This window comes from Chenopodium album, chromosome 3, assembly GCF_948465745.1.
Source record: "Chenopodium album chromosome 3, dcCheAlbu1.1, whole genome shotgun sequence".
Classification (NCBI taxonomy): Eukaryota; Viridiplantae; Streptophyta; class Magnoliopsida; order Caryophyllales; family Amaranthaceae; genus Chenopodium; species Chenopodium album.
In genome coordinates this window covers 19,972,640-20,033,587 of record NC_137836.1, presented here as the reverse complement: position 1 = coordinate 20,033,587, position 60,948 = coordinate 19,972,640, and the positions used below count along the sequence as shown (strand labels likewise).

The 60,948-nt window shown below is 40.7% G+C and overlaps 1 non-coding gene across 1 annotated transcript; it reads right to left on the bottom strand.

Annotated features, from left to right (window-relative positions):
- Window positions 1-11,741: 11,741 nt before the first annotated feature.
- On the bottom strand, window positions 11,742-11,847 carry LOC145626044 (small nucleolar RNA R71). Its single transcript, XR_014110918.1, has one exon. It is a non-coding gene; the product is annotated as a small nucleolar RNA R71 (small nucleolar RNA).
- Window positions 11,848-60,948: the final 49,101 nt, after the last annotated feature.

The window sequence follows — 60,948 nt, the reverse complement described above, 5'->3', positions numbered from 1 at the left end:
CCGTTGTGGGTCTTATCTTTGTCAATTCTCACGTGATTTGCACGTGAATGGAGGTGCTCATTAATATCGAACGGTCAAATTTCAAGCTTAATGATTGATGATGATGATGAGCGGTGATGATTGAAGATGAAAATGGTTGGTGATAATTGATGAAGACGATCAAACGGTGGTGATGATGATTCAAGAGCAGCCAAATTTAAATAGAAGAAGATTAGGAGGCTGACGGTTTGGGGAAAAATGGGTTTTATTTTCTTTATTTATTTTATTTCTCTTTCTATTTTCCTTTTTCTTTTTATTTATTTCTCTTTTCTTTTTATTTTCTTTTATTTAACTTGTAACATAAATACCCATTTTGGGGTTTAATACTCTCTTGGCAATTAATTTCCCCTATTATTAGGATTAGTTTTCTCTCTCTTAATTTTCTCTCTCTTAGGGTTAGATTGTGATTTTCTTCATTGTTGCTCATGGATCTTCTTCAAGCTTTGTTAATTCAAGTCTTCATTTAGTAATCTTTTCTTCCCTATCTCTCTACTCTAGTTTATTGCTTTCATTTAGTTTGCCTTTTGTTTTGTTGATTTATTACTTGCTCATTTGTTCTTGTTAGTTTGATTTTCATGTTCTACCTTGTTTATTTTTCCTCCTTACTTTGTTTAGATTTTATGTTTAATCTTCCTTCTCTAGGCTTAATCTTTTATCTAGGGGAAGGGGGTGGAAGATATGATTTGATATTGGATGAATGATGATGGTTGGATTGAACTTATGCCATATATTGATGAAAGACATGATTTTTATTAGCTTGGGATTATTGTTGCACTCTATTTGATGTTTTCTAGTTTAAATGCATGAAAGTGATTTGAACTAGATTAGGATCATCTCTATTTTAATGATTGCATGAGAATGAGTTATTAAAGTGGAGTTTTTATGGATTGTGCTTCTTTATTCTCTTGATTTGATTGTAACTAATAGGATGCATGAGAATGATCCTTATTAGTGTAGACCTCTTTCATTGATTTGCCTAGACTATTGCATGAGAATGAATTGTTTAGGTAGAATCTTGTGTTCTTTGGCATATGTTTCATGATAATCACCATCATTCTCCTCTTTCTAATCATATTGGACACCCCCGTATCCCTAGCGTCATTTTCTATTGATTTTAAATCATCATTTTCTTGCTTATTTGTAGTTTTAGTGTTCTTACTCAACAAAACCAACAAAAACAATCCTCTTTTCACTCTTGCATTAGTGATATTTGATGTTGAATTAGCGTGCTTCCCTAGTGGTTCGACCCTTTACTTGCCACTAACTAGTTTAGTGTAGGTTTAGGTATTATAAATGATTAATTTGGTTAGGGTAGTAGCTTAATGACCTATCTAACCTGCGATCAATAAACGAGTTAGTAACTTCAAGGGAATAAGTAAAACAATTATTAAAATTAAATTAAATGGAGTTGATTTGAGTCTAAACCCTCAAACAGTTCTACCTTTCACGCCTTGGTTTAAGGACAGAACCTCGGGTAAAGTACGAACTCCTTAAAGTGCTTAAGGGAGGTATTTTGGAAGAATAAGGTAGGCTAGTGTTTAGGCTAGAGCATATAAGAGAGAAGAGAATGTTAATTGATGCCCCGATCAATAGAAATGAGGGGGTATTTGTAGTGAAAATGAGCAGAGGGAACACACATAACCCTAAAAAGATAAAAACCCTAAAAAATAATTCCGCGACACATCAGTAGTATACCGCGACACGGCACACCATAGTGTGACGCGGGAAAGAATTGACTTACACAGGATAAAGCGCGTAAAGGGTTTACGTGGAGAAAACACGGAATTTTTCCGTGTCACATCATGGGCATTGTAATGCGGGAAAATATGCCATGACGCAACAGTATTTCCCGTGGCGCTTCACCTGTGCCCGTGACACGGTGGAGTTTGTTTCCGTTTTTGCGTCCAGATTCACTTTTACCCTAATTACGCTTAGCATTTTTAAGTGTCGTTTCATAATTTCAGGCTATTTCAGTTTGTTATTTATTAATTGGGCTAAAATAATAAATAATATGGAATGGATAAAAAGGTTTGGGCAAAAGAAAAAATTGGACTATGCTTTGACTAAACATTAGGACTGATTTTATGAACTGAGTTTGATTGGATATGAATTTTCAGCACTCCCGGGATTAAATACTAAACCCGACCAATAATGGTGGTGAAAGGTTGTTCCTCATTGGGTTTGGTTTCGGGAAGACATTTTTAGGTGCTTACAAAAGCCCCCACTTTGACTGAGTTTGTAGAAACGCCAGTTTCGGAAAAGATAGTCAAAGTAGTAGATAGGGACGGAGAATGATTTAAGACGTTCTTCGATCCTAAATCACTCTGTATACACCGATACCTGCAGAAAAGATAGTCAAAGATGCGTATCTGACACTAGTGTTTTGGTGACAAATATGTTTGGTAGCTTCCTATGCTTGAAGGAGTCCACCGGATGAGGTTTCGTTGAGATACTTTCCATGCTTGAGGGAAGTCAACTGATGAATTTGGTAGCTTTCTATGCTTGAAGAAATCTACCGGATGATACTTTCCATGCTTAAGGAAAGTCGACATATGAATTTAGCAGCCTTTTATGATTAAAGAAATTCACCGGATAATACTTTCCATGCTTAAGGATAGTCGACAGATGAATTTGACGATTTTCTATACTTGAAGAAATCCACCTATTGAGATACTTTCCATGCTTGAGGAAAGTTGATAGATGATATAATTGCTGACTTCTTCGCTTTGAAAGGTGACAACGACCGCCAATTTTCCATGCTTGAGGAAAAACTTGTCTAATGAGATTGCAAGTCTTTGTGTATCGAGAACCTTGCGCTGTGAATCGTCTTCACTTGGGAGATGATCACTTAAAATTATGATGATTCGAGTATCCTCGAACATGGACTGTAGTTGGTTCGATTGTTTCCGAACGTGGGCTTTATATGGTTCACACCTTCAAGTCGACTATCCGACCATATTAGGCGCTTAAATTATCAAAAATGTGATTTTGATGCTTGCTAGGGGTAAAATGGTAATTTTGGTACCATTTAAACATTAGTTAGAATTTTCCATGTATTTTTGGTGAGAAAATAACTGTCCAAAAGCTGTTGAAAATCGTCCAAACCTGGTCAAAGATGCCAGGATTATTTGCTGGAGCTTCCAGGAGCGTGTAGGCCACGCGCCTGTGAACCATGCCATGTGTCTAAGCGTCATGACAAGACATTTCTTGCCATCACTGGGTAACATATTTCGTGTCACAGTGAGTCACACGTGACCGAATTCTTCGGTTTTCACGTCCTTTGGCCTGCGAGTTATGTCGTGCCACGTCAGAGCTACCGTTGCGCGGTAACAGATACCGTGACACGTGGCGTAACGCCGTGTCACGGGTCTTTCTTTTTGCCTTTAAATTAAAAAATTTCAGCCTCCTTCTTCATTTCATTTTCTCATTGAGTTTGAGTTCACTACTTTCACTGTTCTTAAAGCTTAGCTTGTCCCTTTTTTTTTCTCGGATTACCGCGGTTGCTGCGGCATACACCGTGACACGAGATCTGGTACTGTGTCTCGGCGTCAAGCACTGTGTCACGGTGTGTTTACGAAGGTTTTCTCGGCTCCGTCGCTGTTGTTGTTCGAGTTCACTGGAACTGCTGCCTCCATTTTCACCGCGTCACGTGGTTTGGTATCGTGACCCAACTCTAGTTACCGTGTCACGATGGCCGATCTGCGCTGTTGGACTTCATTGATGCGGTTTTTTGAGCTCCATTCACTCGTTTCTTCACCATTTTCACTCAAAACTTTTGCAAAAATTCCATCTTCGAATACCTATAAGGATCCAAGTAAGTTTTCTTGCCTTTTATCTTGAATTTTTCTTTGAATGAGTAATTTCATGTGAAAACCCTTTAAAAATCAAATTAGGGATTTTTTATTTTGAGCTTTTATGTCGAAATTCTTGCCATGAATTAGTTCATATATGAATGTATGTTAGTTTGTGAGCAATTTGAGACTAAGTTTGCATGATTTGGTGAAGAAATGAGCAAATCACCATTTTGGGTACTACTTTGCTCGTGAAATGGTGTTCTTGTTGTCCCTTTGCACTTGAAATGATGACATAATTGTTGTAGATCTTGTAAAACATGCTATGTTGTGCCGGTCTATTATGTCGAAACATGCAATGTTTTTGTGTATGTAATATATTGTCATGGAGAACATAGTATCATGCAATTAGGAGAACTGTAGTATTAGTTTGTCATGGAGAAACTAATTACTAGAAATAATTCTATTATTTTGCTAATTTCTAGCCTTGAGGTAAAAATTTAGCGCATAACTGAAAATGCAACTTGAGGTAGTCGTTAAGCTGTTTTTGAATAAATAACTAAATAACTTAGGAAATGATGCTAAGAATTTAGATTTTTATTTTTTTGTTTGAACATTATAGCATGCTTAAACAACGTGTAGACACCCATTTGTGTCTCCCCAAAACCAAACCCAGTGATGAGTACCTCTCGCGTCGAATCATAATCGAATGAAGCGAAAGTATGGAAAGTCTAGTGTTGCGGAAAGTTTTAATTTCTTTTCTCTTCTCCCTGTTTTTGAAAACTTATTTTAAGAAAACAGCCAATCCAGTTTGGTTGGTCCATGATATGGGTCCAATAGTAGTGTAGTTGGATGGGGCTTGACGAGAGCTTTCCAACGATATATTATAAGCCCAATTCCGATGAATATTGAGGAAGTTATGGCCAATTTACCAAACTGGGCCCGGTTTGAGCTTTATGTACGGCCTAATGATCTAGGGGAGGGCCTAATATGATTTATCATTCCTAATGCAATTAGGAATGGTTTTAGTATTCTAGATTCTTCTAGAAGGTTCTTTTCATTCCTAATCCAATTAGCATTGATAAATTGACTTTTGTTGACTTTTCAGAGTTTTAATCAAAATCAAATAGCATTTTCAAGGAAATTATATGATTTTATCCTCCAGTACGACAAACTTATCTGATTTACGAAAACGCGTTAAAATTAGGCTTTGGCGCCTGGAACCAGGCTTGGCGCCTGACGCTAGTGTAGTTGGATGGGGCTTGACGAGAGCTTTCCAACGATATATTATAAGCCCAATTCCGATTAATATTGAGGAAGTTATGGCTAATTTACCAAACTGGGCCCGGTTTGAGCTTTATGAACGGCCTAATGATCTAGGGGAGGGCCTAATATGATTTATCATTCCTAATGCAATTAGGAATGGTTTTAGTATTCTAGATTCTTCTAGAAGGTTCTTTTCATTCCTAATCCAATTAGCATTGATAAATTGACTTTTGTTGACTTTTCAGAGTTTTAATCAAAATCAAATAGCATTTTCAAGGAAATTATATGATTTTATCCTCCAGTACGACAAACTTATCTGATTTTCGAAAACGCGTTAAAATTAGGCTTGGCGCCTGACCCCAGGCTTTGGCGCCTGGAACCAGGCTTGGCGCCTGGCGCTAGTGTTGGTGCCTGGCGCCAGTTAGCCAGGGTTTGCGCCAGCTCTGTTTTTTGTGCGTCAGACTCTGTTTTGTTTATTTTATCTTTTTGGCTGATTTTCTCTATAAATAACGTATTAAAAACTCCGTTTTCAATCATCCACATTCATCTACATTCACCAATTCTCACGATCATTCACCGACAATCAATTTTCTAATTCTCTCATCTCTCTCTCTTTCTCTTAATTCTTACCTTGCTTTCACATACAAAATTCCGCATTCACAAGATTTAGAAACACCTAGCCATATTCGAAGTTGCCTTCGCCCTAGACGTGAAACGTTTTAATTTCTGAGGGTTTGGTCCCAAATCTCTCTTTCAATTATTTAATTTAATTGTTTGATTATTATTTTCCTTGAAGTTACTAACATGTGTATTTTGTTATTAGAAAGAGGTACGAGGCATCAAAGTAAGTACTTTAATGGTTTTTATTGATATTATGATGTAGACATCATGTTATATTGTTATTATGATATTCCTAGTATCATGTCTAGGGTATTTTTAATATTAAATATGATTCATGCGATGCTTCCTATGTTCTTCCTAATATTTATGATTGCTAGTATCATGTTAGGGTTAAAGATTTGATTTTTATTGCTTAGTGACATGCTAGGGTTTGTTATCAATCTTGTTAGTATCATGCCTAGGATCTTGCTATTATTATGCTTTAATATTAACATGAACATGATTATGATTATAATTGTTATAATTTATGATGATTATGAATATTATTATTATTATTATTATTTTGATGATGATTATTTTGTTTATGATGATAGTATCATTATTATAATTTATTATTATCGTTATTATTATTATTATGTTGCTTGATATTTATTGTTATTGCTTGATCACGCCTTTTATGCATGTTTAAAGGGAATTTTGGTACTTGTAATCACGCTTAATAAGATAATTAATAATCTTATTTAGGGTTAATGTGATTATAATTCAAGTGATCGCCAATAATAGATTTATTTGTGCATTAATATTCAACCAACATAGATTAAACAGGTTTAGGGTAATCCTATTGATTGCATGTTAATTAAAAAGCGCACATGAATACGATCAGAATAGAGTAGAGGCCTATTATTAGGGCAGGTTCAATCTCTTTTAGGTTGGATTTGTACCTTCATCCCCGAACCCTTATTTGGTTCTAGACCTTATGGAGTTGACGATCTCTTGGATCGTTAAGGGGTGTAACCTTCACCTCGTGAACGGTTTACAAGTTCCTAAAAAAACTTGTTGGCGACTCTTTTGCTCTATCTTCTTCCCTTTTGGACGCCATCGTACTTTAGTGTATGATCACAGTGGGGTTCAAGCTAGTGGGATTAAAGCTTGAAATTTATTCCCTACACAACGAAATCGAGATATTTTTACTAGTGGGTGGCGTCAGGATTTCCGAGAGGACACTCTCACGGGTATAGATAATGCCTTGGAGACCAAGCCTTGCCCCTCTACGAGTAGGGGTAGGTAGACTCTACCTTCGTGGACGCCCGACGAGTTGGTTTTCTATCGTGAGAACCATATTTCTCACCGTCCACTTACCGGCGTAGTCGATGGTGTGCTTCGCCATCATGGATCAGTAGCTGGAGATTTGATTCCCCAGCTACATAGCATCATCACAGGTGATCCTACTACCAACGCCTTGTGGGAGTCTGCTGGTTTGGGAGATTTCTATTCAGCGGTTGTGAGATTCTGCAGCCCTCGGGGCTGTGGTTCGACAGTTGTTCGAGCGCTGTTGGAGTAGTTTTTGGATACTACCAACACTTTTTAATTTGCTTGGGAGGAGATGACGATGACTCCTCTGGATTTCATCATGATTAGCGGCTTGCGCTTCCTGTACTGTAGATTCCTGACCTCACTTTGGGGGCGAGCGAGGTAGCAGAGTTGTTAGGTCCTGTCGTTCAGCTTATCATGACTCGGCCGGTGCCTCGTGGTGGTCCTAGGAATGGGCGATCAGAGTTGGCTTCTATTCTTGCCCATGGGTTTGACATAGCTGAGACAACACCTGAGCAGCGAGTATAGATCTTTATCTTGATCCTTATTTCTGGGACTCTTTCTCATGATAGGAGTTCTCGTGCGCTTGTTCTCAAAGAATTAGGCTTCACTTCCTTGTCTAGCCACTCTTGAGCTCTTCCAGTTAGAGAGAAAGGAAATAGTTTGAGCCTTATGAATTCTTTAGCAACCCCGTTCACCTTAATTGCGTTGCAATATTTCTCGAACTCCTTAAGATGATTTAGGGGACTTTCATTTACTCCTCAACTATATTGCCGCCTTTCAATCAATGTTATCATTGTTGTCTTGATTTCAACATCACTAACCGGGATCAATAATGGATCAATCCCGCTCTCATACTTGTATGCACCCGGAGTGCCCAACTCCTTCAATGTAACCCTCGGGACTTTTCTCATGTTGACTTGTACTCATAAACTCAAAGGAAAATATTAGTAACACGACTACAAATGTAGCCAAAAGAGAAAAATCTTTTTGTATTTTCAAAATTTAGTGAAATAGACTCAACAACAATAGCAAACAACTACGCCATTCCCCGGCAACGGCTCCATTTTTGAACAAGGGTTGAGACTAGGTCGTTGGACTAATCTTCCCTAGGCCAAATAAAATTTGTAATCACTAGGAAAGGGAGGGGAATGCTAATGCTAAAGCTAAGCTATTTCAAAGTAATGAAGTAAGGTGTGTATATTTTAAGACAATCAAACGATCAATATGAAATCAAATATATCAAACACTAGGGTTTAGGATCCACATATAATTGCAATGGATACAACTAATGGGAATGGAATTGACTAAGTCGAGTGTTGCGAGGGAAAATCAATAATGCAATAAAAAGAATTTGATAAGCTATTCTCCTAGAGGTCAAACTAGCACCAACTACAAGAGACTCTAGCTAGGAACTTCAGAAACCAACTCAATCGACAAATGCAAGCCACAAATCAATTGTCCATATCAATGTGAATTTACAATGCAATCTAGTGCGAGTAACTAGGTTGATCCCTCCTAAATTAAACACACACATGCACATAATCAATCAACCAATTTAATCACAACATCAACTCCATCAATTTCACCCAATTAGCATCAATCCATTACTAATATATGCTTCACCATCACCCTAGCAAGTAGACTACTCACAATCCATGGAAATCAAAATCAAAACTAAGCTAAACAACAAATTCATCATCATCATATTAATCAAGCTAAAATCAATCAAACTTGAACAATTAACACAGTAATTGAAATTAAAATCTAAAGATTGCATAAAAGTAAAATAAATCCTTACAAACTTGCTTCAAATCAACAGAGAAAATACTTAGAATCATTAATCAAGAACTTCTCTCTCTACAAACTAGAGTTTCTCTCTCTACAAAATCTAACCTGATTCAATTCTAATTCTAAAAGAACTCTTTAAAACTCACTCTCTCTATAAATAGAAAGAAAAGTCTATATATAGTAAATCTAACAAGGGGGAGCGCGGCCGCGCAAAACTGGGTATGGAACAGAGACCCAGATAGGCGCGCCTGTGCCACCAGGACACGCGGCCGCGCTATGGTCGCGCGCACCCGCTCTTGGGAGCAGGGCAGCTTCCTTCAACTTCAACTTGCTTTTCCTCGTGCGCTCCACTTGATGATGTTGATGAACACCGAAGGAGGAAGTCTCCAAATAGCCCCCACAGTGGGTTCAACACCAAGATTGGTGTACCCACCGCTTGCATGCACGAGCTAGAAGACATAGCCTATACAATCCTTCAAACTTGAACTTCAAGTGGTAGGAAAGAGGTATCTCAATCAATGTAAAAATTGGGAAAGAGACTCGGGAATCTTCGGATTACGATCATAACCTGAAAAATGAAAGAAAACAAGCAAATAAAACAGAAAATAACAAAATAAACCAAGAAATGCATGAAAATAGAAATTAAACTAAGAAAATGCAAACTTGGTGAGTGTCATTTATGGCACTCATAGGGTAGTGTTTAGGATGCTTTCTCCTTATTTTTCATGATTTTCTTTTATGATTTTGGTCTTTTATTCTTTAGTTTCTCTATTTCTTCTTTCTTCGTGTTTTACTTTCCTTTATGTGCTTTTCTTCGTGTTTCCCTTTTATATTGCTATTTTTCTCTTCTATTTTCTCTCTTTGGTTTCTTTTGTAGGTGTTTAAGGACTTAGCTTCGCAAAGGATTCAAGAGGAGAAAAAAGACCTAAGCAAAGGAGATTCAAGCCTCTTGGAGAGGGCGCTCTGCATCTTTTCTTTGCCGCGGGCGCGGGTTAAATGCATCAATTTGGTGATTTTAGGCAGGAACTCTCCGCGCCCTAGCCGCGGGCTCGGAGAATCTGGAGAGACCGCTCTAGATAGAGAGACCGCGGCCCCCCTGTTTTCACCTGGAATAGTTACTGCCGCGCCCTGAGCCGCGGCGCAGGTGGTTTTGCCGCGGGCGCTGGTCTTGCCCAGATTGCCCTGCAAAGTTAGTTATGGGTTTCGTACCCATTTCTGCGCGCCCGCGGGATCTTCTTGGAGAGGACACGACCGATCAATTTTTCTTCTTTTTTCTATAAATACTCTTATAAATCCTTTTGAAGGCTAACTTTTAGATAATATTTCATTTGCTTAGTTTTTAGAGAGAGAAAGTAGAGATTTTAATTCTTGGATTTGATTTGTATTTAACATTTCTTTTTCAATCAAGTTTGGATTTCTTCTTCATATCAGTGAAAGTTTGTGAGATTTCTTTCCTTTGAATTTACTTCTATTGCAATTTTCTTTAATGCTTGAATGTTTGGTTTGGATTTTGATTTAGTTTTGTGAATTTGTTGATTGATTGATTTTCCTTTTGATTTAGCTTGAATTGAATATGTTTGTGATTGAATTTTTTTTTGCTTTCAATTTCACCATGATTAGTGAGTAGATTAGTTGCTAGGGAGAATAGGAAGCATGCTTGATTGATGATTTTTGCTAGTTGATGATCATTGATTGATTGAATTGTTGCAATTAAATTGGTTGACATAGTTGTGCATGTGATTAATTAGACTAGGAGTGATCAACCTATAAGATTAATCTAGATTGCATTGCAATTTTCAATGACATGAACCCTTGATTTGAGAATTGCTTTAATTGATTGAATTTGATTGTGATTCTCCTTGTTAGCCATTCATAGTGAACCCTAGTTTGGTTTATAGGAGATAACCTTAGAATTCCCTTGATTGCAACTATTGTTTGTCCCTTGCAATGTTTGAATCAATTTAGTGATCTATCAATTAGCATGATTGTTGAGCTTACATGTGGAACCTATATCCCTAGTGTTTAGCTTATAGATTGAATTCTTTGATTTGTCTTGATTTTTGATATCCTAGTTACTCACCTTAACCATTGATAATTCTTCGATTTAGCTTAACATTAGACTATAGCATAGTTCCCATTCATTCCTTTGGGTTCGACCCATGACTTACCGCGTACTTGTATAAGGTTTGTTAAGTGTTTACAAATTTAGTTTAACCAAGGGAGAATTAGATGACGACCTAGTTTTACTCCTTGTCGACATGGCGCCATTACCAGGGAATGACATTGGTGCTTTGTTATAGTTGTTGAGTCTATTTCATTCTATAAAAAAAACAAAAATATTTTCCTCTTTAAGGCTACACTTGTATCCGTGCTACTAATCATTTCTTTTGAGTTGCATGCATAGATCACGTGGTCATTCACTAGTGCCATTTGATCCGGAGATTGAGAGGACTATTAAAAGGTTAAGGGTTGCTAGGAGATCTTTGACCTCTAGCATTTCAAGTGAGGAAGAACCACAAGTAGAGGAACAAGCAAGAATGGGAGAGAATCCGAGAGCGGCATTGAAAGAATTGGGGATTCCCGGAGCATATAGATTTGAGAATGGAATTGCTCCACCTACAACACGGGCAAATTATTGTGAAATTAGGTCGGCTATGATCACTTTGATAGAGAGGCGACAATTTAGTGGAGCCAAGCATGAGAGCTCGCTAAATCATCTCAAGTAACTTGAAAAATATTGCAATACTATCAAGGTGAACAGAGTTTCCCAAGAATTCATCTACGTCAAGCTCTTTCCCTTTTCTCTCATTGGGCGTGCTTTGGAATTCCTAGACAAGGAGGTTAAGCCGAATTCTCTAACGACATGGGACGAGGTTACAAAAGAATTTCTAACTCGTTTCTATCCTCAAAAGAAAACGGCGGAGGCAAGAGCTTTGATTCAAGGCTACAAACAAAAGCCAAGTGAAAGCCTCTATGAAGCGTGGGAGAGATATAAGGAGTCTCAAAGGGAGTGTCCTCACCACGGGATTCCAACCTATCAAATTATTCAGATTTTCTATGGAGGCCTAAGTCCCCAAGGCAAGTCATGCCTTGATGGAGGAGCCGGAGGTCCTATCATGAATAGGACGCAAGAAGAAGTGGTGGACATCATTGAGGATGTTGTGAGGTACTATAGAGATTGGAAAGATGGTGAGAAAGAATCAACTAGCAAGAGTAGCTCTTCGGTGTACTCGGTTGATCATTTGAATGCAATCAACAATCTCTCCTCACAAATGACAAACTTGGGGAAGGAAGTGAGTGCAATCAAGGAAAAATTGGAGAGTTCTTCTTCCCGAGCTCCTAGTCTTCCCTCCCTATTTAATGGGAGAGGTACTCCTTCTAACTCTCACCCCCCTCCTTCTTCTAGTAACATGCCTAGTGGTTGTTTGTTTTGTGATGTGTGTGGTTCATATGATCATGATTCTAGTAATTGCCCTCATGCTTTTCCGGATATTAATGATAATTTTGATAATAATGAGAGTGAACATGTGAACTATGTGTCAAACAATAATAATGTGCAAAGGTTTGATAACCAAAGGGGTCAATGGAATAGGAATTACCAAAACCATGGTAATTTTGACAACTACAACCAAGGTAGTGGTTATAGGAACCAAGGGAACCAAGGTTCTCGAGGTAACTATAACAATCAAGGTTATAGTGGCCAAAATTAAAACCAAAATTATGGTAATCAAAACCAAGGTTATGGAAATCATAATCAAGGTGGTGGTGTAACCATAATCAAGGTTATGGACAAAATCAAAATAGTGGTAATTGGAACAATCAAGGGCATAATTCCTATTCACAATAATGCTCAAAGAGGCCCTCCACTGGATTTTTTTCCAAAGACTCAAGTTGATAATTCCTATTCACAATCCTCTTCCTCTAGAACTACTTTAGAGGAAATAATTGAAAATCAAACAAAGTTGTTGAGCACTTACATGGCCGTAAGTGACAAGAAATTCAATGAGGTAATAAGATGCTAGAAAACCAAATTTCTCAACTTGTCAATGCCTTGAAAGACCATGTGTAGGTGTCGCTCGAAGTGCGCCTACGTTAAAGCATGTTGTGAATATGCTTGGCACTCATAGGAAGTGGGAATTGACATTACGATTAGGGACAACGATTAGGGACAAAGCAAAGTAGGGAGCCGCCAACAAGTTTTTAAGGAACTTGTAAACCGTTCACGGATCATAAAAAGGCAACCACGATAGGGGACAGCGATAGGCAACAACGATTGACCCGTGAAGGTTACACCCCATTCATAATCCATGAGATTACTAACTCCATATGGTTCGGAACCACGAAAGGAGGATCGGGAATGATGGTACGAAGTGAATCATGGAGTCACATTCGCCCGTATTGGCCTCTACTCGATTCTTATAGTGAAAAATGATTCCTGCGATCTCAAAGGCATACAAACAGAGATTCAATTTGCTCCAATCTATTATTATGCTAAATTGGTTTAATATTAATGCAACACATAATTCTAAAATATCGTGATCACTTGAATTAAACAACAAGATTAAAAAGAACCTAAACCGGTTGTCCAAATTATCTTATTAGTCGTGATTTTAAATTACATATTCCCTTTAAACATGCAATATGGTGATAAAAATAATAAAATAAACATTAACATTGGAAGCAATTTAACAATATTTCCAACAATATAAAATCGTTAGAAAAATAATAGAAATAAAAGGAACATAATTCTTACTTTGATTCTGTTTGCTTGCAACTATAAAATAATAAACGAGTTAGTAACTTCAAGGAAATAATAATAAAACCATAATTAAATTAAATTAAATTAAATAAAGTAGGGTTGATTTGGGGCCAAACCCTCAAACAGTTCTACCTTTCACGCCTTGGCTTAAGGACAGAACCATGAGTAAAGTATGGACTCCTTGGAGTGCTTGAAGAAGGAATTTTGAAAGAAGAAGGGTAGGCTAGTGTTTAGGCTAGAGCATAGAGGAGAGAAAAATAGAGAATTAATAGATGCCCCGAACATCAGAGTTGAAAGGGTATTTATAGAAAAAATGTGCTGAGGGAACACACAGAACCCTAAAAAGATAAAAACTCTAAAAAAGTATACCGCGACACGCCAATGTGTACCGTGATACGGGAAATCCCACCGTCAGACGTGGAACATTCCCGTGACACGGTGTACTGTTGTGTGATGTGGGAAATATTTAGTGAACGGGGGACAAAACGCGTTAAGAGTTGTAGGGAATATTTTCAAGCCTTTAAAATCCCACTAGCTTGAACCCCACTGTGATCATACACTAAAGTACGGTGGCGTCCAAAAGAGAAGAAGATAGAGCAAAAGAGTCGCCAACAAGTTTTTTTAGGAACTTGTAAACCATTCACGAGGTGAAGGTTACACCCCTTAACGATCCAAGAGATCGTCAACTCCATAAGGTCTAGAACCAAATAAGGGTTCGGGGATGAAGGTACAAATCCAACCTAAAAGAGATTGAACCTGCCCTAATAATAGGCCTCTACTTTATTCTGATCGTATTCATGTGCGCTTTTTAATTAACATGCAATCAATAGAATTAACCCTAAACCTGTTTATCTATGTTGGTTGAATATTAAAGCACAAATAAACTATTATTGGCGATCACTTGAATTATAATCATATTAACCCTAACAAGATTATTAAATATCTTATTAAGCGTGATTACAAGTACAAATTCCCTTTAAACATGCAATAAAGGCGTGATCAAGCAATAAATAAAAATAATGTATCAAGCAACATAATAATAATCAACATCACAACAATAAAATTATAATCATCATCAAGATAATAATAATCATAAAAATAATAATCATAATAATAATCATCAAAAATAAAATCATCATCAAAATAATAATAATAATAATATTCATAATCATTATAACAATTATAATCATAATCATGTTCAGGTTAACATTAAAGCATAATAATAATAGCAAGATCCTAGGCATGATACTAACAAGATTAATAACAAACCCTAGCATGTCACTAGACAATAAAAATCAAATCTTTAACCCTAACATGATACTAACAATCATAAATATTAGGAAGAACATAGGAAGCATTTTAACAATCATATTTAATATTAAAATTACCCTAGACATGATACTAGGAATCATAATAACAATTTAAACATGATATCTACATCATAACATCAATTAAAACCATTAAAGTACTTACTTTGATGCCTCGTACCTCTTTCTAATAACAAAATACACACGTTAGTAACTTCAAGGAAAATAATAAACAACAATTAAATTAAATAATTGAAATAGAGATTTGGGACCAAACCCTCAGAAATTAAACCTTTCACGTCTAGGGCGAAGGCAACTTCGAATATGGCTAGGTGCTTCTAGATCTTGTGAATGCGGAATTTTGTATAAGAAAACCAAAGTTTAAAGGAAAGATGAATGAGGGAGATGAATGAAAGAATGCTAATTAAAACTAATTGTTGAGGAAAACATGTGAATGAGGAGAATTGGTGAATGAATGGTGAATGATAGATGTAGATGATGAATGATGAATGAAAACGGAGTTTTTAATACGATATTTATAGAGAAAATCAGCCAAAAAGATAAATAAACAAAACAGAGTCTGACGCTCATGAAACAGAGCTGGCGCCAACCCTGGCTAGCTGGCGCCAGGCGCCAATGGCTAGCGCCAGGCGCCAAGGCCTGGGGTTGGACGCCAAGCTTGATTTTAACGTGTTTTCGAAAATCTGATAAGTTTACCGTACTGGAGGATAAAATAATATAATTTCTTCGAAAATGCTATTTGATTTTAATTAAAACTCTGAAAAGTCAACAAAGTCAACTTATCAATGCTAATTGAATTAGGAATGAAAAGAACTTTCTAGAAGATTCTAGAAGACTAAAACCATTCCTAATTTCATTAGGAATGATAAATCATATTAGGCCCTCCCCAAGATCATTGGGCCGTACATAAAGCTCAAACCGGGCCCAGTTTGGTAATTTGGCCATAATTTCCTTAATATTCATCGGAATTGGGCTTATAATATATCGTTGGAAAGGTCTTTGCAAGCCCTATCCAACTACACTACTATCTGACCCATATCATGGACCAACCAAACTGGATTGGCTATTTTCTTAAAATAAAGTTTTCAAAAACAGAAAGAAGAGAAAAGAAATTAAAACTTTCCGCAACACTAGACCTTTCCACACTTTCGTTTCATTCGATTATGATTCGACGTGAAAGGTACTCATCACTGGGTTTGGTTTTGGGGAGACACAAATGGGTGTCTACAGAAGCCCCCACTTTGACTGAGTTTGGAGAAACGCAAGTTTCGAAAACAAAATTCAAAGTAGCGATAGGGACGGAGAATGATTCAGAACGTTCTGCGATCCTAAATCACTCTTGTAACGCCGATACCTGCAAACTAGCGTTAGTTAAACAGATAAAAGAGTTAAGAAACACGCATCTTGCACCGTCGAGCACACGTCTCTGAAGGTAACCGATTGCTGCTGTATCCTTGTTTTGATGACCTCCTACAAGCTAGAGAATGCCATCCCGCTTGAAAACCGCTACGCCTGTAACAACTTCCAAATTAGAAGATTGCTTCGCCTGAAATGATCCTCCTCCGCTTTGATAATATTCCACGTCCAAGGGAATACCATCGAAGATTGCTTCTCTTGAAACAATCCTCATCCGCATTGACAATATTCCACATCCTAGGGAATACCATCGAAGATTATTTCTCTTGAAACAATCCTCAGTCGCATTGATAATATTCCACATCCTAGGGAATACCATCGAAGATTATTTCTCTTGAAACAATCCTCAGTCGCATTGATAATATTCCACATCCTAGGGAATACTATCGAAGATTATTTCGCTTGAAATAATCCTCAGTTGCTCGTGACAACTCTCCGCAAGCTAGGGAACATTGTCGAAGATATCTTCTCTTAAAGTTATCCTCATTTGATGCAATAATTTTCCAAAGGAAATTACCAAAGATCCACGCCTGTCGATCTTTTAAAAGTTCGCCTGAACTTTGCTTCCGCTATGCCTGTACGTCGGCGTTATTTTTGCTTTGAAGCCGTATATCGGTGCTCTTTGCTCTTGAACCTATATGTCGGTGCCTTTTGCGAACGAGCCAATGCTTAGGCGCTTTAAGCTAAGTGAGACGATCTCTTATCAGGTCGATCACTTTATGTAATCAAGCCAATTACTAAATCATGTCAAATTGCTTAGAGGGGCTAACTGGCGTACCAAGGAACCCAAAAATATGTTGCAGAAGGTTAGCACAACCTCAACAGGTGGCTAGATGCTTTGGCGTCGCTGAAAGACCACCAGCGCCAGCTATTAGGCGTTAGCGCCAGGCGCCAAGCCCAACTCGTGACGCCAATGCCTAGGGACTGGCGCCAGCACGGGAATCTTTTTAAATTCCCATTTTCTCTTCATTTCGCTGCTCTGTTCGTCGCGAAAACTGCTCGAGGAAACCGAAAGCTTCAATTGCTCATTGCTTGCTCGTTTTTCAACCGAATTCGCTCAAATTTGTTGCAAATCAAAGCTCTTTTCATCTATTTTCCCGATCTATGTAAGTTTTTCTCAAACTCACATCAGTTTTTATGAATTCTTGACATGAATATTCACGAATTTCATGAAAATTCGAATTTTATAATGCTCAATTTGCTTTGTTTGTCAAGTTTTATGCCATAAAATTGCTTGATTATGTTTGTATATTGCCTTGGGAGTAATTTGAGACTTGTTTGACTCAATTTGGTGAAGAAACAAGCAATTTTCCATCGTTGGACCTCTTAAGGTCGTGAAGAACAATGTGACTCGTTCTTGATATTTTTGCTAGCAATTCTTGTCCAATTTGTCACAATAATCACTATAGTGTTGCAAGAAATTGTTTGATTGCTTGAAAAATGCTGTTATGCTCAATTTGAATTCGTGCTATGTTTTAGTACTACGTACTCTGTTTTTTTGCGAACATAGTATCCTGCGGCTAGGCGAACCTTAGATACTATAGAACCTTAATTCATGATAATTCTGCACACTGTAGCATGGCTAGACAACGAGGCTCGGGTTCACGGTACTGAAACACTAGACGGGAGCATGAGCCCGTAGAGGACGACGCCACGCCATCCACTTCGCTTGGTCGGCTTCCGGAGTGGGACGAGCGGACTCTGTTCTTCGCCCCTGTCCACCACATTTCTGAGAGGGTGAGACGGGGTACCGAGCCCGGGAGGACACGGCATCACGGCTCTGGCTGTGACGGTTTAGGCGATTTGTACAGGATGCACATCGTTAGGGATCTTGAGACGAGGCTCCTATGGGAGTCTTGCGGGCTAGCTACTCTGTTTGATACCTCCAAGGCTATGATCGCCTCCAGCGGGGGTAATCACGTAGTGCGCGCTTTGGTGGAGTTCTTCTGGGACACCACCAACACCTTTCATTTTCCTTGGTGCGAGATGATGGTCACCCCTACGGACTTCAGTCTCATCACAGGACGGGAGTTCACTTCTGTGCCACTGCCGTTTGGCGGTGGGATCGACGTCTTTTCTTTAGAGGTCGAGGAGTTGTTGGGGCCGATCGCTATTCGGGCCCGAGCTGAGGCCGAGACGACTCAGTTCAGTGCTAGAGGGATTCGCCGTTCGACGCTGGCAGCGGCTCTTGATGACGATGCGACCACCCGAGAGCAGCGGGTGCGCATCTTTGTGCTGATGTTGTTGTCAGGGACATTCTCCCCTGACAAGGGTAGTAGGGCATTGCTTTACTACCTCCCTGCTGTCCGTGATCTCCAGCGGATCAGGACTTATGACTGGGCCAGCTTGGCCTATGCTGACTTTGTTCGTGCACTGAGGGACTCGTGTCGTCACCGGTCCTTTAGGACGAACGTCGCTTTGTCTGCTTTTTGGAAGGTCGTAGAGGTAAACATTATTCCCTATAAAGTTTAGCCCTACATATTAGTTAGCATTTATTCATACTTTTAACTCCTTGTAGATCTGGTTCTACGAGTACTTTCCTTCCGTTGCGCCGGCGAGACCATCGCCGCGGGGATTTCCGGTGAGCGCCTCTTGGGGCGGCCACCATGTGGACATGTCTACTGCACGTGTCCGGAGCTGGATCATCTCGGTACGACTTTTATCGTTTATCTTGCTTTTCCGCGGTGCTTTAGATACATTCTTGCCTGATTGATGCTTTTTATAGGGACCTGAGGTGGTATACCGACCGTGGGGCGGTTGGACAGTCCCTGGATTAGCCGCAAAGTACTCTGCTGAGCGTCGCTACTTTCTTGGGACTTATGGAGCGGTCGCGTACTTAGGAGAGAGGGTCGCTAGACAGCACTCCTCTGATGTCTTTGTCGTTCCTGTCGTTCCACCACGTCATATGTTCGACGAGGCGCGGTTGTCGAGCATGTGTGAGGGAGCTGGTACCCCTTGGCGGTCCCATGCGATCCTCGGGCGGTGTTATGCTGAGGAGCTACTACCTTTGTTGGCTCCGGCCCCTGTACCGGCTGAGGATGTGAGGGTAAGATTCTTAGCTTTTTATTTTTCGCTAAGTAGCCCCCAAGTAATACTTTACTGATTTTTTTTCGTTTTATCAGGACGGTGCTGCTGAGTTCGTGCCACCCCGTATGTCCATCCACTACCAGGGGATGTACGGGCCGATCGAGGAGATGATTTCTCCGGCTCCCGAGAGCGAGCGCTTTGTAGAGCGGTCGATTCCTCGCCATCAGACTAGAGTAAGCCTAGTTTTTTTCAGAATTTTGTGTTCATATATCATGCATTTTTCACTGACTTATTTTTCTGACAGTTTTCACGCGAGGTGGTTTCGGCTATGGCACGATGCATAGATGCCTTCCGGAGCTAGCTCGTCCAGATGAGGAATGCGGCCACCTGTCGTCGGGATGACGTTGTCCGAGAGGTAACCTTTCTTTACCCATTATTTTTTTGCATTACTGCTTCAATTTCACTTTGTTTCTGATTTAATTCTTTTTGCAGGGCCAGCCTATCGCTTCTCACACCCGCACGAGACCTGAGGGGCGGGGAGATCTGGCGAGGTCTAGCTCGAGACATCGTCGCACTTCGTCAGGGGGTAGAGGCGGTCGCTGTGAGGCTGCTCGAGCCGACGTTGCTGAGGGCTCGGGATCTTCTTCTGAGGGTGCTTCTGCTGCACCGGTAGGAGAGGCTACCTCGGCTCTCAGAGGTGGTGGGATGTACGAGATTGGCTCGTCATCGCAGCAGCCTCCGCGGCCTCAGCCTCAGGTTGATCCTGGCTGGAGTGGTCCTATCTTGAGTCTCCCTCCTCCCACGGAGACTGGAGCTGGTGCTGAAGCTGGAGCCGGTGGAGAGGTGACTCCTCGTACGGCGCAATTTTATGGCATGATGGGCCTACGTCCTCCGGCGCCGTAGTTTGGTCCTGTATATATTTTATTTTGACTTTTTTATAGAACTTTGCCTTTGACTCATCATTTAGAGACACATTTTGTATTTTTATGTTTATTATGGATTTATTTGATTGTTTATTATTATGTGTATGTTAGTGTGTGCGAAAGAGGTGTGACAACAATTTTGCGCAAATATTCCGTCATTTTTATTATTGATGGAGGATATTATCCGACTCTCTCCCCCAAAAAGAAATAAAAAAGGAAAAAATCAAAAAAATGACGGGTTTTGGAATTTAAAATAAAATCCAAAAAAAGAATAATATAAATTAATTAAAAAATAATAGCTATATTTAATTAATTAAGAAAAAATATAGAAAAGATGTTTAGGAATATTAAACGGAGCCATAAAGTCATTAACCGAGTCGAGTTTAATATTAAAAATGCAAACTGGGCACGCGCGACTGTCTTGGTGACTTGGCGCCAGCTGGCGCCACACTATGGCGCGTAGCGCCAGGCGCTACACTTAGCGTGTGGCGCCAAGCTCTGGCGGTTGGCGCTAATCTCGGGGGTTTGACGCTAATTGACGCTGACTCCGTGTTTCATTCTGATTAAAACTCTTCGCAATTTGTGCATAAATAGCCCCCTGCCCAGCCGATTCTTCTCATAATTCCAGCGAATAAAATTATTCTCTTCTTTAGAAAAAATAATAATTATGTCTTTAGCCACTAAAACCTTCACCCAATACACTCATGAATGGTGTCGATCTCTAAATGCTAGAGACAGAAAAGAATTAGATTTATTTCACTTGGGGGGAATTTATGGCATCAAAGGGGTAGATCTAGACCTAGACTTCATACATATCGCTTTAGAATTTTGGAATGTTGATAAGCATTGTTTCAGAATAGGGTATGATGAGATTAGCCCTTTGCCAGAGGAATTTGGTGCTATCTTAGGTTTCCCTGCAATAGACCTCGTAGTAATCCCTAGAGTGGATGCATACTACTATAAGGATTTTGAGCGCTTCTTTAATTTGAAGGAAAGAGATTTATCAAAAATAGTGGATGGCAACATAGTTAATTTGAAAGAATTCGCACGCCATTATTTTGATAAACCTCTTTCTGAATCTTTACATATATATAGAAGAAGGGCGTTCTTATTTTGCATGCTCAATCAATTTTTTCTTAGTAGTGGTAAAAATAATGAGGGTCAATCAATTATCACCACTGTACTAGAACAGATTGAATCAGGGAGGAATCCAATGCCATTAATAGTTGGAGAGACTATGATTAGTCTAGATGAATTGAAAAGGGACCCAAAAGCGCCTCTTCGCGGTTCTCCAATTTTATTATAGGTAGAAAAATGATATTACGGAAATAAAAAAATATATTTTTGTATTGTAATAATAATTTATTTGCATTGCAATTTTTTTACAGATGTGGCTAATGGAGAGGCTAGGATTAATTAGCTCTCCGAATGACATTGAAAAATATACTCCCAATTGCTTCGTGAGAAGGAAGAAGCGCATCCCTAAAATTGGGCGTCATGGGTGGAGAAAAGTATTTGAATCACGTGATTTTGCCATCAAGTGGGTCATCCCATGGTGGAAAATAGAAAGGATGGTTGGTGTTAACAGGCAACTTTTCTGCCGTCTTCCAAGCTTGTCTCGTGTAACCTATTATTATCCCTGCAGGGTGAAAAGACAATATGACTTGCTTCAGAATATTCCTTCCGGGGATCTTCGTCCTCCCTATGAGTACCCTGTATCTCAAGAAATAGATAGATTCGATGCTTACTGGAGCGCTAGACCTTTATGGGAAGTGATTACCCAAAAGGTTCCTCCTTCTTTGCCTAATGATGTAAAGAAGTGGTTGTTGAAGAAGTCTTCCATTGATCAGGGTAGAACCGATGTAAAGAATCGTCTAGGTGACAGGGTGACTCCTGCCAAAGAACGCTTAGGTGCAAGAATTGAATTCAAAACACCTACAATGCCTAGGAAGAAAAATACTACCAAAGACAAAGGAAAAAGGAAAGCTAACACCATAGACAAAAAAGTTTGGGTGGAGGAGAAGCATGGAGTGCTAGCTGAGGGGGAGACCATCTACTCCAAAATTGAATGTAGGTCCTCTAAAGGATGCCTACTAGCTAGAGTAATAGATGAAGAGGAGGAAGCAGAAAAGAATTGGAAAAGAGCTAGAAAGGAAAAGAAAGATTAAAAACATTGCTTAGCTTTAGATTTATTAGACTTAGACGGTTATTTTTATTTAAAATTAATTTATTTCAGCCTTATTTAAATCCCATCAATAATGTAATTTTATTTTATTAATGAAATTTTAGCTTTCAATTAAATTGTTTACTTTAAATTTATTTTATTAAAGCAATGAAAATCGAAAAAATTAATTTTCCAGAGATTCTTCGAGTACGGAAGTCGAAAATTTTCCGAAAAACACCGAAATTCGCCGAGATTTTATTCCCAAATTGGCGCCAGTAATTGGCATTTAAAGCCAGCTATTGAGGTCTAGCGCCAGGCGCCAATTCCATTGGCTGGCGCTGATGACTTCTGGCTGGCGCCAGGCTCTGTTCTGCGACGCCAATAATTTGCCGATTTTCTGTTGACTTTTTAATTGATTCTGGAACGCGGAGATGTCGAAAAATAAAGTGGCCGCACCCGTAAAGGGTTGCCTACGTATCCTTTCTTAAGGAATCAGGCCGAACGTAGCTCTCTTGAGTATTCTACTCAAGTAATTATGGGTAGTATTTTTTAAGTTGGTCAAGATTAGTCATGTTTGAGAATTCATTGCCATCCATATCCGTTAGTTTTGCTGCACCTCCTGATAGGATTGTTTTGACAATGTAGGGGCCAGACCAGTTAGGTCTAAATTTTCCCCTTGGGTCTAAAACATTTTTCCTTAGTGCTTTTAATACCAAATCCCCTACTTTGATATTTCTTGTCTTGACCTTCTTATTAAAATGCCTAGCCATACGAGTTTGGTAACACTGAGTGTGATGTAGAGCTTCTAGTCGTTTTTCGTCGAGTAGAATTAATTCTTCATATCTTGCCCTAGTCCATTCAACTTCATCGAGTTTACTCTCTAGCGCAATGCGTAGAGATGGTATTTCTAGTTCGACAGGTTGTACGGCATCCATTCCATATACTAAGGAAAATGACGTATTTCCCGTTGATGTACGGATTGACGTGCAATAACCCCACAATGCGAAGTGAAGCTTGTCAGGCCAATCCTTATAATTTTCTGTCATTTTCTCGATGATAGTCTTTAGATTTTTATTAGCTGCCTCGACTGCTCCGTTTGCTTGAGGTCTATAAGGGGAAGAATGATGATGTTGGATGCCATATTTTTGTAGCAATTCTTCACATTCGGCTTGAAAGTGAGTTCCATTGTCACTTATCATTTCATGTGGGACTCCGTATCGACAAATAATATTTCTTTCGATAAAGAGTGCTACATGTTTTGCAGTGAGTTTAGCGTATGATTGCGCTTTGACCCACTTCGTAAAGTAATCGATTGCTACTAGAATAAATTCGTGGCCTCCTGTTCCTGGGGGAGTGATTTTGCCAATTATGTCAATTCCCCATGTAAAGAATGGCCATGGCGATGTGTAGGTGTAGAGCAAAGATGGAGGGACATGTTGTAAATTGGCATAAATTTGGCACTTAGGGAATCTTTTTACATATTGATGGCAATCCCTATTCATTGTAGTCCAATAATATCCTTCTCACATTATTTTCTGGACTAACATTTTGCCATTTACATGAATGCCACAGATTCCTTCGTGAACTATTCTCATTACTCTTTGTGCATCCACTTTTCCTACACATAGGAGGGCTCGACCTTTAGGTACCCTTTTATGTAGCTCGTTGTCTATAAGTACATATTGAGAAGCCAAAAGTCTCAATGCTCACTTCGCTCTTTTGTCAGCATGAGGAGGGTATTCTCCATTGGTGACATAGTTGAGTATGTCTGTGTACCATGGTTCTTCTTCTTGTTCTTCTTCTTCGCCTTGGACTAGGTCGTCGTCTTCTATAGCCTGGATATATGCTGGTTTGTGCCTTTTTTCGATAGTTAGAGGCATTTGCTCGATTTCTGTGGGAATCCTAACCATTGAGGCTAATCTTGCCAAGGCATCAGCAAATTGGTTTTCTTCTCTAGGTAGATATGTGTATTCTACCTTCTCTAACTGATCGGTAAGAGTTTCCAGATAGGTTTGATAAGGGGCTAGGCTTTCGCTCCTTACTTTCCACCTTTTAGATATCTGATTGATGATCAAAGAAGAGTCTCCGAATATCCTTAACTTCTTTACTCCCAATGCCAAGGCTGTTTCAAGGCCTACCACGCATGCTTCATATTCAGCAGCGTTGTTGGTAACGTCGAAATCAAGCTTTATTGAGATTGGAACATGCTCTTCTTTAGGTGATACTAGTAGCACTCCGACACCACATCCTTTTTGGTTTGAGGCTCCGTCGAAATACAAGGTCCAAGTATCATCTTCAGTGACCATTAAGTCTTCATCTGGAAATTCATTGTCTTGTATTGGTGTCGAGTCCTTTATTGGAAAATTTGCTAGAAAGTCTGACACCACGGATCCTTTAATAGCTTTTTGAGGCATAAACCGTACATCAAACTGGTCTAGATTGACTATCCATCTTGAAATACGTCCATTTAGTGTAGATTTCTCGAACAGATACTTGAGTGGATCTAATCGGGAGACTACGAAAACGGTATGCACCAACATGTAATGTCTTAATTTAGTTGTGGCCCACACCAAGGTGAGGCACAATTTCTCGAGCGGTGTATAGCGTGTTTCGTATTCGAGCATCTTTTTACTTAGGTAATAAATTGCGTTCTCTTTGCCTTCTACCTCTTGTGCTAGCATGGCTCCCATTGTCTCTTTGGTAACCGTCAAATATAGCCTAAGAGGTGTTCCGGGGAGCGCTGGTGCTAATACGGGAGGATTTGCGAGATAGGCTTTGATCTTTTTAAAGGCTTTTTGACACTCGTCATCCCATATTACTGGTACATTCTTCTTGAGCTTCTTGAAGATTGGTTCACATATCGTTGTCAGTTTTGATATGAACCTACTTATGTATTGCAACCGGCCAATAAATCCTCGAATCTGTTTCTCAGTCTTGGGCGGTGGCATTGACATGATTGCTTTAATCTTGGTTGGATCTACCTCTATTCCTCTAGAGCTTATGACGTATCCCAAGAGCTTGCCTGAGGTGACTCCAAAAGCACATTTCGATGGATTCAACCTCATGTTATATTTTCTTAGCCTTTCGAAAAATTTCCTTAAGGCTACTTGATGGCCTGGACGGTCCTTTGATTTCACAATCATGTCATCGACATATACCTCGACTTCTTTGTGCATCATGTCATGAAGTAAGGCAGTTGCTGCACGTTGGTAAGTAGCACCCGCGTTTTTCAACCCAAATGGCATTACCGTGTAGCAGTAAGTGCCCCATGGTGTTATAAAGGTTGTTTTTTCCATGTCTTCTTCTGCCATGAGAATCTGATTGTACCCTGCGTATCCATCCATGAATGAGAGAAGCGCGTGATTTGCCGTGTTGTCTACCAGAATATCGATGTGTGGCAAAGGGAAGTCGTCCTTTGGACTTGCCTTATTTAGATCTCGATAGTCGAAACACATCCTTACCCTTCCGTCTTTCTTTGGAACTGGGACGACGTTGGCGACCCATTCGGGGTATTTGGATACCTTGATGAAACCTGCAGTTATTTGTTTTTGAACTTCTTCTTTTATTTTAAGTGCTACGTCGGGTTTCATTCGACGCAACTTTTGTTTTACGGGTTTCATTCCTGGAATTAGTGGTATAGTGTGTTGAGCTATTTCTCTATTAATGCCTGGCATATCTTCATATGACCAAGCAAATACATCGATAAATTCTTTAAGTAAGTTAATTAAATCGGTTCTTTCTTGTTTATTCAATGTTAGTCCGATTTTAACTTCTCTTTTATGAGTTGAAACATTCGAGATGTCAACTGTTTCAGTTTCTTCAATTACCGGTGTTTTCTTTTCGAGTGTTTCCATTGCTTTAATAATTTCTTTGTCTTTTTCATCGTTAGCTAAGCAATGCTCGTCATCTTGGGTTAGGGAAGAACACAAGAAGTAAGGAGAATGAGAAATATTATTATACTCTGAGATCATTACGTCAAAGAGTGATATGTCCTCAGGGACTGGATCACTAACTATCCTAGGAGAAGAAATAGGAGGGGGAGGTGTTACTACTAAAGACTTGGAAGACTCTAAAGGGAAAGACTCTGACTCAGACGACTCTTCGAACATCGGTCCTTGCCCTGTCGTGATTGATATCTTCCTTCCGCTTGGAGTAGTCACTTTGATAGTCTTGCGCCACCCTTGTAGTGATCCTTCGGCTGGAGTAATTAGCTTTGAGGGGTCGAAGCTTTCACTTTGTAGGACCGTTTGAATGAGCGAGGAGTTATCTTCTTCGTAAGTTGGCTCATTCTTTTCTCGCCCAAACAGTAGTCCCATGACGTTAAAGTCAAAGCATGGGGGTGCTTTCTCCTTGTGGACGGGAGTTGGGACTTCATCAGTGAAGTAGAAATCCAAGAAAATCTCGAATCCTGGTTGTTGTATGCCGTTTACAACAAATGGCTCGGGAAATTCATGGCATGGATAGTCCTCTCCTTCTTTTATGAACTGACCATTAAGCGTAAGAGGGTACTGATCCATTGGAATTGCTTTCTTTTGAATGCGAGCGTCCCTACGCGCCTTCAACTTTTCCTGGGCTCGCTTGAGATCTTTCCGAGTCGGTTCGAAACCAAGTCCGAAAGTATCTAGCTTAGGAAGGCCAGGTGACTCCAGCGATTTTGCTATCCCTTTCTTCTTTCCTAGGGTCATCCCAGGGAAGTGTCCTTGTTTCTTCAGCATGGTGTTGACAATCATGTTGGAATGGGGGTCATGGCAAAGAGATGTCCTTTCATCCTCCTGGATTAAGGAGACTTCTTCGTTAAAGCCCCATAGGTCTTCATCATCCTCGTCTTGCTCCACATTGATGATTGGATTCTCTATGGATTTAATTCTCATAGGCGAAGCATCAATAGTGATTGGAATTCCTCCAACTATGGCTTTCACTTGTTGATGGAGAGATGAAGGGACGACCTTTAGATCATGAAGCCAAGGGCGTCCCAACAACAAATTGAATGAGGCTTTGATGTCTACTACTTGAAAAGTAGTAGCATGTTCTATTGCTCCTGCCGTTACATTTAGGGTTATTTTGCCAAGAGCTTGACGACGAGTATTATCGTAGGCTCTTATTCCTTGTGTGGACGGAGTTAAGTCTTCAACCCTTATGCCGAGCATCCTCGCAGTTTTAAGTGGACAGACATTGATAGCCGATCCATTGTCTACAAGAGTCATGGGAACATTCATCCTTTTGCAGACTACCGTGAGATTTAATGCCTTGTAATGTCTGTCACCTTCTGGGGGTAAATCTTTGTCAGAGAAGGTGATTAAGTTAATCGAACTAGGAAGATCACTTGTGAGGAAGTTGGCTAGTCCCTTAGGAGTAGTGTCAGAATCTATCCCGATTTTATCCAAGGCATTCATTACAGCCAACCTATGCTCTCGAGATGTTGCCAGGAGCTTCCACACATTCATCTCAACTTTTGTCTTCTTAAACTGTTTAACAATATCATTGTCTTCGATGATAGGTATGGGAACTTGCTGTATGGTGGGCATAGGTTGTGCTGAAATGGGAGGTTGCATTCTCCCAGATCTTGTGAGGACATTTATTGATGAATCTTCTTCAGCCCAAATGTCATCTGTGGTGTATGATACAGAAGGTGAAGGTCCTATTATGTCCTTTAGGTAGACATCTTCTTCATCACTGTCCAAAACTCCATTAACGGTTATATCCTCTTCTTGTTGAACTTGGACTAATTTCTTTTCATCAATCATTTTCTGTACCAAATCCTTGAACTTGAAACAGTTTTCTATAGTGTGCCCCCCTGATTGATGGTACTGACAGTAATATCTATGTGTCCTTTTTAACGACTCAAATGGTCTCGGTTCGAGAGGTTTGACCTCGCCACTCTCGGAGAGCATTTCGAACATTTGCGCATATGGGATCCCAATTGGAGTGTAGATCCTATTGCTCTTCTTGGGTTTTTCAATGACTTGTAAGGGAAAATTCTTTGCCTCATAAGTCGTTCTCACTGGTGTGAATTCTCTTTTAGGTTCTTCCTTTGGACATGGAAGCTCATCATATTTCTTATGGAGTTCGTTCATAACCTTAAGAGCTTCACGTAGTAGTTGTGATGCCTCCTTCATAGACAGTGTGAGCAATTGTATGTCTTCCTTATTTGCCGGTTCTGGAAGGCTATCTTTGACATCGAAAAAGATCTCCTCTTCTTTTTCTATGACATTGATTTCTTCGACAGGTTTAACGAGAGATGAGGGGTCAACTTCGTTTTCCTCATCGAAGATAGCCAAAGTATGAGCTAGAGGTGCATTGTCGATGCTTGGCTTCTTACTGGCAGGGGGCAACGATAGTTTGTTATTGTCAATTAGGTCTTGGATAACTTCCTTAAGCTTCCAACAGCTTTCAGTAGAATGGCCCCTACCTTGGTGATACTTGCAGTGTGCATTGGGGTTCCAATTAACCGACCTCTTCTCGACTGGTGGGTCCCCAAATGGTCCAATGGGAGTTATAAAACCTTTTGCATTTAATCGATCAAATGCGGTGTCATAACTCATGCCAATAGGAGTGAAGTTCCTCCTAAATGGTTTCTTCTGTCCTTGGTTGTTCATGGCGAGAACTTCTCCTAAATTAAAGGTGCTAACATTATTTGAGTGGGCGGTTTTGGAAGAAGAAGGATTGTCGTTCTTCTTTCCTTTCCAGCCACTGTTGGAGTTATTGTTGGCAGCTTTTGACTTAGCCAAGTCATCTTCAATATTGATCCCAATGTCATAAACAGCCTTAAAGGTATGGAGGTTATTTTGATATTTAAGATGCTTGGAATATTTTTCTTGGAGATTTTTGATAAACAGTCTCACAAACTCTTTTTCGCTTGGTACCTCAATCATTTTAGCTGAGGTTTCTCTCCACTTGTTAAAGAAAGAGGTGAAGCCTTCATTCTCTTTCTGTTTGAGGATTTCAAGTTCTCTATGGTCAGTCTCGACTTGAATGTTGCACTTGTACCTATCGACGAAAGCGTTTGCTATAGACTCCCAGGTAGAGGTCTTTTCTTTTTCGAGCGAAAAGAACCATTGTTGGCAAACGGTCTCGAGAGATAGTGAGAAAAGAGAAGGGAAGACCTTCTTATCAATACCCTTGATACTCATTATTGTTTCAAATGCTCTTAAATGGAAGTAAGGGTTGTCAATTGCTCTAAATTTTGGGATGTCGTTGGCGTTGAACTTCTGCGGAAGAAGATCTTTGTCCACCGAGACCCTTTGTGATGTAAGCTCTTAAAACTTGTAGTCGCTGGACAACTTGCTTAGGCTCTCTTGCATGAGGTCCATTTGTTGTTGCTTCACGGGATCGTCGATCCTAAGTGCGAGAAGCTTCAGTGTCTCAATCACAGTAGCCAGTTGGTTCTTAAGATCATTGACTTCTTCTTGAGTTGCCATTATAACCCTCGCTTTCCTCTTGCGAGTTTGTCGAAAAGTTGGACTTGTACGAAGAGGTTATCTTTGATTAATCGTCCTTCTTTTCTTGACCACGCGCTGTAAATTAAACCATTTTGCGTTTTAATTACTTGACTCGAATCAACTTGACTTTATGGTTTATTTTAAGGGAAAAAGAGGAAAAAGAAAAAAGGGTGCATATTTTTGGCAAAAATAATGTACATATTTTTAGGTTGGAGGATTAATATCCGACTTACCCCCCCTAAAAAAAATGACGAAAAAACGCGCACACAAGACTCTCTTAAACATGGTCAAAGTATGTGCATTGGTGTGTGCATTGAGTGTAAGTGACATGCTTGGACTTTTGTGTAAGACCATGGGACTTAGTGCCTAAACTCGATCATTGATTCAATTAAACATTATTGACAGCAAAATTAACCGAATTAAACAGAAAACTGATTAATTAGACCTTAGGTGATGACTCGACAAATAATCCGAATTGTCGGCCAAGCGACAGGACTGGCGTCATAATGTGGAGGTTGGCGCCAGACAACATATCTGTCGTCAGGCGCTACACACCATAGTGTGGCGCTATAGCTCAGACCTTGGCGCCAATAGTGGAGCTTCGGTCTGGGACTGTTTTCGGTGTTATTAGTCAACTGGGGTATGCCTAAAGTCGTACTAGGTCAATTTCGATTAAAGAAAAAATAGACTTTATTGACTCAAATTAAATAAATAAATAATTAATTAATTAGGCAAAGTTCTTTAAGTCATTAATTTATTTAATCTCAACACAAGTCAACAAACGGTTAAGAGAAACATAGAATATATATGCACAACAAATAATGCACAATTAGTCAAGTAGGCACAATATGATGCAATGCGTTCGCAACCTAACCATGGCTCTAGTTCTCTAAAGTTCGGGATATGGTTTAGTCAAAGAGGGTCCATGGTTAATTGTCCGGATGCACCGCGCGGAAGCCTAACCGTGAAGGGTTGGCGCGAGTGGATGGGACACCGCGAGTTTTTTTAAAAAAAACTCGCTTCCATGGTTTGGTGAATTCAACATCTCGGATGTACCCTTTGTTGCACGGAGCGTTCAATCGGGTAGATGGAGCATGAATTCCCATAGGGTTATGTCCATATGTAGAACACATATGGGTTTCAGAAAAGTGAGAAAAAAATTCAATCAGGAAGTAGGATCGAGCAAACAATACGAAAAACCGGTCGAAATTAGAACGCATATTTCTGGCTCGGTATTGGGGGAAATTGGCGCCAGCAAACAGAGATTGGTGCCAACTTTTAACTGTAGCGCCTGGCGCCAATACTGGCGTCTGGCGCTACGGCTAAAAGTGTGGCGCCAAGCTCTGGCCCCTGACGCTACTTCCCACATGCCTCAGCAGCTTTCTGTGCTCGATAAAATCTTCCAGTTTTGCGCGGTGTTATTTCAGTCCTAGTTGTGAAAGACATTCCTCAAATTTCCTACGTGTAAAATCCTATGTTTTTGACTCATTATGGATGGTCTTTCCAATGAGATCGTTTTTATGCATATGACAATAATGTTAATCAAAATTACGCACATGAAATACTTAGAATTTGTCGAGTTTCATCCACTCATTCTAAATCATTGCCGAAACAAATTCAGGAATTAAAATAGAAATCCTCCCCAGCGGAGTCGCCAAAAACTGTAGGGAATATTTTCAAGCCTTTAAAATCCCACTAGCTTGAACCCCACTGTGATCATACACTAAAGTACGGTGGCGTCCAAAAGGGAAGAAGATAGAGCAAAAGAGTCGCCAACAAGTTTTTTTAGGAACTTGTAAACCATTCACGAGGTGAAGGTTACACCCCTTAACGATCCAAGAGATCGTCAACTCCATAAGGTCTAGAACCAAATAAGGGTTCGGGGATGAAGGTACAAATCCAACCTAAAAGAGATTGAACCTGCCCTAATAATAGGCCTCTACTTTATTCTGATCGTATTCATGTGCGCTTTTTAATTAACATGCAATCAATAGGATTAACCCTAAACCTGTTTATCTATGTTGGTTGAATATTAATGCACAAATAAACTATTATTGGCAATCACTTGAATTATAATCATATTAACCCTAACAAGATTATTAAATATCTTATTAAGCGTGATTACAAGTACAAATTCCCTTTAAACATGCAATAAAGGCGTGATCAAGCAGTAAATAAAAATAATGTATCAAGCAACATAATAATAATCAACATCACAACAATAAAATTATAATCATCATCAAGATAATAATAATCATAAAAATAATAATCATAATAATAATCATCAAAAATAAAATCATCATCAAAATAATAATATTCATAATCATTATAACAATTATAATCATAATCATGTTCATGTTAACATTAAAGCATAATAATAATAGCAAGATCCTAGGCATGATACTAACAAGATTAATAACAAACCCTAGCATGTCACTAGACAATAAAAATCAAATCTTTAACCCTAACATGATACTAACAATCATAAATATTAGGAAGAACATAGGAAGCATTGTAACAATCATATTTAATATTAAAATTACCCTAGACATGATACTAGGAATCATAATAACAATTTAAACATGATATCTACATCATAACATCAATTAAAACCATTAAAGTACTTACTTTGATGCCTCATACCTCTTTCTAATAACAAAATACACACGTTAGTAACTTCAAGGAAAATAATAAACAACAATTAAATTAAATAATTGAAATAGAGATTTGGGACCAAACCCTCAGAAATTAAACCTTTCACGTCTAGGGCGAAGGCAACTTCGAATATGGCTAGGTGCTTCTAGATCTTGTGAATGCGGAATTTTGTATAAGAAAACCAAAGTTTAAAGGAAAGATGAATGAGGGAGATGAATGAAAGAATGCTAATTAAAACTAATTGTTGAGGAAAACATGTGAATGAGGAGAATTGGTTAATGAATGGTGAATGATAGATGTAGATGATGAATGATGAATGAAAACGGAGTTTTTAATACGGTATTTATAGAGAAAATCAGCCAAAAAGATAAATAAACAAAACAGAGTCTGACGCTCATGAAATAGAGCTGGCGCCAACCCTGGCTAGCTGGCGCCAGGCACCAGCACTAGCGCTAGACGCCAAGCGCCAAGCCTGGTTCCAGGCGCCAAGGCCTGGGGTTGGACGCCAAGCTTGATTTTAACGCGTTTTCGAAAATCCGATAAGTTTACCGTACTGGAGGATAAAATAATATAATTTCTTCGAAAATGCTATTTGATTTTAATTAAAACTCTGAAAAGTTAACAAAGTCAACTTATCAATGCTAATTGAATTAGGAATGAAAAGAACCTTCTAGAAGATTCTAGAAAAATAAAACCATTCCTAATTGCATTAAGAATGATATATCATATTAGGCCCTCCCCAAGATCATTGGGCCGTACATAAAGCTCAAACCGGGCCTAGTTTGGTAATTTGGCCATAATTTCCTCAATATTCATCGGAATTGGGCTTATAATATATCGTTGGGAAGGTCTTTGCAAGCCCTATCCAACTACACTACTATTGGACCCATATCATGGACCAACCAAACTGGATTGGCTATTTTCTTAAAATAAAGTTTTCAAAAACAGAAAGAAGAGAAAAGAAATTAAAACTTTCCGCAACACTAGACCTTTTCACACTTTCGTTTCATTCGATTATGATTCGACGTGAAAGGTACTCATCACTGGGTTTGGTTTTGGGGAGACACAAATGGGTGTCTACAAGGGTTTACGCGGAAAGGACACGGAAACCCCCGTGTCACAACAGGTGCCCCGTGTCACGGGGAATCCCACCGTCAGACGGGACAGTTTCCCGTGACACGGTGGACAAATGCCATGACGCGGGAGTTTGTGGTCCGTTTTTCCGTCTAAATTCATTTTTAACCCTAATTTCGTTCAGCATTTTAAGTGTCGATTGATAATTTCGGGCCATTTCTGATTTATTATTATTAATTGGGCTAAAATAAATAATAAATAAAAGGTTTGGGCCAAAATAAATAATGAAACAATAAATAAAAAAGGTTTGGGCTGAAATTAAAAAACAATTCTTTGACTAAACATCAAGACTGATCCATGGACTATTCAAAAATTGAATTTAATCAAATACGATTTTTTAAGCACTCTCGGGATTAAATACTGAACCCGACTAATAGTGGCGGTGAAAGGTTGTTCATCATCGGGTTTGGTTTTGGGGAGACATTTTTAGATGTCTACAGAAGCCCCCACTTTGACTGAGTTTGTAGAAACGTCAGTTTCAAAAACGATAGTCAAAGTAGCCGATAGGGCAGAGAATGATTTAAGACGTTCTGCGATCTTAAATCACTTTGTATACGCCCATACCTGCAAAAATATGTTAATTCCACAGATAAAAGAGTAAAGGGATAGAATACGTATCTGACACCAGTGTATTGGTGACAAATGAGTTTGGCAGCTTCCTATGCTTGAAGGAATCCACCGGATGACGTTCGTTGAAATGCTTTCCATGCTTCAGGAAAGCCGACTGATGAATTTGGTAGCTTTCTAAGCCTGAAGAAACCTACCGGATGATACTTTCCATGCTTGAGGAAAGTCAACGTATGAATTTGGTGTAATTATATGCTTGAAGAATTCCACCGATAATGCCTTCCATGCTTGAGGAAAGCCGACTTGGCGGTTTTCTATACTTGAAGAAAAATCCACCGATAACTCTTTCCATGCTTGAGGAAAGCCGACTTGGCGGTTTTCTATACTTGAAGAAAAACCCACCGATAATGTTTTCCATGCTTGAGGAAAACCGACTTGGCAGTTTTCTATACTTGAAGAAAAATCCACCGATAATGTTTTCCATGCTTGAGGAAAACCGATAACTAATATAATCGCTGAAATTTGCAAGTGTATGATGGTATGATTATCCCCGAACGTGGGCCGCAGATGATTCACACCTTCAAGTCGACTATCTGACCATATTAGGTGTTTAAAATGTCGACAAATAGACTTTGACGCTTGCTAGGGGTGAAACGGTAATTTTGTTACCCTTTAAATGTCAGTTAGAATTTTCCGCGTAATTTTACTGAAAAACTAACTGTCCAACTTGTGCAGAAAATCGTGCAATTTTGGTCAAAATGCCAGGAATATTCCCTGACGGCTTCAAAGAGCGTGCAGGTCACGCGCGAGACCAACGTGTCACGAAGAAAAACTCCCGTGACACGACAGCTAGTCCCGTCACGCGGTATAAGATTTCGTGACGAGGGATTTTTATTGTTGCAGAATTGGTCAAATGCTTGATTTTAGTGTTTTTTACCAGCTAAAATACACGCGCGCCACGTCAGTTTTGTGACGTTACACGGTAACGGTCACCGTGGCACGGGAAACGGGGTGTATAACGGAATTCTCTTCTCTTTAAATCTGAGCTTCCATTTTCCATTTCATGCTGCTCTTTCACCATTTTCATCTTCCTTTTCTCCTTAAATTTTTTATTTTTAATTCCGAGAACTACCGTGCCACGTCAGCTCGGCACCGGCGCACGTTTGTTTTCACCGTGTCACGTTTTCAGTCACCGTGACACGACGATTCTGCTGCTGTGCTTTTATTTTTATTTTTTTTTTATTTTTTATTTTTCTCCGCTACTGCTCGCTGCTGTTGATGTTCCGGTGCTCGTCGTCTCCGTTAGAAGGTCACTGCGACACGGGCAGGTGTACCGTGCCACGGCTGGAAACACCGTGCCGCGGTATTTGGCTGTTGCGTTCCATAGATTTTCTCGAGCATTTTCAAGCTTTCCGAGCTTGTTTCTTCACCAAATTCACTCAAATTTCTGCTATCTTACTTGTTTTTGAATTCCTACGAAGATCCATGTAAGCTCTCTTGCTTTTCGTCTTGAATTTTGCTTCAATTTGAGTAGCTTTTAAAAAAACCCTTGAAAAAAAAATCAATTTAGGGATTTTTAATTTTGAGGCTTTATGTTGAAATTCTTGCCATGAATTAGCTTGTATATGTATATATGTGTGTTTGTGAGCGGTTGGAGACAAAAATTGCATGATTTGGTGAAGAATTGAGCAAATCCCCATTTTTTTGGTACTACTTGTGTGAAATGGTGTTCTTGTTATTTTTGTCGTTCCTTTGCACTTGTATTGATGATATATTGGTTGTAGATTTTGTAAAATATGCCATGATGTGTTGATTTATTGTTTTTGTGCAATTAATTAGAAACATGTTTTGTTTTGTGTATGTACTACATTGTCAGGGAGAACATAGTATCATGCAATTAGGAGAACATAGTATTAGTTCGTCATGGAGAAACTAAATACTAGAAAGAATTCCATTATTTTGCTAATTTTTAGCCTTGAGGTAAAAATTTAGCGTATAATAGAAAATACAACTTGAAATAACCGTTAAGCTGTTTGGAATAAATAACTAAATAACTTAGGAAATGTTGCTAAGCATTTTGATTTTATTTTTGTAATAGCATGCCTAGACAACGGGATCGCGATCTTTCCACTCGTGGCCGGCGTCAGGCTTTTCGTGAGGACACTCCCACATTTCCTGAGGGCATGGACGACGATGTCCTAGAGACCGAGCCTCGTCCTTCTTCGAGTAGGGGCAGGTGGGTTCCTCCTCTGTGGTCGTCAGATGAGTTGGTTTTCTGCCGTGAGAACCACGTTTCTCACCATCCACTTGCCGGCATAGTCGATGACACGCTTCGCCATCACGGTTCCGTAGCTGGAGATTTGATTCCTCGATTTCATGGGATTATCACGAGGGATCCTGTTACGAACGCCTTGTGGGAATCTGCTTGTTTAGTAGACTTTTATTCGGCGATCGTAGGGTTTTGCAGCCCCCGGGGTTGTGGCGCGACAGTCGTTCGCACGTTGTTGGAGTATTTTTGGGATACTACCAACACTTTTCACTTTGCTTGGGGGGAGATGACAGTGAACCCTCTGGATTTTAGCATGATCAGTGGTCTACGCTTCACCGACCGGGCCGTACAACAGATGTGTGATCTTTCTTGGGGGCGGCTGAGGCAGCCAATTTGTTAGGTCCGATCGTTCAGCACATCAGGACTCAGCCGGTGTCTCGAGGTAGTCCTAGGAGCGGGCGATCAGAGTTGGCTTCTTTTTTTGGCACGTGGTTTTGGCATGGATAAGAGATCACCTGAGCAGCAAGTGCGGATCTTCATTTTGATTCTAATTATCATGACTCTTTCTCCTGATAGGAGTTCGCGTGCGCTCGTTTTCTACCTTCCTTCTTTGCTCAGGATCAGTGAGATAGGATCCTTTAGCTGGGCCAGCCTTGGATAATACGATCTTCTCTTGTCGTTATGTCATGGCTGTAGGCAGCTGAACGACCAGGCCCCTGTCACTGTCTACAGCTGCTACGCCGAGGCACCTTTTCTGTCGGTGTTAGAATTACTTTTGTAGGCCGTTATTTTCTACATTGACGTTATTTTCGGCGTTTCATTGCAACTTTTTATGGTTTTCAGGTTGCTATTGATGTCCAGTATCAGCCTTGGGCTGGGATGACTAATCTTCCCAAGGCCTTGCAGCTTTCGACTTACCGTACTATTTTTGTTGGTACTGGACGCTTTGTCTGGTATCTCGGGGAGCGTGTCGTTCTTCAGCACAGTGGTGATCGCTTTGTGGTGCCCTTGTCTCCACCGAAGTCGATGCTGGACTCACGCTTGCTTAGGGAGTTGATAAAAAGGGGAGAGCGCTACACTTTTCCTTGGCAGGAGCTTGTGCATATGGAGGGCGATTATGCGCAGGACTTGCTTCCCTCCTTGGCTCCTCCACCCCGTCTTCCTGAGGTATGATTTCTTTTGAGAAATTTGTTGCTAGTCTCTGTTTAAACCGTCGAATAACCTGATTATTCGATCGTATTTTCAGACGATTGTTCGCCGTGTGGGGAAGATTGAGATTCCGCCTCAATCCGTCCGCTACCTGAGGCCAATCGGTATTACCGAGGACCATATTTCTGACGCGCCAGAGGGTTTCAGACAGGCGCAGGAGTCTTTTCCTGATGTTTTTGAGCCGGTAAGCTTTTTGATACATTATTCATCCCTTTTAATACCGCTTGTTACTGATTTTTTTTCTTTGCTTTGTTCTCAGCCTACTCACCCGGAGATGATGGGCTTTATGAAGCTGGTTGACGCTTTGAAGTACTGCATCATCAAGCATCAATGTGGTGCGAGTTGTCGGGGCGGTTCTGGCGATGTTCTTGAGGTATGTTCACTGTTTTTTTTTCATTTTTACCATTTGTTCTATCTTTCGCCATTGACATCTTTTGATTTTATGTCTTTCAGGAGCGACGGAGGTCCCGCTCGTGCTCGAGGCATAGAGGCTCAGACGAGGGGGAGCCTAGTCGTGGCAGACGATCTCCTGAGGTTCGACGACATTTTAAGTCTCATCGGGAGCCTCAACTTTCTCAACCGTTTTAGGAGGATCAGTGGCAGCAGCCTTAGTCTTCCTAGTCGTTCCAGCACTTTCAGGGTCAATGGCAGCGACAGTCGTTTTCACAGTCTTCACAACCTGAGTTCAGGCCAATTATCACTCCTGTATTCACTTTCAGGGTCAATGGCAGCTACATCGTCTGGGGCGCTTCCTCCACCGATGCCAGGCTTGTTTTCAGTTCCAGTGTATTGGACGGTGCCTCCACCGATGCTTCCTACCTCTTCGAGTTAGTCTACACCATTTCCTAGTTGGACTGGTCCTACTTTGAGTTTGACTGCTACTGGAGTTACAGGGACTAGTAGGGATACTACTCCTCGTAACCGGATGATGGCGGGACTCTTTAGCTCACCGCTCCTGTATTCACAAGCAAGAGATGACACTGATCCTCACTTTTCTAGTTCTACAGATTTTTGACCGAGGGTCTTTATTTGTACTTTAGTTGGTGACATTTGACACTTCTTATGCATTATGACTCATTTTGTACATTATTTACAGTTTATGTATTTATTAGTGTGTATTAGTGTGTGCTTGAGACTCATTGTCTGTGATTGTGTATTTATTAATGACGCGAAAAAAAACGTAAGTGGAGGGTACCGACCTTCCCTAAAAGAAAAAATAAATAAAAGGAAAAGAAAAAAGGGATAAGTTTTACAACTCTCCAAAATAAATAAGTATGGAAATGGGACAAGGTTTACAACTTCTCCAAAGAAAGAAATAAGAATAAATAATAAAATAAAATAATAAATAATAAGGATAATTAGAAATAAGAATAAAGTAATAAAAATAATAAAATAAAATAATAAAGATAAAAATAACATAAAAATAATAATTAAAAAAATTGAGAATTTTATTAGGAATGAAACTCTTGAAAAACAGAATTAAAAAATAAACGGTGAAGATAAAACAATAAAAATCTGGATAAATATAGGAAAAGGATGAAAAATGAAAACGCGTGGGCACCGCGCGACACGACACTGTACACCGTGTCACGGCAAAGGCTGCTATGTCGCGGCATAAATTCCCGTGACACGGTGGAAATTCCCGTGTCACGGTACGCGTATTCTGTAACGGTGTGGTTTACACGTATAGAAAGATAGATTCCGAGTAGTTCCGAGCGTTTTTGCTATAAAATAGGACCAGTATATTCTTGATATGCATAATTACAAAACATAAAATAATTAGAATTTCATATTTCAATAATAATGTCTCAGAATTTTGATAATACATTGCGCGACTGGTCTTATTCTTTGACCAAAGCTGACAAAAGAGAATTGGAATTGTTTCATGTCAGGGGTTTATTAGCCTTGAGACATGTAGCGATTGAACATGATTTTCTTAGGGGAGCATTAGACTATTGGAGTCCAGAAACACATTGTTTTAAATTTGATTATGATGAAATCTGTCCCTTGCCGGAGGAATTCGGTGCCATCTTTGGGTTTCCTGCCAGAAATCTTATTGCCATGCCTACCCTACGTGAGTATTATTACCAAGACTTTGAACGCCATCTGAATCTGACAGATCCATATTTAAATAGAATCGTGTGTGGTAATGAGGTAGACTTAGAAAAACATGCAAATTTATATTTCAATCGCCCTGTCTCTGAGTCTTATCATGTATACCGTAGAAGGGCTTATATTTTTTGCATGTTTAGCAAGATTTTATTTGCAAACAGTAGGGTAGGACATGCTTGTCTAGTGTCTATACTTGAACATGTTGAATCTGGAAGATCTCCTATGCCTACGTGCCTTGGAGAAACTTTGCGCGGCCTTGAAAAAGCAAAAGCTGACCGGAAAGCCGTCAAGAAGGGCACTCTAGTACTGCTGCAGCTAAAAACGCGCTCTGAGTAGCCCCCGTGACACAAAACAGGCACCGTGTCACGGTGTATGTATGCCGTGTCACGGTGGATTCTGCAATTTTTTTTTCAACTATTTTTTTTTTATTTTGCAGATTTGGTTGATGAAGCGTTTAGAACTTTTTGAAGCCACCGACGATATTGAAAAATATGGTCCTGACGATCTAGTCCGCAGGAAGAAGAATTACTCTGTGAACATGTTGTATGAAGATTGGAAGAATTTCTTTGCAAAGAGAGAATTTTCCATTCGTTGGGTGGTGCCTTGGTGGAGGCTTACTAGGATGGTTGGTACGAAAGATACTCCGTATTGTCGCGTTCCTAGTATCTCAAGGTTGACTTTTTATTGTCCTTCTCGATTGATGCGACAATATGGACTTGAACAAGTAGTTCCACGCTATAACGATAGTCCTCGTGAAGTATTGTTGTATGAAAGTAACGTTCACAAGTACAAGGCTTATTGGATTGGAAGACCTTTGTGGACCGTTTCTACAAGTAACCAAGCTCCTCCTCCCTTATCTAGTGCATACAAGGCATAATTGAATCCTAAAAGTAGAAGGGATCGAGTCGGATCACGCAACTTTGATGTGAAGGGCCGTCTTGAAAGTAAGAAAAAGCTCCTCCTAAAGATCGTCTAGGTCCGAGAACACAAGGGATTGAGTTTAAGACTCCTATAATTCCTAAAAGGAAGAATTATGTGAAAGGAAAGGGTAAGGAGAAGATGGTTTATAGAGAGAAGAAACCAAAGAATTCTAAGAAAGGTGAAAGGGGTGAAAGTTCGACTAGGGGTGTGACGGTTCGGGCTACAAAAGACACATTAATGGTGAAGGCCGACCTAGTTGAAAAAGAGAAGGAGGTTCCTAAAGTGAAGAAGGATTAGATCAATATTGATTTGCTTATATGATTTATAATTTTTTTTTTAAAAAAATAAGGCGCATGATGCCAATAATTGTAGTCACATTTATTTCATTAATAATATCATATTTATTTTCGCCTTAAATAAAAATTACAATGACTTTTTTTTTTCTTTTATATATATATCCGAGTCAAGAAGTCGGACGCAATGGAATAATAAAAAAAACGTCGAACAAATAACAGAATTCGCAAAGTCTGCGTCTCTAAAAAAATCGCAAAGGCTGAGATTCCACCGTGCCACGGTGGAAACTGCCGTGACACGGTGGAATACCCCGTGGCGCGACAACTTTTTTTTTTATGTTGACTTCCACCGTGCCACGGTGGAAACTGCCGTGACACGGTGGAGATTCCCGTGGCGCGGCAATTTTTTTTTGCTGCAATTCCACCGTGCCACGGTGGACTCTTGATGCTAAACCGACAAATTTTTTTATTTTAGCTCCATTTTGTCGTGACGCAATGCTGAACTGGCGCGTGTACTTGATCGACGGAGGAAGGATTTTTTTTAAGTGGCCGGGCCCCCTTGAGGGGTTGCCTACGTATCCTTAAAAAGGAATCAGGCCAAACGTAGGTCTATTGGGTCATGAACCCATGCAACTAGGCATATAATTTCTTGAGTTGATGCAAGTTGGTTAAATTGTGGAAACCGTTACCGTCCATGTCTACCAATTGTGCCGCTCTGCCAGACAAGATGGATTTAACAATGTACGGACCTGACCAATTTGGTCTGAATTTTCCTCTTGGATCCAACACATTTTTGCGAAGTGCCTTAATGTCACGGTCCGGGAGTTTGGACCCCGAAACGTGCGGCGCGCTCTAGCCTTTTGGCGGCAAGAACGCTAGCCTTGAGCGGAAGAGGGGCTTGTGAGCACAAAGTAACACAAGCGGGCAATAGAATCTCAGGAGCACTCACGTCTATCTGGGCGACGGAGTGCGGGTGGTTGGGGCTTGTGACGGCCGATACTTCAAAGCGGGCACGAACCACAAGACCTTAGCGCATCAAGTTGGGTTGGAGGGGAGCTAATATGCAAGTAAGACACGATATCTATAAAGGTCTAACAACAAACAAGCATAAAAGCACGACAACACTTGGTAGAAGGCTTTAAGATTTCATTAATCATTCGCCCTCTAAAGAGCTTTAAATGACATACAAGGAGAATCCCTAGTGAACACTGATCTGACAGTAACACAATAATGGGACCTCAAGCTAAGAAAACATAACCTAAACTCTAGGAAAGCACTTAAATGGAATCTAATACATCAAAAGGAGTTGGATTCTAACATCCTCCCCCACTTAAGCTGTCGACGACCTCGTCGACTTACAAAAGTTACAATCAAAATTAGAAAACCCTAAACTATCTCAAGTTTCGGATGCGCCGTTGGTGCGGCTGTCTTCTGGAATCTTATCTGACTCTTGAGCTGGATCTTCTTTGTTGACGAGGAGCTTGTCTCTGGAGTCGCTCGGCTCAAACATCTTGTTGAGAGCTTCATCTCTAAATTTCCTCCTGGGAGTGGAATCTGTTGAATTAAGGGGGACAGCTGCTTCCACCATCATCTGTTGGGGAGCTGCTTCCTTGAGACTGTGGTGGAGAACTTCAAGTTGTGGCTGGTGCCTCTTGGGTGACCATTTTCTTTGTAATCCCTTGCACGCGCCCTGCGTTGTTTGCTCAACCACTGCTTTTCCTCCCTCTTGGGAGGTTCTTCTTTGGTGTCTCTTTGGTGTCTCTGGGCTCGTCGCTCTTTGCTTCGAACCTTGTGACTGATTCTGGTTTTGGCGGGTGTGTATCTGGGATGTTGCCAACTCCATGGGCTTCATCTCCCGCTTCTCTGGGTTTCTGGTGCGAGCTTGTTTCTTAGATGTTGCCTTCTTCTCAGGCTCCATCACTCGCATTGCCGAAAGGTATCGGGCTTCTGGTTCTTCTTGAGGTGCTATCATTCTCATAGCACTCAAGCGTCGTATGGAACCCATCCTATATGTGGGCTCCTCATCGCTGCTAGTCTCTTTTGTGGCCTCCTGAACGGACATGGATGACAATCTCTTTTGGATCTTGTCAAGTTCTTCTTTATGCTCGCAATCCCACCATTTGTGTGGACCTCGACAAAGTATGCAGTTTATCGCCCTTGTGTTTGCCGAGGATGCGCTAGCCCTCGAGTTTCCTGAGTTGTGGGAGGGGGTAGATGTTTGTCTCTGGGTATCACCTCCTCCACTTCTTCTATGATATGTATTAATGGTGTTGGACGATACTCATGAGCCGTTCTCTGTACCCTTTGGAGAGCTCGGAGACGGACTGTTAGAGCGTGTTGACGTCCCACTTGAATCCTTCTCGGATTGACGACCCTTCCCGACTGAGTAGTCCATCAATCTCTCAGCAGCACACATAGCAGCAGCGAGGGTATCAATATTCTGCCTCAAAATCTCTCGCTGCGCCCATTCCTTTAACCCGTTGACAAAGTTGAACACACGATCTTTCTCATTCATGTCTGTGATATCCAACATTATCGCCGAGTATTCCTTAACATAGTTGCGAAGAGAACCCTTCTGGCGGCACTCTTGCAACTTCATCCGTGCAACAAACACTGTGTTGACGGGGTAGAATTGTTCTTTGAGTTCCTCTTTGAACTCCGCCCATGTATCAATCTTGATCCTTCCTGCTTCGATGTCTGCGTGCTTGGTGCGCCACCACAGCTTAGCATCTTCGGACAAATACATGATGGCAGTATCCACCTTCTGATCGTCACTCAGTTGACATATTCGGAAGTACTGCTCCATGTCGAAGAGGAAGTTATCAACTTCTTTCGCATCTCTAGCGCCACTGTAGTCGCGAGGTTTGGGCGGCTTTATCTTTGCCGCACCAACACCCAGTGCGTCTCTGCCCACAACGCGCGTTAAGGTAGCACATTTCTCAAGTGCTTCGTCGGCTTTTCCTTGAACAAATTGCAATTGTTCGCGGAGGGCATCTCTGTCAGCCATCAATTTCGCAATTTGCTCGGCTTGCTCGTGTACAATGACTTGGAGCTCGGCCCATTTGTCCGCCTTCTCCTCGAGCCAAGCGAGCCTTTCTTCTACAAATTCCATCTTCGTGTAGCCCTCCTTGGTGCCTACACGGGTTGCTTGCGACGAGATTTGAGCCTCGGCTCTGATACCAACTGTCACGGTCCGGGAGTTTGGACCCCGAAACGTGCGGCGCGCTCTAGCCTTTTGGCGGCAAGAACGCTAGCCTTGAGCGGAAGAGGGGCTTGTGAGCACAAAGCAACACAAGCGGGCAATAGAATCTCAGGAGCACTCACGTCTATCTGGGCGACGGAGTGCGGGTGGTTGGGGCTTGTGACGGCCGATACTTCAAAGCGGGCACGAACAACGAGACCTTAGCGCATCAAGTTGGGTTGGAGGGGAGCTAATATGCAAGTAAGACACGATATCTATAAAGGTCTAACAACAAACAAGCATAAAAGCACGACAACACTTGGTAGAAGGCTTTAAGATTTCATTAATCATTCGCCCTCTAAAGAGCTTTAAATGACATACAAGGAGAATCCCTAGTGAACACTGATCTGACAGTAACACAATAATGGGACCTCAAGCTAAGAAAACATAACCTAAACTCTAGGAAAGCACTTAAATGGAATCTAATACATCAAAAGGAGTTGGATTCTAACACTTAAGCACCAAGTCACCTTCTTTGATGTTCCTAGTCTTGACTTTTTTATTGAAATGTCGCGCCATACGCTGTTGGTAGGTTTGGACATGATGCAAATCTGCCAAGCGTTTTTCGTCAAGTAAGACTAGTTCATCATATCTTGCTCTAATCCAGTCGACTTCATCTAGTTGGTTTTCCAACGTGATTTGGAGAGAAGGGATTTCGAGCTCTATTGGTTGTATAACTTCAACTCCATAGACCAAAGAGAAAGGGGTTGCCCCCCATTGATGTACGAACAGAGGTTCGATAACCCCAAAGGGCGAAATGTAGCTTACTTGGCCAATCTTTGTAGTTTTCCGTCATCTTTTCGATGATAGTTTTCACGTTTTTGTTGGCCGATTCGACCGCACCATTTGTTCGTGGCCTGTAGGGTGATGATCTGTGACGCTTGATATGATATTTCAGTAATAGTTCCGCGCACTCAGCTTGGAAATGCGTTCCATTATCACTGATCATCTCATGAGGGACCCCATAGCAGCATATGATATTTTTCTCAATGAATTGAGCTACATGTTTTGTCGTTAACTTAGCGTACGAGGCAGCTTCGACCCATTTGGTGAAATAGTCGATTGCTACAAGGATGAATTCATGCCCTCCTTGTCCTGGTGGCGTTATCTTTCCAATGATGTCGATACCCCAAGTAGAGAAAGGCCATGGAGAAGTATATGTGTAGAGAAGCGAAGGTGGAACGTGCTGTAAATTTGCATAGACTTGACATTTCATACATTTCTTGACGTATTCGTGACAATCTCTCTCCATGGTAGTCCAATAATAACCTTGTCGTTGAATCTTCTGGACTAACATCTTAGCATTCATATGCGTTCCACATATGCCAACATGAAGATTTTCCATGGTTTTGTGTGCTTCTTTCTTGGATATGCATAAGAGATTTCTCCCTAGTGCAGTCCTTTTGTGGAGTTCTCCCCTGATGAGCACATACTGTGAGGCCGGGAGCCTTAAAGCACGGCGTGCCCTTTTATCCGTATTAGGAGGGTATTCTCCTTTTGTCACGTAATTAAGGATATCTGTATACCATGGCTCTTCATCTTCTTCTTGTGATTCTTGTTCATCATCAAATACGTGAACATAAGCCGACTCATATCTTCTTTCTATGGTCAATGGTATTCTGATTGTATCTGTTGGAATTCGCACCATTGATGCTAATTTAGCCAGTGCGTTGGAAAACTGGTTTTATTCTCTAGGCAAGTACGTATATTTCACTTCATCTAGTTGCTCCGTGAGAGTTTCCAGATGAGCTTGATACGTAGCGAGACTTTCACTTCTCACCTTCCATCTCATGGAGATCTGGTTAATGATTAGTGATGAATCACCTTAGATTCTGAGCTTCTTAATTCCCAAGGCCACAACTATTTCTAATCCCAAAATGCATGCCTCGTACTCTGCGGCATTTTTGGTGACATCAAAGTCGAACTTCATGGAAATTGGGATATGCTCTTCATTGGGTTACACGAGCAAGACTCCTACACCACAACCTTTTTGGTTTGAAGCTCCGTCAAAGTAGAGCGTCCAGCTATCATCCTCGGTCATGAGTAGATCTTCGTCAGGGAAATCATACTCATCTTCTTCTTTTTCAACTTCTTATAGTGGAATATCTGCTAGGAAGTCAGAAACCGCAGAACCTTTGATGGCTTTTTGTGGTACAAATTTCAAGTCAAACTGAGCAAGGTTGACTATAAACCTTGATAATATGCCATTGAGTGTTGCTTTTTCGAACAAGTACTTAAGAGGATCCATCTTGGACACGACATGCACTGTATGAGTGAGCATGTAATGTCTTAATTTCTGTGCGGCCCAGACAAGTGCGAGGCACAACTTTTCAAGTGGTGTGTATCGTGTCTCACATCCTTGAAGCTTCTTGCTCAAATAGTAAATTGCATTCTCCTTGCTTTCGACCTCTTGTGCTAGCATTGCCCCCATCGTTTCTCTTGTGACCGTAAGGTAGAGTCGAAGAGGAAAGTCAGACATTGCTGGCGCTAGCACGGGTGGGTTCGCTAGGTACTCTTTGATTTTGTCAAAAGCTTTTTGACAATCATCATCCCATGTGATTGGGACATTTTTCTTAATCTTCTTGAATATAGGTTCACATATCGCCGTGAGTTTTGATATGAACCTACTTATATATTGCAGCCTTCCAATGAAGCCTCGAATTTCTTTCTCATTCTTAGGTGGTGGCATGGCCATGATCGCTTTGACTTTTGCAGGATCTATTTCAATCCCTCGAGAACTGATCACATATCCAAGTCGTTTGCCTGACGTGACTCCAAATGCACACTTTGCTGGATTTAATATCATGTTGTACTTGCGGAGTCTTTCAAAGAACTTGCGAAGTGCAATGATGTGGCCTGGGTGATCTTTTGACTTAACGATCATATCATCGACATAGACTTCCACCTTTTTGTGCATCATATCATGTAACAATGTTGTGGCTTCTCTTTGGTAGGTGGCACCCGCGTTTTTCAACCCGAATGGCATTACCGTATAGAAATATGTACCCCATTGTGTGATGAATGTGGTTTTCTCCATATCTTTCTTGGCCATTAATACTTGATTATATCCGACATAGCCATCCATGAACGATAGGAGTGCATGGTTTGCTGTGTTATCGACCAGAATGTCAATGTGAGGTAGAGGGAACTCATCTTTCGGGCTTGCCTTATTGAGGTCCCTATAATCAACACACATTCTGACCCTTCCATCCTTCTTTGGAACTGGAACCACATTTGCTATCCACTCTGGATACTTGGATACTTTGATGAAACCTGCAGCCAATTGCTTTCTGATTTCTTCTTTGATTTTGAGGGTCACATCCGGTTTCATACGGCGCAGCTTTTGTTTGACAGGCTTCATACCTGGAATGAGTGGTATCGTATGCTGAGCTATATCCCTGTCAATTCCTGGCATATCTTGGTATGACCAAGAAAATACATCAACAAATTCACTAAGCAAGTTAATTAGCTCTTTGCGTTCATCTTGACTTAGTGTTAATTTAATTTTTACTTCTTTGATAGTCGTATCATTGGAAATATTAACTGTTTCTGTATCTTCTATAAATGTTGTTTTATTTTCGTGTTCTTCCATTGCTTTTATTATTTCTTTGTCATTTTTATCATTAGCAAAGAAATATTGACCAGGGTTAGGGGAATGACATGCATTGTAAGCAAAGGTATTCATTTTATTGAATTCATTGATCATTACATCAAGGGTAGGGCAAGGTTAGCTACGACCTCGCTGGAATTATTCAGGACAGAAAGAGAAGACTCAACAAGAGACTCAGGATTGGACTCTATAGCAAAAAGAGGGTCGGCCTCAGACTCGTCTACAAACTTAGACTCAGACTCGGACTCGGACCCAGACGACTCAGAATCATCAAACATAGGACCTTCGCCAGCGGTTATTTCCAAATTCTCTGCGCTTAGCGTAGTGATCTTCACTGTCTTGCGCCATCCTTTGAAACATTATCAGCCTGGATGATTAACTCGGAGGGGTCAAAATCCTTGCTTGATATAATAGCTTGAATGAGCTCGGAATCATCATTGCAGACAGGCTTGGATTCATTCTTTTCTAGTCCAAAAAGAAGGTTAATGTTCAGATCATCAAAGCTTGGACTAGCTGGTTTCTTGGTTGTGAAGAGTTCTTCGCCTTCATCGATGAAGTCACAATCAAGGAAAATCTCGAACCCTTGATCACGCCTCCCATCATGGACGAAAGGCTTAATGAATTCATAACATGGGAAGTCTTCCCCTTCTTTGATATATTGGCCATTGAGGGTGAATGGATATGGATCCATGGCCATTTCCATCTTCATGATTCGAGCATTATTGCGAGCCTTCATTTTCAAGAGGGCTTGTTTCACATCTTCTTTTGTTAGCTTGAATCCCAAGCCAAAGGTATCTTTCTTGAGTGCACCAGGATGGCCCCAAAGTTCAGCCATTTTCTGTTTTAGTCCGAGGGTCATTCCAGGGAAATGCCCTTTCTTCTTCATAATGGCATTAACATTGGTATTTGAATAAGGATCAAAGTCGAGATGACATTTCTCCTCTTCTTCGATCATGAGAACATCATCGAGCGAAAACACCCACATATCTTCATCTTCTTCGTCATGTTCAACATGGACGATGGGAGTATCGATAACTTGAATGCGCATGGGGGAGGCATCAATGGTAATTGGAACCCCTCCAACTGTGGCTTTCACTTTCTGGTGCAACGACGATGGGATCGCCTTTAGCTCATGAAGCCAAGGACGTCCTAACAACAGATTGAAAGAAGCCTTAATGGCCACCACCTGAAACTTGGTGCGACGTTTAATGGCTCCAGTAGTTATGTTTAGAATGATAGTACCCATGGCTTGACGGCGAGTATTATTATAAGCACGAATCCCTTGAGTAGAGGGAGTCAATTCTTCATTTTTTATGCCTAACTTCTTTGTAGTGCGGAGTGGGCATACATTGATTGCAGAGCCATTATCAACCAGGCTCATAGGAACATTCATCTTCCTACACACCAGAGTGAGGTGTAAGGCCTTGTTATGTTGGTCCCCTTCCGGGGGCAGATCTTTATCAGAGAAGGAAATCAAGTTGCTGGTACTTGGCAATTTAGTAGTGAGAAGGTTGACCAGTCCTTGAGGAGTCATATCATCATCAACTCCTATTTTCACCAGAGCATTCATCACAACCTTCTGATGCTCGTGAGAGGTAACCAAAAGCTTCCATACATTCATTTCCACCTTGGTATTTTGTAATTGTTTGACCACATCGTTGTTCATAGGGTTGATGGCATCAACTATTGGTTGTTATTGTGGTGGAGGTGGAGGTGGACTAGGTTGTTGCAACCGTCCACTTCTGGTGAGAACCTTAACCTCAAGGTCTCCCCAAACAACTTCACTTGTGCCAAGAGACGAACAGGCTATATCTTTGAGATAGACGTCTTCATCGTCACTATCCCAAATTCCATTTACTTCTTCATAGCTCGAGACAAATACAACTTCCGGCAAAGGTTCATTCACAGGTTGAATGAGTATTGACGGATCAAAGGAGACTTCATCTCCCATGATAGCCAAAGCATCAGAAAGAGGACCTGTTTGAATGTTAGGCTTCTTGCCCCTTGGAGGGACATGAAGTTGATTAGTGTCAATCAGGTCTTGGATCGCATCTTTCAACCTCCAACACTTCTCAGTATAATGACCCTTGCCTTAATGAAACTTGCAATGAGCATTGGGGTCATAGCTATTAGTTCTGTTCTTTGGTCGAGGTTCTGGAAAAGGTCCAATTGGCATGATCAGTCCTTGACTATGCAAGCAATCAAAAGCAGCATCATAAGTCATTCCCAAAGGCGCGTAAACCCTCCTTTGCCTTTGGAATCTTTGAGGGGGAGCATTAAGAGCCAGCACATCATTGATATTGATATTGTTGGTAGCATTATTGGGCTTGGAAGACGAAGAAGAAGGAGTGTCGTTCTTCTTGTTTTTCCAAGTGCTGTTGTTATTATTGTTTCTACCAGCAGTCTTCATCAGTTCATCTTCGATATTGATTCCAATATCGTATACAACTTCGAAGGTACTCAAAGGCAGAAACTTCAAGTGTTGTTTGTACTTATGAGTCAAATTTGCGATAAACAGGCGAACCATCTCTTTTTCTTTGGGAGGATCCACCAAGAGCGCATCTGTTTCCCTCCACCTGCTTAGGTAAGTAGTGAAGCCTTCATTCTCCTTCTGTTTGAGAATGGAGAGTTCACGTTCAGAAGTCTTGGTTTGGATGTTATACTTGTAACGATTCATGAAGCTTTCAGTAACATCCTCCCAGGTCGCAACATGTTTGGACTCCAGAGAGTAGAACCATTGTTGACAGGCATGCTCCAAGGAAAGAGTGAACAAAGTAGGGAAGAGTGTCACATCTACTCCCTTAAGAGCCATGGTCGCAGAAAAGGCCTTCAAGTGGAAGAGCGGATTATTAGTAGGCTTGAACTTGGGAATGTCAGCAGTGGAAAACTTCTCAGGAAGTTTGTCCCTTATGGACGAAGAGGTGACAGGTTGCTCCACATATGTGAACTCTTCAGAGATCTTACTCATGTGTTCCTTAATCTTGTCCATTGCAGCGGCAGTGACATTGTTTTGGTTGTCTTGCTCTACCGTGTTGACTCTAGTGGTGAGTGTTTGCATCATGTTAGACAACATTTCATTTGTCTTGTTGATGTTCTGGATATCTTCCTTTGTAGCCATTGGTTTAAAGTAGACTGGAGATGGATCTTGTGGAGATGATTGTGGTGGTTTCCTTGTACGCCTCTTTGATATAAGAGGTTGTTGAGGTATTGACTCAAACCGTAACAATCTACCCCTACTTCTTGACCAAGTGCTGTGACACCGAAACAAACACACCTTTAATGACCAAACTTAACCTTAACCCATTCGGAAAAAAAAAATTATGAATTTTGAAATTCTCTTTATTTATTTATTTTTTTAAAAAAGAAAAAAAAATATATGGGAGGATACCATCCGACTTACTCCGAAACAAAAAACCGACCAAAAAAACGACACAAGACTACTCTAAAATACGGTCATGAAATGGTGCATGACTAACAGAAAAAGTGTGTGAACACGACACGTGAGTGATTAAGTGAAGGTTATGGACACGTGTTATGACCGTACAGCTAAACGGGACACCAAACAAGACATACGAACCACATAAGCATGCACGAAGACAAAAAAAAATTGATTGGACTAACCTCCTGGGCACCGTGTCACGGTGCTAACTGTCGTGACACGGTACAGAGCACCGTCAGACGGGGCAATGTACCGTGCCACGGCATTGCACACCGTGGCGCGGTAGACATGCCGTGACACGGTGCGCAATTCCAGGCCTAAATTTGCGTATTTTCCAGATTTTAATCAGTTTTAGTCCGTACTAATTACTATGTGGAAATAAAAACCCTCGGTCATGGGTTTAACAAAAAGAGCAAACACATGAGGGTTAGCACCAAGCAAACCATGTAGCATTTAGTCACGATGATGTAAAAAGAGAGTTCGCAACCTAAGGTTAAGATCTATGTTCAACTATTGGTCAAGATTTTGGTGTCAAAAGGGTACCATGGTTAAGAGTTTGGACGCGTTAGCAAGGCAGCCTCCCTTGAGGGTGTATGCCAACGGGTGGCTCCGCAAGTTCGTGATGAAATCAAACTCGACTCCATGGTTTGGTTGGATTTAATAACTCGGATGAACCCTTATTGCCATGAGCGTTTTTGGGTTGATAGAGCTTAAATCCTCCGGGGCTAAGACGCATGTAGAACACACACGTTTTTTCAGAAAAATCGAAGGAAGTTGACTCTAAGAAGGGAAAACAAGCCAAAAGACTGATTTTAGGACTGTCGTGACACGGCATATAGCACCGTGCCACGGTGCAACCCACCGTTAGACGGTGAACTGTACCGTGACATGACAGATTCTGCCATGGCACGACAGTTAGAAGATCTGACTGTTGCCCTGTTTTCCTTCGTACACAATCAAGTTATTCAATTTTTCCTTCGGGACCGACCTAAATGCGACGTTAAAACGTCTATGCTTATGCAAAAATGCCAAATTAATCACAGGCGTTTTTTCAAGAATCTTTCAAGTCTCATCCACTCATCTTAATTAAATATCGATCACTGAAATCGATAAATAACCAAGAATCCTCCCCAGTGGAGTCGCCAAATTATAGGCGTCGCTCGAAGTGCGACTACGTTAAAGCATGTTGTGAATATGCTTGGCACTCATAGGAAGTGGGAATTGAAATTACGATTAGGGACAAAGCAAAGTAGGGAGCCGCCAACAAGTTTTTCAGGAACTTGTAAACCGTTCACGGATCATAAAAAGGCAACCACGATAAGGGACAACGATAGGCAACAACGATTGACCCATGCAGGTTACACACCATTCATAATCCATGTGATTACTAACTCCATATGAATCGGAACCACGAAAGGAGGATCGGGGATGATGGTACAAAGTGAGTCATGGAGTCACATTCGCCCGTATTGGCCTCTACTCGATTCTTATAGTGAAAAATGATTCCTGCGATCTCAAAGGCATACAAACAGAGATTCAATTTGCTCCAATCTATTATTATGCTAAATTGGTTAAATATTAATGCAACACATAATTCTAAAATATCGTGATCACTTGAATTAAACAACAAGATTAAAAAGGAACCTAAACCGGTTGTCCAAATCATCTTATTAGTCGTGATTTTCAATTACATATTCCTTTTAAACATGCAATATGGTGATAAAAAATAATAGAATAAACATTAACATTAGAAGCAATTTAACAATAATTCCAACAATATAAAATTGTTAGAAAAAAAATAGAAATAATAGGAACATAATTCTTACTTTGATTCTATTCGCTTGCAACTATAAAATAATAAACGAGTTAGTAACTTCAAGGAAATAATAATAAAACCATAATTAAATTAAATTAAATTAAATAAAGTAGAGTTGATTTGGGGCCAAACCCTCAAACAGTTCTACCTTTCACGCCTTGGCTTAAGGACAGAACCACGAGTAAAGTATGGACTCCTTGGAGTGCTTGAAGAAGGAATTTTGAAAGAAGAAGGGTAGGCTAGTGTTTAGGCTAGAGCATAGAGGAGAGAAAAATAGAGAATTAATTGATGCCCCGTACATCAGAAATGAGGGGGTATTTATAGAAAAATTGTGCTGAGGGAACACACGGAACCTAAAAAGATGAAAACCCTAAAAAAGTATACCGCGACACGACAATGTGTACCGTGACACGGGAAATCCCACCGTCAGACAGGGAACATTCCCGTGACACGGTGTACTGTTGTGTGACGCGGGAAATATTTAGTGAACGGGGGACAAAACGCGTTATGGGTTTACGCGGAAAGGACACGGAAACCCCCGTGTCACAGCAAGTGCCCCGTGTCACGGGGAATCCCACTGTCAGACGGGACAGTTTCCCGTGACATGGTGGAAAAATGCCGTGACGCGGGAGTTTATGGTCCGTTTTTCTGTCTAAATTCATTTTAAACCCTAATTTCGTTCAGCAGTTTAAGTACCACTTGATAATTTCGGGCCATTTCTGATTTATTATTATTAATTGGACTAAAATAAATAATAAATAAAAGTTTTGGGCCAAAATAAATAATAAAACAATAAATAAAAAAGGTTTGGGCTGAAATTAAAAAATTATGCTTTGACTAAACATCAAGACTGATCCATGGACTATTCAAAAATTGAATTTAATTAAATACGATTTTTTAATCACTCTCGGGATTAAATACTGAACCCGGCCAATAGTGGCGGTGAAAGGCTGTTCATCATCGGGTTTGGTTTTGGGGATACATTTTTAGATGTCTACACCATGCTAGTCCTTCTTCTTTACCTTCCCAAGGCTTAGATCCCAAGAGCCCCGTGAATGCTATTGTTACAAGGAGTGGTAAGGTCCTTGAGGAGAGTTTGCCTAGGAAGAGTGGAACTAAGGAGGTCCCTAAAGAGGTCTTGGTAGAGAATGAGAGAAATGGTGCATCTTTGAGTGAGGTTGTGATTGAGACACCTAGAGAGGTGAGAGTGGAGAAAGAAATTGTGAAACATATGCTTCTCTATCCACAAAAATTCATGAGACATAAGTTGGATGAACAATTTGGAAGATTTATTGATATGCTTAAGTAACTTCATCTTTCTCTACCTTTTACCGAAGTTGTCACCCAAATGCCCAACTATGAAAAATTCCTCAAAGACATTTTGAGTGGTAGGAGGACTTGTGATTTGGTGGAGATGGTCAACTTGACCGAGAATTGTAGTGCAATTATAATGAACAAGATACCACACAAGTAGAAAGACCCCGGAAACTTCTTTATCCCTTGTGCCATTAACAAGATGCAAATTGATAATGCCTTATGTGACATAGGAGCTAGGGTTAGCTTAATTCCATATTCGGTTTATCAAATACTTGAGTTAGGGGAACTTATGACTTCCAAAATTACCTTGAAATTGGCCGATAGGTCAATTAAGATTCCTAAGGGGAAGGTTGAGGATGTTCCTTTGAGAGTAGGGAAGTTTATGTTTCTGGTAGATTTTGTGGTTCTTGAAATGGATGAAGATGCTACCATTCCTGTTATTCTTGGTAGACCTATTCTTGCTACCTCGGGTGCTATGATTGATGTTAAGAGTTTGAAAATTTCACACAAGGTAGGAGACGAGGTCATTAAATTTGACTTGAATGAAAGCATGAGGTATCCATGTTCTTCTTTAGAAAATTGCATGTTGATTGATTCTCTTGATCTTGTTGTATCTTCCATGCATGAGCACTTTCTCACTTCTAATGATCCTCTTGAGAATGTCTTGTTGAACAAGGGTAAGATAGGTGCTTCTATCAAGGATATGGTAATGTATGAGGATTTGCTAAATGGAAGCATTGAGGAAGTGGATGAGCATATGTGTATGAATATTTCAAGCCAAGAAGCTTTGCAAGCCGCCACTTCAAAGGAAGGTAAAGGTGTACCCATAGTTAAGCTCAAACCTCTTCCATCACACCTAAGGTATGAACTTTTGGGACGCAACTCTACTTTCCCCGTGATTGTTAGCTCTTCTTTGAGTGAGCACCAAGCTCAAAAGTTATGTGATGTTGTGAGGAAGAATCAAGGTGCTTTGGGATATACAATTAATGACCTCAAAGGTATAATCCTCGCTTTGTGTACACATCACATAACTCTTGAGGAGGGTACTCTACCATCCATTGAGAGACAACGAAAGCTACATCCCCAAATGGGAGAGGTAGTGAAGAAGGAGATCACCAAAATTTTAGATGCGAGAATTATATTTCCCATTTCTAATTCTAGGTGGGTTTCTCCTGTACACGTTGTCCCAAAGAAGGGATGTATGACCGTTGTTGAGAATGAGAAAGGTGAGCTCATTCCAACAAGGATGGTCACGGGATGGAGGATGTGTATAGACTATAGACGTCTAAAACCATCCACAAAGAAAGATCATTTCCCCCTTCCTTTCATTGATCAATTGTTTGAAAGACTAACGAGGCACAAGTATTATTGTTTCCTCGATGGTTATTCGGGATTTTTCCAAATTCCTATTCATCCAGATGACCAAGAGAAAACTACTTTTACTTGTCCCTATTGTACCTTTGCCTATAGGAGAATGCCATTCGGCCTTTGCAATGCTCCCGCCAATTTCCAACGGTTTATGATGAGTATATTTGGAGACATGTTGGAGGAGGAGATGGAGGGGTTTAAGGATGACTTTTCCGTAGGTGGAGTTTCCTTTGAGGCGTGCCTTGAAAATCTTGAAAAGTGTTTGGCAAGGTGTGAAAAAGTGAACTTAGTGTTGAATTGGGAAAAATGTCATTTCATGGTTGAAGAAGGAATAGTACTCGGGCACAAAATTTCTCACAAGGGCATAGAGGTGGACAAGGAAAAAATTGAGGTTATTGAAAAGTTGCCACCTCCGATCAATGTGAAGGGTGTGAGGTCATTTTTGGGCCATGCCGGGTTCTATAGAAGATTTATCAAAGACTTTTCCCTCATTGCAAAGCCTCTAAATGATATTCTTTAAAAAGATGCCGAGTTTGTATTTGATGATAAGTGTTTGGAGGCATTCAATAAGTTGAAGAAAACTCTAATCTCTACTCCTATTGTTCAAGCTCCAAGATGGGATTTACCATTTGAGTTGATGTGTGATGCAAGTGATTCGGCAATAGTAGGTTTCTTGGGTCAAAGAGTGGACAAGAAGCTTCATGTGATCTATTATATATCCAAGACTCTCAATGGAGCTCAACGGAATTACACTACAACGGAGAAGGAATTCTTGGCTATAGTTCATGCTTTTGAGAAGTTCCGTTGTTATTTATAGGGTTCTAAGATCATAGTCTTCACTGATCATGCGGCTCTCAAGTATCGTTTTGCCAAGAAAGAGTCCAAGCCAAGGTTGATCCGGTGGGTTCTTGAGCTCCAAACCTTTGACATTGAGATTAGGGATAAAAGAGGAGCGGAGAATGTTGTGGCGGATCATCTTTCTCATCTAGAAGATTCTCAAATTCACGATGATGGTTCTCCAATTGAGGATAGGATGCTTGATAACTTCTTTTATGCTATTGAAGCAAAGGAGCTCCCATGGTTTGCCGATTTGGTGAATTTTCTTGCATGTGGGGAGTTTCCTCCTTCATTTTCTAAGAATCAAAGAAAGAAGCTCAAGAAAGAGGCAAGACATTATGTTTGGGATGATCCTATCTTATACAAGCGAGGGGTCGATGGCTTACTTAGACGATGTGTGCCAAACGAAGAGGTGCCCAATGTTTTGAAAATGTGCCATTCGGATCCAAGCGGGGGCCACATGGGTGTTTCTAAGACCGCCACTAAGGTCCTTCAATGCGGTTTATGGTGGCCACATTTCTTTAGGGACTCATGGGGTTTTGTAAATACATGTGACCAATGCCAAAGAGTTGGGAACATCTCCAAGAGAAACAAAATGCCTCAACAACCCATACTCGAGTTAAAGGTGTTTGATGTATGGGGTATTGACTTTATGGGGCCATTTCCTTCATCTTTCGGAAATCAATTTATCCTTGTGGCGGTCATTACGTGTCTAAGTGGGTCGAGGCAATTTCCTCCCAGACTAATGACCACAAGGTGGTTATGAAGTTGTTTAAGAAAATTATCTTTCCAAGATTTGGGGTGCCGAAGGCGGTAATAAGCGACAACGGTTCTCATTTTATTCACCATGACTTTCAAAATATGTTGAGGAAGCATGGAGTCTATCAAAGATTTGGCCTCCCATATCATCCCCAATCAAGCGGTCAAGTGGAAGTCTCTAATTGTCAAATCAAGCTCATCCTTGAAAAGACGGTTGCAAGAAATCGAAAAGATTGGTCGGAAAAATTGGATGATGCTCTTTGGGCCTATCAAACGGCTTTCAAGACCCCCATAGGTACCACTCCATACCGCCTAGTTTATGGCAAGTCATGCCATCTCCCGGTTGAAATTGAACACCGTGCTTTGTGGGCAATCAAGAAGATAAATTTTGACTTGGCAAGTGCGAGGGGGAAAAGGTGGTTGGATCTTCATGAGCTAGAGGAGCTTTGTCTTGATGCTTATGATTGTGCTATTGTGTACAAGGCTCGTTCAAAGGAAACACATGAAAAACTTATTGAGAAGAAAGATTTTTGTGTCGGTGATAAAGTTCTTCTCTACAATTCAAAAATGAAGTTGTTTCTCGGAAAGCTTATGTCAATATGGAGCGGTCCCTATTTGGTCAAGAGTGTTTTTTGAAAGGAATGGTGTCCTTCGAACAAGTGTACTATTCCGTTATTGGGTTCAGAATTATTAGAAAGCTAATATATTCAGTGAGGTCAAGTGATCGGAATGCCTGGGTGGAGGCCGCTTCCGATCAGTAATATTAATGAATAATTAATATTACAGCTTAATCTTGACTGAACCCTTCGGGTCACACCCAAGCATTCAACAAACCGAAACGACGAATTAATTCGGAAGGAATTAATGAGTCGACCGAGTAATATTTATTTAGACGTCGGAAATTCGAGCTTAGAGCGTCGAAACCGAGCGTCGGAAGTCGAGTCGAAAAATAGTGAAAGACGAGACGAGAAATAGTAATAAATCAACAAAAGACCAAAATACCCCTAGCATCGGAATGCCCAAGCAAACCGAGTACTAAGGGCGTATGGCCTAGCATGGTGGCTAGCATGCGCACCAAGCCGAGCCTAGGCTGGCTGGTGCGTGCTAGCGCACCCATGCTAGCATCGCAAGGCTAGGCGCTGTCTAGTGCGTGCTAGCATGCTAGGCGCATCCTTGTGCGCGCAATGGCTAGCAAGCCATGCCGCAACAAGCTGCAGCAGCTAGCATGCTAGGCGCGCCAGCTCGCCACAGCTAGCAGCAGCATGGCTAGGCCATTGCTTGCTGCCTAGCAGCGCTGGCCAAGGCACAAGGCCAGCAGCAGCCCGCACAAGCATGCTGGGCTTGCTGGGCAGCAGCGCCTGGCAGCCCGCATGCGAGTGCTGGGCCTGTTGGGCTTGCTGGGCGTTGCTGCCACGGACAGCAACACATGGCAGCCCAACTTGGCTGCCTTGGTGCCCAAGGGTGGGTGCCATGTGGCTAGTGGTCCTTGAGTGTGTGTGGAGTGAGGTGGCCGGTTATGGGAGAGGGAGTGGGGAGCAAGTTTGGTCCCCCCCTTCTCCAAGTGGTCCTCACCTAACCACTCACATGAGCTTGCCACTTGTTGATTTATTACTAGCTTGATTATTAATTTTATTTTAGCTTTAAAATAAAATGAAAAAATCATACTATCCCACATTGATGGGAGAGTAAATGATACTCCCATCATTTCCTATAAATACCCAAGTGTGGGCATTGGGAATGAGGCTTGAGTAAGAGTTGGAAAAGGCATCACAATTAGTGAAAACCTTTGAACTCAATATAATTACTTGGGTTTTATTGGTCGGGTATTGCTAACCCCAAGACATTGGACCTAGTCGGTTTTGTTGGTGCGGGTGGACTTCGTTGGAGGTCTCCGTGTGACCGGGACTTGAAGCTTTCAAGTAAGAGCTCATTTTGGAGCGAAGCACGCGTCAAAGGTAATTAGCTTATCTTTATCTTGTGATTAATATAATTATGTTTATGGTTTTATTTATTGCGAGTGCGGTCTTGTTTTTGGGTTTGTTTCCGCGGTGAGTCGGACTCACCAAACCCCAACAGTGGTATCGGAGCCTCGCTCGTTTATTTTTAAACTCATAATATTTTCAAGGTGTTTTTATGGCTTAATTTTTCTTGTTTTAAGTTGCTAATTAGATTAGTAACTCGTTTTTTCAATTTTTACCTCGTATTAGAGCTGTCTTCAGCTCCCGAACCCAGATTTCGACCCAAAAATAGTGAATTTTGGGTGGACTCGGATTTTAGCCAAAAAACGACCAGAAATGCATTTTTCGAGGGATTTTTCGTTTTGACGAAAAATTTTAAGTCTTTCTAACCTTGAAAATTGATTGCATATTTATGGTGGTTATGTATTTGGTTCTTTCCTTTATTTATATGCAATTTTAGACCACTTTAAGCATGATTACTTGGTAGTAATTGGTGCTTGAAAGTTTGGTTTTATTTTTGGGAAATTCTCTTTGGTAATCACGAACTTTTATTATTTCTCAATGGTAAACTGTGAATTTTTTTATTATCAATGGTAATCACAAATTAATGTTACAAAGCCAATGATAACATTAATGATAATAAAACGATTAACTAGGGTTAATCTTGGTTAAGTAACACTAAATTTACATTAGTACCCTCCAAATGATTTAAAAAAAACACAAAAAAAATCCAAACCACGGCCACCCAGCCAACCGCGCTCGGCCAGGGTGGAGGTGTCTCAAACCACTCCCTCGCCAGAGACCCCCACCGATATTGCAATCCCACCCGAAACCGTGTTTCCAACCCCTGTTCCCAACCCACCCTCTCTCTCCTCTTATCACACACCGAAACCGATTCTTGCAGTACCCCTTTTCAATTTTTTATTTTTTATTTTTATTTATTTATTTATTTTTTTTATGTTATTCTTACTCCATTTCTGAATTTACTTACAATTAATTTGGAGCTTTATTTAAATAAATTTTAAGGGGGATGTTATGTGTTGTGCTTGTGAATTAGAGGTTAATTAAACCAATTCAACAACAACAATAGCAGGTCGACGGCAGCAATTTAATAAGAATAACTTCTTCAACCCTTGAATTTGAGTGTGGGTGAGGTTGCATTGCGTTTCGAAGGGAGAGGGGTATGGATTTCAGTTGATTTTGAGGGAGGTGGTGGGTTTTTTCTGGGTTTTGACGGGGAAAATGGTACGGTGAGGTAGGGGCGGGGAAGTGAGGTGGATAGCGGCGAGGTGCGCAAGGAAGGGAGGTGGGTAGCGGCGGGGGTGCAGGGATGGGAGTTGGCAGCGGTGCAAGTGGCTGGAAAGGGAGGTGCAGTGGGGAGGGGAAAGAGAAAGGAAGAAAGAAACATGGAGGGGGAAAGAGAAAGAAAGAAGAAAGAATTGGTTGGGGGTAAGTGTGTCTTTTTACAGTCCAACAGTTAAACCATGATTAAGAATTAACATGTTGTTTAATTTAAGTTACCATTGACTTAGTAATATTAATAAATGATTACCATTGATAATCAAAAG